This window comes from Aplidium turbinatum, chromosome 12 (assembly GCF_918807975.1).
Source record: "Aplidium turbinatum chromosome 12, kaAplTurb1.1, whole genome shotgun sequence".
NCBI lineage: Eukaryota > Metazoa > Chordata > Ascidiacea > Aplousobranchia > Polyclinidae > Aplidium > Aplidium turbinatum.
In genome coordinates, this window is record NC_137483.1 from 3213260 (window position 1) to 3285348 (window position 72089).

The window sequence follows — 72089 nt, forward strand, 5'->3', positions numbered from 1 at the left end:
TCTAATCCTAGAAAATTAAATCTGCTAATCCTGTGACCCCTAATCACCAAAAAAACAAATCTTAATAAAGACTTTTCAAAGAAGACCATGTGTCTTAAAAGTTGTTTGCACTTTGCTAAAATAATGAATATAAAATGTTTCCCACATAGAAAGAGTTTGCCGCCTTAAACGCTTTTGGTCTTATTTTTAAGAGCAATTACTAAACATAGGGGCCCACTAGTGAATTTCGAGAGGGGATAGAAAGTGAAATGGTGCTCACACGGCCTTGTGCACGACTCAAGGTTAGGGGACGCTGGTGCGACCCTTGGCGTGTGCTATTGAGCAACGCATTTCAAGGACTAGGAATTTTTAAAAAGTGTTCAGAAAGGAAATAAAAGCAAGATTCTATTATCATGACTGCTTATGAGTTTATATCCTTTCTATTCAAAGCGGTGGAAACACCTCCGCAAAATTATCAGTGATTGGCAGATTAATTCCCAAATGTAAACGAAGAACCTGGAATCAAGATTTCAATACCATGAAATAGATACGTTAATATTACTGATAATTACCATAAAAGAGATGCCTGATACACTATAGAACACCTCTGCCAATTCAATTAGGAGATTGAAATATTAAAAATGAAATGAAAAGGCTGATACAGAATTTTATGACTAAGAACAGGAATATGTTTTCATTTCTAGTCAAAAGGAAAGTTGTGTTGTGATATGGAAACACCTCTTCAAGAGTTGCTTGGTGAATAATTTCCTTGATTTATCTAAATCATGCCTAAACGGAAATAATTAACTTACATTGTTTAAATGTTGAAAAACGTATTACATTCCATCGCAGTGCATTTCCAATCCATTGATTCGTTCTGAATACTTTCCACTTTGCAAAGTTGTTCTGTCAAGAAATGCTACAAAAATTTCCAACTCCGTTGACAGTTTTCCATGTCCAATTTAATTCGAAAAATTTTGTACGCTTATTTAACGATATTGTAGTTCACTTCGAGCCATGTTCAAATGTTTGAAGTCGTTATGTTAATTGTTTAAGAATTGAGTCAAGGCTGAACTGACAAACTTTAAATAACATCAAATCTTCAAATCACGTGACCAAGTGACCCCTGTGAATCGGCTACTAATTACAATAAAATTTATCATAACTTAAGCAAAATACTTTAAAAATTTCTGTCCTTCAATTACGACTAAATGTAAACCCTGATGTTGTAATGATTTCGCCTTAACAAGCCCCGAAAAATTTTTCCAAACGCCTCTTTTTGATCACTTCTGGTTCAAGGCAATGCTGTCAAGTCTAGTTCTCGAGCGATAAATAGTAAAAATGCATTTTGGAGATACAAACGTACTTGCGGTCTCTCTACTTGAAGTAAATAAATGATGATAATTTTCGTCTTATTTTTAATGTAGAATCTGCAGGCCAAACGATCATTACCTTGGCCTTGTCAAGCAAGTGAATCAATCGGTTCTTTCTGTATACGTGTACTGTTAGTAGCCTAGTGAAATAAATAATGTTAAAGTGCAACTACACGATCGAATTAACATTGGCTAGAATCCATTGCCAAGACATCCTGTAGGCTACCGGTTGAAAAACTCACTTCCTTGCAATTGAGGCCCACAGCCAAGGAACCGACCCTTTTCCCACGCTCTCTAGCGCTTCACTCTCACAATACCTGGAAGTAGCACACTCGTCAACGCCACCTAGTGATATGACGTCAGTCTAAGGCGAACGTAGTGGAGACCAAACTAGCCGAGATAGGCTTGGTTGCTAGTGAATGCGCAAATTTAAAAGGCATCCATAATGAAGACGAATCTTTCAGCCAGCATATATATACAAATTTAGTTGTTCTTGCCTGTGTGCCAGGAGTGGTTTGCGAAGCCCATCGCCCGAAACCAAAATCCTGCTCAAAAAAGAAATTTGAGCAGATAACACTACTAGGGAAGGGTCCATTCCATTTACGGACTTGATGAGCAAACTTGCACCACTTAATTGGCAAACGTTCATCCTTCAGGAAGGCAAAAATGTCACTTTGGCACCAGAAGCAAATTTTGTGTGACAGATAAAGCAAACTGCCACCATTTTAAATGTTTGGCTCAGAACTACAATAATCTAAGAAACGAAGTTGCAAGAGAAATATTTTGTTTTAAAAGTTCGGAGAGATACGCGAAAAAATCAAATTCATCAAAATAAGTTGGATTGGGGTAAAAGTTTTGTTTAAAATGTAAGTTAGTCTACTATTTCAAAAACTTTTTATTCACAACCACAAAAGGATTTCAATTATTTATTTCTTGAAAGTTTGTATAGCTTAGTAATGGCGGCTGGTGCTGTTTGTGAGCAGTGGGGCTGCAAACGACTTCGCGAGGGGGCGTCTAGGTGGTCTCCACTCAAAAAAATGTGAAAAATCGCATTAAATTTGGTGCGTTCTGAGCATGTTTTTACCCCAAATTTGAAAAAATGCATTCAAACTTTGTTGAAACTAACAATATTGCTTTGGAGACAAACTCTACTAGTATTGAGCTTAGTCTTGACTAGCCTAGCCGTTGTATTCAAGGTTCAAGTGATTTTGAGATGCCCTAGCACTTCCTATAACCTGTTGAATACCCTAAATACCCTAACTCTACAGCTAACACTTCCACATTCACGGCTCATTGCCACTCTGCGAAATAAAAACTAACTTTAAAAAGTCTGTGAAGTTATTCGGTTAGGTAGGGCTGTTTTCCATGCAGCCTCAACAGATTCAAAAATTGCTGTAAAATACCAAAAGAGGTGGAGCTTCATGGATCATTTTTAGCCAATCAGAGCGCTTGAAATTCAGAATCTCGGGCAGCAAAGAAGTTTGCCCAAAATCGGTGTTACCAAACAAAACTTTTAATTTTTGATCCGTAATTCTTAAGTGAAAAAAGTAACTGGGTCGGACAAACACAGAGGAAAACATATTTTCCCTCTTCTATTTCTTTCAGATGCCCTGCAGCCCCATGGCCACTGTATCTTAATGTATTGTAGCGTTTCACCAATCTAGAACTTCGAACATTTTACCTGAAGTGTCCCCACTTTCACAGATAACATTTTCATTTTATAACCTATCACGATTCAGGTTGAAATTTATCAATTTAACTATGATTAATTAAGTAGGCCATTTGAGTGAGTAATGTTTACTTCAGAATATTACATCATTTTGTTAAACATTTTCATACAGAAACAACTTTTCCTTCTCTTAATCCCCAACTATGCTTACCCAATATCGCCAAGATGAACGAAATGTGGTTAAGCGAGTGAAGCGACCTAAGAAATTTTTACAAAAATGGATAAAAAGTTGTAAAATTACAAACTAAAAGACGCTGTACAAACTAATTATGAGTAGGCCTCCAGTCAGGGGCTTGGAAAGAAGTAAATACCGCCTTGCATGATTTAATTAACTATTGATCATAGAGTATGGGTAGTATTTTTTTATTTTTCAAACAATAAAAAAACATTAAACAGACTAAAATGAGTGAGTCCCTAATCAGCCGTGCCCCTCCCCCAGCTGGGGGTAAGGGAGGCGGTTAACGCGGCCCTGGTTGTGCGGGTAACCACGGGACGATTGGAGTTACCTTGAACATTTCGTGTTTCAGACAAGGGGAAATATTTAGCGCTTTCCCAAAAAATTCCAAGAGCAGATCGGTTCAGTTCAGTTTATTTTCATTTCTGACCATCACAAAGAAAAACAATGGATGCCAAACAAGCAGAGGTCTAGAAAAAGGTAGAAGCGACAAAACGCGGACGTTATAGCGTGCATGGTACCAAAGCAGGACAATCATTTTAAAATATTTCACGGTCGCAACAATATTTTTACCGATTTTCTTATTAATAATATTAAGGCAATCATGTAGACAGTAGTCTATTCTTTTACCTTTAATTTCTTTTTGTTTGTATTTTTATTTTGATTTAGATTTGTTCCTTCACGAGATAGCGCTAATTAAAATTCTTTGACAAATTTTTATTAACTATAATTTTTTGGTGAGTAGGAGTCACAATATTTGAGTGATGAAAAGGGCCACAAACTATCAAAAGTTGTAAACGACATATTCGATATGGTAGATATTGGTGGTTCTGGAGTGTCCCTCAATCAAATGAGTCACACTAAGCTTTAGGAACATTTTTTTTATAAAATTACCTGGATTCTGGTTAGACTAAGCTGGGAAAGCTTCTTGCAACCTAATAGTTTCGCATACTTGTGGAGGCTTTGAATCACTGACGCAAGCCCGGTCACCGAGATTGACAGAGTGAAGTTTTCGATTGTTGAAGTCTTGTTGCCGGGAATTATTCCATTCATTAGATGTCGCTAATGGATGGAATGATTAAGAATTTTGATATTAAGAATTTGCGCTTCATGTCGTTTGACAAAAGTTACCTCATCATAGAAATTTTTATGCTTTGTGTTTAGTTGCTTGCTATTACTTTGGTGGCAAAATGTATTCATCATAGAAGTATTGATGTTATGTAATTACATGGAAAACGTATTGATTGCTGATCTACAAATAGAATAATCTCTCAATTTGTTCGCTGCACTCAGTTAAGTCTATTTAAGTCAGTTTAAACAAAACAATCTATCACATATTTTGCAGTTAAAGTTAAACAACTAAAATATCCCTTATCCATTGTTTACGTTTGAACATTTTAATAAATAACTTGTTGGAATGTACAGTAGGATTTGTAGATCCTAAACTCATGTTTAGCAAAATGTTTATCTTCATTGAGAGTAAATGAAAAATGGTAAATACAATAATCTTTCTCATTGCAGTGTCAATGTCCATGATAATGGTTTATTTTGCTTTTATCGAGACACAAATGTAGGCTATTTTACATTTTCCTCATGTCACGTAGCCAAACCCATCTGGGCAATTTTGGCAGAGTTGCCGTCTTCATGGGTTGATATTTGCGCTACAGCAACTTGTGCACGTCGCCATCAACCATTTCCCACCTCGAAGCTTGGATAGTGTATGAATCATGGCCACCTGGAGATGCGGCCTGATTTGTCACATTTTACAAATTTTGATTACAGCTACTGCTAGTGCTTGACTGACATTTCCTGAGATTTTCTTACTTTTGCTGTCTCCTAATTACATAAAAGCTTTTTGCTGCCTTGGGGAAGCAGTAGCAAATGAGAAAAAGTAAGTTGAAAAGCGCTGAATCAGACTGTTATTGAAAAGTTAACAGTCTGACTAAAATCTTCGAAATCAAATTGTGTTTGTTTTTCAACATCTGAGGATGTTAAAACCTATTTTGTCGTCTGGGGAAAACAGTAAAGAAGGCGAAAAAATTTAATTTTAAGAAAAATTTATCTACACATTCGCCCAAAGTTAGCAAAATCTGGAAATTTCTGCAAAATGTGACAAATCACAGGTCGTATTTTTAGGTAGCCATGTATGAACATATCTAAGAGATATTATGACTGACTACATTCTGCATTGAATAATATAAGGATATTATGATGGTCATACTGTACTGTACGTAATGTGGTCTGTTTGCAGTATTTTCTATATTTTAATCTAAAAAAAAAAACAATGTAAATGAAAGTGTCATAGCCGAAGTGACGTCCAAACAAGAAACAGTTTTGGAACATTTTTTTTCCATTTACTCGAACTAAAGATGAAAAAAGTTTAGCTTTCAAAACACTTGCTAAACATAAATTCAGTATCTACATTTTAGGCTTTTTATTTTTTTTATTAGATTGACCTGAGGATAACTATAAGTGAGGTGAGGTTTTAGACAAACAACATGGATAGAAACTTGCTTTGAACTCTGCTTGTTATCAATCGACGTAAAACGATGCTAAACAGATGTTTAGGAAATTGCTTCTCCTGGTCGGTTCAGTTGTGTACGGGAGTTTCAGTTCATCGCGTCATGAAAGTAATCAGAAAAAAAAGTAAAAATGAGGATTTTGGGTGGATTTTGAGCTGCCGAGTGGATGTGTGTCTCGTGCAATTTTATCCTATTTATATCGGGCTTTAAATCACTATTTTTTTTTTCAAGACCTCTGCTATGTTTGGCATTTATTGTTTTAAGTTGTGATGATCAGAAATAAAAACAAACTGAACTTGTAAGTGAGGCGCTCAGTGAGGCGTCCCATAATTTTGCTCCTAACTTGTCAAAAGTTTGTATAAATTTAAACTAGGCTGTTCAAAACGACAGTATTTCGTTAAGTCTTGATTTAAGTGCTGTGTTACTAAAGACACAACGCGTGCTCTGGAGAGGTATCGAACCGGCGTTTTATGAAGCACATAATTATAAAGAGCACTGTCGCTCAAAGACCTCAGCTGTTGTAGAGTAACAATAAATAAATCATACCATTGTCACTATTTTCTTCAGTACTTACAGGTAATTGCGAGCGATCTACTTGCTTGGCAAGTTTCAAGGTAATGATAATTTTACATTAAAAATGCGAGATATTCCACATTTTTTTATTGAAAGTTAGCTGAAAATTGAAAACAAAATAGTTTTGATATTTTTTGCAGCTTGAAGGTGGCATTGTACGAACAATAGACCAGCTTATTTATTATTATGCAACTTTGCATGAAAATTTGCGAAATCACACAAACAAGAAATTTACAAAATAATCAGAAGCTTAATTCTAACAATTAATAATGTTAATCTTCATCATTAATTGTGGAATACATTACTTCATCTTCTAAAAATCACGTGACTTTCTATGGATGAACCTTTGAAATTTCAAATTGAAACTTTTTTAAAAAGTTTACAGAAAGGAAGTAGAATCATGACAATTTGGCTTATTCACCTGCTCGGTGGCTTAGTAGTTAGTGCGCCCGCCTCTGAATCGGTAGGCATGGGTGCGATACCCTGTCTGATCATACCAAAGACTTTTGGAAAATGGTACTGAATCTAATTCCTGCTTGGCACTAAGCAATGGAGTGGATTCGGGTAATAATGTACTCAGTTGCGCCTCTATACGGCTGCATTGACACTGTCTGCTTTGTAAAGCGCTGAGGAGCAACGGATTCTGCGATGGATACAACGCTATATAAAAACTAACATTATTATTATTATTAATTCATGAGTGTATTTTCCTAACGGACGGGTGTGTTGTGATATAGAAACACATTTGCAACTTTATATTAGTAGATAAATTTCACATTTAGATAAAAAAGAATCAGTATTTCAATACCATGTATAGATACGTTAATATACTGATATTATCCATAAAAGATACACCTGATACAATATAGGCTAGGAACACCTCTGCGATTTTAAGTGTAAGATAATTTATTTTTAAAAAGTAGCCAGAAAAAACGGATGCAGAATTTTATGACTAAGAGCAGGAATATGTTTTAATTTCTAGTCAAAAGGAAAGTTGTGTTGTGATATGGAAACACCTCTCCAAGGTTTGCTTGGTGGATAATTTCCTCAAGTTATCTGCATCATGCATGCCTAGACTAAAATAGTTTGTATCAGCAACACGCCTTTTGGCCAAACTGGTATAATGTGCAAATCCCCTTTCTTTGCACATTAGCACAATAATGTTTAGAACATTTTATCACCTGAATGAATAAGAATTATAATTCTATGATTTTATGTATTGGCGTTCTTCAACAGCTAAAGTATTTTAGCGACAGGGTTCATGTTTAATTTTATATCAAGTTTACGATGTCACGACATTATTATCCGATTCATTCTCACTGCATTATGCAAGAAAGAACACAAAATGTATATAACGTTTTTAAATTTTTCGGTATTAACCGACCTAGAATCGATCTCAGATCTACCAGCACTAGAGCTGAAGGCGATAACCACTGAGCTGGTGCACAAAATGAAGCTTTGTCTCCGTTGTCGGGCAGAGCACGTAAACAGCGTCTGCCTCTAAGCTAGAACCGTTCAGTAGCAATTAATCAATTAAAAATATAAAAAGCATCTACAATATGAGGTGAACAGGATGCCAATCCAATCATGTTTGATTGCTTCATCTATTTCCTTCCTAACGAATAAATAACTTCCTCACCCTTGAATATTTTACAAGGAATTTGCTCCAAACCTTTCCATTGTGCTGATCACAAACTGCTTTATATTGTTGGAACGACTACGGTGATGATCAATAGAACTTTGCCAAATTGAAACTCAAACACAGAAATTTGCTGAGCGTTAAGCTTTATTTGAGTATGCAAGATAATCAAGAAGATAGCGATATACATGGCAATCGGTTATAAGTGACACCCCTTCTAGGGACTTGTATTGGTTGCTCTATGCATACATTATTCAGAGATAGATTGTTTTCTAGGTTAATGCAAGACAACAATAATCTTTCGTTGACTTATCTTTCTTGTAAAGGTTGGTTAAGTACAGTATTCTCCAATTTAAGTACTTATCCCGGATAAGTAGCTAACGCTTCCTAACTGCTGAAAAGTTCGAATTTAAGTTTAGAAAAATCTTGTTATCTCTAACTTTTGTTAAAGTGAGCAACAGTGTATTAAATATTGATCTCTATTTTTCAACAACTCACACTTGCAAGTATGGAGATCATAAATTCTGCAATTTCAAGGTCTTACACTTTCTAGTATGCAAAGTAAACTCTATACAATCGTAATTTATAGATTAGGCAGCTTAAGATTTTTTCTATTTCTTAAATCTATGTAAAGAAGGAAATCTTTTCTGTAACGATATTTCAAAGATCAATTATGGGATATAAGTCTCTATCATATTAAACATACGAAACACAGCAATGTATTCATGGTGCTCAATTTCGTGTTTGACAGTTGAAATGTACAGCCAGGATGCAGCGGCATGCTTTCAATTAGAGTCGAACTGACAACCTTTGTTTTCCAGACGCTCTTACCAAAATCAAGAAGCACTATTTGGGATGCCAAAGCCTGAAAGTGGTTGATTGTGTCATGCCTTCTGGAACAAGGCATGCTACATTTACATTGTTTATTCATCTAGTAATATTGTTCATACAATAATTGAAAACACATGAAAAAATAATCAATATTGAATTTACAGCATATAGCATTATATAAGCTAACATGTCCAAGTTAAGTTCCAACAGTTCAGGAGACACAGCATCTGTTTAGTGCACCGGAGCATCTCCCGAACAAATAAGATCCAGAACATGGCCAATATGCACGTTGGCATTTACCTCCTTTGAGAATGCATGCAGAATCCCCTGGTGGAAAAATACAGAGTTGTTGTTTTCTGTTATTTTTTGTCAGTTGCTGTATCATTTCATTACTTAAATTATAACTTTTAGTTATCAGAAGGTGTTCGTATAATATTTTAGGTCTATAACTACATTGATTTTAAACATTATAGAATAACGAAACAATAAGAGTTAGAAAATTATCACATTTTAACACTCATCCAAGTTGTATACTTTCTAATTTTTATTCTCTCTCGTGTCACTTCCTCTCTCCAGTCAAAGGACGAGTGTGAACATTTAATTTTCTGTTACCTTTTTTCTATTTAGGGCAGCTTAGATGGAAAAATACAAAATCTTTAGGAAATGACGTATAGGTTAAAATGGTTCACTTGTTAGGAAGGAAAACGTGTTTGGCATGATATTGGATTGCTACACTGGTAGTGAAATGAATTGGTAATGACCGAGTAAAGCGAGCTAAAAGTGTTTTACAACATCAAAAAACATTTCATATTTTTTTCTTGATTTTCAAGATTCACGTGACCAATTGTCCATGGGATCAGCTACTGTGAGGAAGCAATAGCCTGCCAGTTTAAAAAGGCTACAATCTCATTGGTAATGTCCAGTGAGAAGGTTTTCAAATTGAATTTACGTAAAAAAAGGGTTTGTTGTCTGGGTTGTTGCATTCCCGTCGGTGTATTTGAGTGCAAGAAAAAAATTAAGGCCTTCTGCAAAATTAGAAATGAGTTCCTTAACCACTTCATCTGTAACAAATTAGTATAAATAAAAAGTGAAAAAACACACACACAGTAACTTACGTCCAACAGCACGGGGAACACAGCATTGTCTGTTAGGTGCACCGGAGCACTTTCCAAACAAATAAGGTCTAGAACATGGCCAATATGTATGTTGGCATTTACCCCCTTCGCGAATGCATGCAGAATCACTTGTTACGATGATGATCGCATTTGCTGAGTGTGAAAAAACACAATGTCACTGTACTGTGGATTTTTGTGTAGAGTATTTGCCATTTATTAACTGTAGATATTTCATTGACTTTCACATAAGCTCACATTCTTGCATGGCAGTGTGGTGTCATGGTTATTTAAACGATTTCAATAACTGTTGTTTGTTATCTCTTATCTGTCCACCTGAACAACATTTTATTAACTTAGTGATATTGTAAACAGTCGGGTCAATTGAGCCATTGAGAAAAAAATAAAATATCAATTTCTCATAAAATTTTCATAGGACTGTTAGCATCAAGCAAGTAAACTGTGCAAAATGTGACAAATCCGGCCGCATCTGCAAGTAGCTGCTGTGGGTTAACAAATATCGGAAGGACATTGAGAATAATTAGCAAAAAGAAACATAAAGACGTTGATTTTTGTTTAAATTTTGCTGGAAAAATACAGAGATGCTGTTTTCTGTTATCTTTTGTCAGTTGCTGTATCTTTATATGTATTGGATTTATAGTAAGCTATAGCACTTCATTAAATAATCATGTTGCCTAGTTGTCACAAGTTACTCTCAACAGAATAAATTACTTCACTTACCTATTAGCAGCCCTGAAATTAACAGAGTGTAGTTTTGGAAAAAGTTCATATTCCTTAGCATTTGTTGAAGCACAATTAGACTTGACGTTAATACACTAAGAAAATAAAGTTAATGCTCTAAGAAAATAAAGCAGCAGTTGTCAACCGCAAAGCTGCCACCATGGTTTTGTTTATGAGGAACCGCATTGCAGTTTGATGGTTTATTTAAGACATTTACATCTAACAGCAAACCAGACATACATCGTTCGCAGGTGCTTTTAATTCGATATAAATTTGTCACTAATAAATTTCATGTTTTTGTTTTGCTCCCATTGCCACTATATACAGTACACTGCGATCACGGATGCGATAAAACAGGAAGCAGCGAAGGGACGTTAGCCTACAAGTTGCTGCTGCTCTCCTTATTTGGCACGCCATTAAGTATTTTTGCAGAGAAACAACCGCGTGTTCAAAAGCGGTGTCGAACCCGCATTCTTTCGAACGCCGCGCAAACGTTCTAACACTCGGCCACGTAGCTATATTCAACAAATAGAAGTGCTTTAATTTATAAGAAAGACAGGTTGCACTTGCAAATTAGGAATAGTAGATCATGGGGATGCGAAATTTCATCCGCTTTTGGCTTATCCGCAACATTAGAAGGGTTTTTGTAGCGGATAAGCCAAAAGCCAATAGCCAATAAAGCCAATAAAGCCAAAAAAAAACGTTTTTTTTTCTGATTTACAGAATAATGTAGTTTTTATGGGCTATATAAAAAAAGTGAAGTTGGTTTTAAAATAACTTCAAAGTTCTTAGTTAAAAGCAGGCCAGCATCAAACCGTAAAAAATTTTCAAATTGGCAAATGATTCTTCTAATGTTCATTTTGAACCGATGCAAAATTCTCTACTGACTCATTTTAAATTTTGCGTTGAGGCAAATCACAATTTGACACTCACATTCAGGAAGCACTGTTACTTAAACGGCACAATCCAAATTTGAACAAACAATTATTTGCGAATGGCGCGTCGATTTTCAACATCTATAAGATGTATCATGCAATTATACCTACATTGCTCCCACCTTCCAACCTGCACTGGGCCAGCATGGAAGGCCATGGCCCAACACTCCCCAATGAAATGATGATACCTACATTGTGACAGCTGCAAATCCACTTGTAGTTAGTTGCGTCTGTGCTGACGCAATTTAATTTGTTTTTCGTTTGTGATGCCTTGCCTTTCTATTCTTGAAACGCAATTGCCTTTTCTTTGTAATTTGCATCTGAGCTTTGAAAATGGGTTCGATTCATATGCATGAGTTGGGCAAATTAAGTGACCTGTGACCCTCTACCCCCTGATACTTTGTAACTTTACTTCAAACCACGAAAGCAAAACTTTGTGGGAATAACATGCATTGTTGAATGTTGAATCTATAGACACAAAAATTTTATTGCAAATCAAACTGAAATGCAGAAACATATCAAAGGAAACAGCCGCGCTTTAAAGTATGCTCTGACAATAATTTCTCTCTCACATTTGCGCAATAAACGAAGTCAGGGAAATGGAAAAAGTTTGTAATCTCATCGTCGTCGAGTGTCCACAATCTTAACATGGTATTTTTGTCCTACTCAGGTTTACACTTGATGGTAATGGTAAAAGATTTAGATTAACTAAAAAAAAGATAAGGAAGCCAATCTTCATGTCTGCTCTCAGTCATGTCATTAAGAGTCTTGCAAATCACGCACCTACATTTCTATACTGGTGTCGAACCGGTGACACATGAAACACAAAATAAAAAAGACCACTGTCGCTGAAACGCCTCAGCTGCTGTAGAATGACGATAAATTAATCATGCCATTATAAAGATTCTCTTCAGTGCTGTACACTTACAGAAAGTATCGATCGATTCACTTGTTTGAAAGGATCGAGGTAAAGACGATAATCGCCTTGTCCATTAATTTTACAGTAAAAATAAAAAAATGTTACCGCTTATTCACTTAAGCAGCGTCGCTCATAGTAAAAAAAATGTATTCAGACTGTAAGTACATTTGCATACCTAAAATGCATTTTTCGCGGTACAACCACCATCATAAACTAATAAAAATATGAACTACGCTAGGCTACTATTGCATTTAAATTAGGTTACCACAAAATTTTAATTGTGAATTGAATTAAAAAAAAGCTTAAACGGAACTGAGAATATTTGCAGCGTTTCTTGATTGAACGATTTTGCAAAAAAGGGAAGTCTTCAGCACAACTCAATGGATAGGGAATCCATTGTTATGGAATAAAAAAGTGATTGGCGAATTTTAACGAAGTAAATTCTTTCCGTTTAGGTGTGATTTAGATAAGTTAAGGAAATTATCCACCAAGCAAATCTTGGAGAGGTGTTTCCATATCACAACATAACTCACTTTTTGACTTGAAATGAAAGGATGCTTCAGTTCTTAGTCATGAAATTCTGCATCTGCTTTTCTGGACACATTTTAGAAAATACCTCTCAATTGAAACTGCAGAGGTATTTTTTATATTGCACCAGACCCAGACGCGTCTTTTATGGATAATATCAATAGTAAAATCGTATTGTTAAACGTAAATACTCGTGGTGTCGAAACCATGATTCCGTTTTCTTCTATCTACATTTGAAATATATCTACAAATATAATATAGAATGATATTGTTCACTGAGCATGATAATATTATATGTTGTGTTGTTCTGGGGACTACCGATGAGGCTACCACAAGATGTAGGAACTGATAACCCACTTTACTTATGACGTTTAGACGAAACAGGTAAAAACTACTTGTTTAATAGAAACATGGCACACCACAGAAACATGTCTTTATGTTCATCTTCAGCTGTGGCATGAGACTCCTTTACTTAAGTGCAATAGAGTGATTTCGATGTAGCCTACATCGGATCGACGTTCTTGGATTTCGAAAGTCACTCCAGCTCTCCTACCATTCGATCAGGCAGCTCAAGTTATTGTTATGTTATGGGATCGACACCAATAGAAACAGCGTCTTTGGCAAGACACGTAATGTAATACCTAAATGTGGACACTAATATTGGCTTCCTTCCCGTTCACTCTATCCAAATCTTTAACCACCGGGTGCAAATCTGGGTATGACAAAAACGCCATTGCAAAAGTATGAAAAACATTAAAGTAGCCGAACAAGCTGTTCCAACTTTACACCAAAACACAACGAAAACTTAACAACAATGTAACATGACAATAATGTAATATAACAATAACTTGAGCTGCCTGACCGAGTGGTAGGAGAGCTGGAGTGACTTTCGATATATAAGGACGTCGATCAGAGAAACATGGAAGACACGTTAGTGCACTTAGGTAAAGGCGTCTCATGGCACACTTGATGATGGACATAGAGATATGTTTCTGTGGTGAGCCATTTTGCTTTTACACAAGTAGTTTTTACCTGTTTCGTCAAAACGTGAAAAGTAAAGTGGTTTGTCAGTTTCCTACATCTTGTGCCTAATCGGTGGTCACCAGTAGAATACAAGATATCATTTTATCATGCTTAGTGAACAGAATCATTGTATAATTTGTAGATGTATTTCAAATGTAGATAGAAGAAAGTAGAATAGTGGTTTCAACACCACAAGTATTCCAGTTTAATAACACGATTTTACTACTTTTATTATCCATAAAAGACTCGTCTGGGTCTGGTGCAATATAAAAACACCTCTGCAATGTCAATTGGAGTAAATTTCTAGAAGTTATCAAGAAAAAGCGGATGCAGAATTTTATGACTAAGATCAGAAATATGTTTTCATTTCTTGTCAAAAGGAAAGTTGTGTTGTGATATGGAAACACCTCTCCAAGATTTGCTTGGTGGATAATTTCCTTAAGTTATCCAAATCAAGCATGCCTAAACTGAAGCAATTCATGTTACATTATCTAAACGTTGAAAAACGTTTTACATTCCATGGCAATGGATTTCCAATCCATTGATTCGTTCTGAAGCCTTTCCCCTTTGCAAAGTTGTTCTGTCACGAAATGCTGCAAATATTCCCAGCTCAGTCTGATAGGCTTCCATGATCAATTTATTTTGCAAAATTTTGTGCGTTAATTTAACGATATTGTAGTTCACTTTAAGCCATGTTCAAATGTTTGAAGTCGTTATGTTAATTGTTTAAGAATAGAGTCAAGGCTTAACTGCCAAACTTTAAACAACAACAAATCTGCAAGTCACGTGACCAACTGATTTTTAATGTAAATTCTACAGGCCAAAGGATAATTGCCTTGGCCATATCAAGCAAGTGAATTGATAATTAAGTAGGATGCTGTCCTCTATACTGCTGCATTGACACGGTCTGCTTTGTAAAGCGCTGAGGAGCAACTCATTCTACGATAGATTCAGCGCTATAAAAAAAAAAGCATTGTTATTATCATGGACATGAAGATGTGTTTCTGTGGTGTAATATTTTACTTTTAAACAAGTAGTTTTTAATCGTCAAAAGTAAATTAAATTATCAGTTTCCTACATATTGTGGTAGCCTCATCGGTGGTCACCAGTAGAACACAAGATATCATATTATCATGCTTAGTGAACAGTATCATTCTATATTATATTTGTAGATGTATTTCAATTGTAGATAGAAGAAAACGAAATCATGGTTTCAACACCACGAATATTTACGTTCAATAACACGATTTTACTACTTTTATTATCCATAAAAGACGCGTCTGGGTGTGGTGCAATATAAAAATATCTCTGCAATTTCAATTGCAGTTAATTTCTAAAAATAGTTGATAAAACTACAATTCAACGTTGTATAGGCAGAGAAAACTTTTTTCTCAAACCGTTGAAAATTTCATAATCAAATCACCGCTACAATGAACACTGAGAATATGTCCTTATAATCTTTGTAATGTGTTGTATTGAGTTTAAATTTAACTGTTATTACGTTCATAAACGTAGTTGCACTGATGAGAATTTAATATTCAAAAACGCGTTCTGCAACACTGTTTTTTGCACTCTGCAATGCCTGATGCAGATTTTCCTGTAGATTTCCATCACGCATTGTAGCGGTGATCTGATCATGAAATTTTCAACGGTTTGAGAAAAAAGTTTTCTCTGCCTATAAAACGTTGAATTGTAGTTTTATCAAATATTTCTAAAACTTCCTTGGTTTCGTATTATCTGAATTTCTAAAAAGTATCCGGAAAAAAACGGATGCAGAATTTCATGACTAAGAGCAGGAATATGTTTTCATTTCTAGTCAAACGAAAAGTTGTGTTGTGATATGGAAACACCTCTTCAAGATTTACTTGGTGGATAATTTTCTTAAGCTATCTAAATGATGCATACCCAAAATGAAGCAATTCATTTTACATTACTGAAACGTTGAAAAACGTTTTATATTCCATGGCAGTGGATTCTTAATCCATTGATTTGTTCTGAAAAGCTTCCTCTTTACAAAATTGTTCTGTCAAGAAATGCTGCAAAAAATCCCTGCTCTGTTTGATAGTCTTCCATGTTCACTTTAATTCGCAAAATTTTGTGCGTTATTTAACGATATTGTAGTTTATTTCAAGCCAAGTTCAAATGTTTGACGTCGTTATGTTAATTGTTTAAGAATTGAGTCAAGGCTGACCTGCCAAACTTTCAACAACACAAAATCTGAAGATCACGTGACCAACTGACTCCCATAGATCCACTACTAGACATAATAACATATCTTATAACTTCAGCAAAATACTTTAATAATTTCTGTCCCTCAACTACAACTTAAGTATCAACCCTGATGACCTCCGTTGAATAACTTCTGGTTAAAGCAATGTTGTCAAGTCTAGTTCACGAGCGTCAAATAATAAAAATGCATTTTGGAGATACAAAGTTACTTGCAGTCTCGCTGCTTGAAGTAAATAACTGATAATAATTTTTCGTCTTATTTTTAATGTAAAATATACAGATCAAACGATCTTTGCTTTGGCCTTGTCAAGCAAGTGAATCAATCGGTTCTTTCTGTAAGTGTACGTAGCCTAGTGAAATGAATATTGTTAATGCTTGGTATGATTTGTTTTTATCACTCTACACCAGCTAATGCGTTTAAGCGATGTACTTTTTTTGTTTTGTGTTTGGCGAGCCATCGATTCGACACCTCTCTAGAACATGAGACTGCATCTTTTCCAGGACACTTAAAGGCATGCCTGAAGATAGATACAAAGATTGGCTTTTTTCCCTTCCCGTTTGTTCAAAATCTTCACCCACCAATATATTCCGACTACCAAAAAACATGGATAGTACAAAAACGTATTGATAAAAACTACAAAGACCTTGCTTTGCTTTACTTCCAGGCTGGGGCGTCGCAAACAAAAACTTTGGAGGAGAGACAAATAAGTATAATTGCGCATGTCAGTGAACCCGGCAACGAGTCGACGAACGCGAAGTACCCAGAAGGTGTCTGATGGACTCCTTTAGACAATATTGTAGAAAGCATACCACAAAGTTGCACGTTTGAGAGTATTTTCAGCTTAATTCAATTGTAAAACTCTGTCAAATGATGATGTAATGTAGAAAGTGTAATATTTATCTAAAATTATGAGGAGAAAGGCAATTTCCCTTTTTGCCCAACACTCCTCTTGACTACAACCCTGCCTCCAGGCGATTGAGCAAAGAAACTGTATCATGGTAGTGCGTGTAGATTACTTGATTATCGTAAGCTGTGTGGTGAAGTTGCGAGATCATCAGCACGACATTCGGAGATTCATGGATCGACACCAATCGAGACAGTGAGGTTGTATCTTTGGCAAGACACGTAATGAAATGCAGGTGGATACGAAGATTGGCTTTCTTGCCTTTCCGTTCACTTTATCTGAATCTTCAAACACCAGGTGCAAATCTGGGTATAACAAAGACGCCATTGCAAGAGTGTGAAAAAACATTAAAGTAGCTGAACAAATTGTTTCAACTTTACACCAAAACACAACGAAAACGTAACAAAAATGTATCATGACAATAATGTAATATAACAATAACTTGAGCTGCCTGACTGAGTGGTAGGAGAGCTGAAGTGACTTTCGAAATATAAAGAACGTCAACCCGATGAACATGGAAGTCACGCTGGTGCAATTTGGTAAAGGCGTCTCATGCCACACTAAGATGATGGACATAGAGATAATACGATTATACTACTGATATTATCAATAAAAGCCGCGTCTGGGTCTGGTGCAAAATAAAACACCTCTGCAATTTAAAATGGAGTTAATTTCTAAAAGCTATCAGGAAAAAGCGGATGCGGAATTTTATGACTAAGAACAGAATGTTTTCATTTCTAGTCAAAAGGAAAGCTGTGTTGTGATATGGAAACACCTCTTCAAGAGTTGCTTGGTGGATAATTTCCTTAATTTATCTAAATCATGCATACCTGAACTGAAGCAATTCATTTTACATTATCTAAACGTTGAAAAACGTTTTACATTCCATAGCAGTGGATTTCCAATCCATTGATTCGTTCTAAAGCCTTCTCCTTTGCAAAGTTGTTCTGCCACAAAATGCTGCAAAAATTCCCAGCTCAGTTTGATAGTCTTCCATGTTCAATTGAATTTGCAAAATTTTGTGCTTTAATTCAATGATATTGTAGTTTACTACAAGCCATATTCAAATGGTTTAATTCGTTATGTTAATTGTTGAAGAATTGAGTCAAGGCTGAACTGCCAAACTTTAAACAACAACAAATCTGCAAATCACGTGACCAACTGACACCCGAGAGTCCGCTGCTAGTTCATCATCATCATCATTTTGTTCCTTCCTCGTATGGAGGGTTGGATACAATGCGCCATTGTTCTCGACCATGAGTTGTGCGTACTGCACATTCATAAGTTAATTTTGTCCATTTTGTGATGTTTGTTGTCCAAATCATTCTTGGTCTGCCTTTACTTCTTTTACCGTTTATCTTCCCTTCTATTAATGATCTTTGTAATGAATTTTGCCTTATTGTGTGTCCGAAATACTTCAATTTTCTTCTTTTGACTGTTTGTAAGAGCATTTTGCTTGAATTGAATTTGGAGAGTACTTCATCGTTAGTGATCTTTTGTTTCCATAAAATTTTTAACATGTGCCTGTATGTCCAGAGCTCGAAGGCATCGATCCGTTTCTCCATTTTTTGTGACACTGTCCAAGTTTCAGAATTGTATAAAAGGGTCGACCAGATATAGCATTTTAATATCCTGGGACGAGTTGATAAATTTAAACGTTGATTGGTTAAAATATTTTTCATTTTTCCGAATGTAGTTCTTGCAATTTCTATCCGTCTAAGAATTTCATGGTCACACCTCCCATCTTCAGTTATTAAATGACCAAGATATGAAAAAGATTTTACTTTTTGTATAATTTCGTTGTCAATTATAATTTGGAGTACTGAAGTGTCTGGTGATTTTGAGATTATCATTGATTTGGTCTTTTTAGCGTTAATTTTCATATTATAGTTACAAAAACATATATCATAACTTCAGAAAAATACATTAGTAAGTTCTGTCCTTCAAATACAACTTGAGCCTAAACTCTGACGTTGAAATGAAGATTCGCCTTAACAAACCACAACAAATCTTCCCAAAGACCTCTTTTAAATCATTTGTGGTTAAAGCAATGTTGCCTAGTCTAGTTGCATTTTGGAGATACAAATGTATTTGCAGTCTCGCTGTTTGAAGCAAATAAATGATTATGATTTTTCGTTTTATTTTTAATGTAAATTGTACAATGTACAGGCGAAATGATCATTACCTTGTGCTTATCAAGCAAGTGAATCAATCGCTTCTTTCTGTAAGTGTACTGTTGCCTATACTGAAAAGAATAATGGCAATGGTATGATGTATTTTTGTCGCTCTTCAACAGCTAAGGCGCTTTAGCCATCCTACTCTTTTTTATTTTGTGTTTGGCGAGTCATCGATTCGACAATTGACACCTCTCTAGAACATGAGGCTACATCTTTTGCAGGACACTTAAAGGCATGCCTGAAGACAGATACGAAGATTGGCTTCTTTCCCTTCTCGTTTGTTCAAAATCTTCACTCACCAATTATATATTCCGACTACCAAAAAACATGGATAGTACAAAATAGTACAAAACATTATGCAAAATTCCACAACAGAGTGAACTAAAAAAAAAAAAACAGCTCTGGCAGACTGCGTTGTCGTTATTTTCGCCGAACAACCCAGCAAACAATATTTAGACATCGCTGAAGATAAATGGCTACATAAAATTAAAGCCATCATTAACATACAAAATTGATTCGACCAACCACTTAGTCTGTTTTGTTACTCCCATGTCATCAGCAACCTCCGACCCCTGTAGTGTAGATTATTCAACCATGCCCATTCACACTTTATTCTTTTTGGCGTTATATCGATGTAAATTTATGGCAGTAGACTGTAATCTAAATTGCGTTTTTCTTTGTATTTGTCTTGTTGAACGGTTGTAATTTACTTGATGGATGATAATGTTCATGTGTTCTTGAATTTTGTACCAGTATAGTGTTGAAAATCGTGGCAGAACACCAGTTTAAGATTTAGGCTTGCAGGTTTTGATTTTAATTTTATGTAACCATCTATTTAAAATAGAATTTTATGCATGTTGATAATATCGGAGTTTGCTTTATTTGTTCGTTTTACGTATTTTCAAATTTATTTTTTTACATGTGCTAGCTGAAGATGCGATTACTATAGCGAAATCGATTCTTACTTAATAAATAACACTAAGAGGTCAGATTGCTGTGCAAATGCCAGCATTTGATGAATTCAAAATAGTAGTACAAAAACGTATTGATAAATACCTTAAATACCTTGCATTGCCTTACTTCCAGGCTGGAGTGTCGCTAACAAAAAATTTGGAGGGGGGGCAAATAAGTTTATTGCGCATGTCAGTGAACCCGGCAACGAGTCGACGAACGGGAAGTAGGCTACCTAGAGGTTGTCTGAGGCCCTGCCCTAGACAATTGTAGAACACATACCTTAAAGTTGCACATCTGAGAGTATGTTCAGCCTAAATCAATAATAAAACTCTGTCAAATGATGCTGTAATAGAGAGTGTAATTTTTATCTAAATAATTTTGAGGAGGAAGGCAATTTCCATTTTTGCTTCCCCCCTTGTACACCCCTGTCTCCAGGCGATTGAACAAACAAGCTGTATCATGGTATTAATTCTGTATCATTCTGATAGTTTAGTGTACATGGTACATGGTACAAGTAGTACATGGTAGTGTATTCTTCTATATTATATTTGTAGATATAATTCAATTGTAGGTAGAAGAAAGTGGAATCATGGTTTCAATACCACGAATATTCACGTTTAATGTTGATGGCGTATGAGTGATCTTTCCAGGCTAGACTGGAGGGCAGGAAATCATCAGCCACTCAGGTTTAATAATACGATTTTACTACTGATATTATGCATAAAATACGCGTCTGGGTCTGGTGCAATATAAAAACACCTCTGCAATTTCAATTAAAAATTAAATTCTAAAAAGTATCCGGAAAAAGCGGATGCAGAATTTCATGACTAAGAACAGAATGTTTTCGTTTCTAGTCAAAAGGAAAGTTGTGTTGTGATATGGAAACACCTCTCCAATATTTGTTTGGTCGATAATTTCCTTAACTTATCTAAATAAAGAAAACAAATCAATAGCTTTTTTTCCCTAAAGTTTGAACCTTAATTCATTTGTCCAGGCAAACACTCACAATAGTATTTCAATAAAATTTAAAATTTAATTTATGTCGTGGAACCGGTTTTCGTTCATTAGAACTCTTCAGCACAACTGGATCGAAACAAAATTACTTGAAACAAAAATTAGCCTACAAAATATTCACACCTAATCGGAAAGAATTTACTTTGCATACCCATATCCTCCTGAATCAAAATTTTTTTGCAATTTTTTGTAAGTATATTATTTTTAAGGTATCTTAACCAAATTGAACAATATTTTTGAAAAAAAAGATTGGTGGGGACAATTATCAACAATTTTAGGCCTGTCAGTTTAAACTGACGTTAGGAGCAGGAGGGGGCATATAAAATAAATACGAAAAAGTTTTCTCGGTCAGTATTTAGTCTAATACGTATTCAACCAAAGCAATAATGGAAAAGGACAAAAAAGTCAAGAAATCACTACATGTTTACAAATCAAATAAATGTCACAGTATCAAAAGATAGGAATGTTCTTGGTTGATTCAACGTCTGGCGATATTGATTTATCGTAAAAGTGTACTTTATATTGGCTTGAAACCATTTCGTCTCACATGTTCACCCGGCTTGCGTTCAGCTGAAAGAGCCCAATTCTGACATCATCTATTTCATGTGGTACTCCTTAAAACACTGAGGATGTAGGCCAATATTGCAGGTTTCACACAAATAAAGGGATGTTCCAGAACATCCTGGTTTAGCACAGCGGCGTTGCTTCCCTTTTATGATCAAGGGTTGGGCAGTGCTGTATTTTATATGGGGTTGCGGAGATGCCCTGGGTTCCGGAAACAGTATATCTGGAACATCTTTTCGATAAAGCTGGTAGTAACTTTCAACAACTGCTCTTCTGAAGCCCAGAGCATCTAAACGAATTTCACCAGCATCGGTCTTGCGATGGCGATATATTTGAAAAGCATTGTTGACTGCCATATCAATACAAAAACGAAATAATGGCCATCACCATTTTTTGCTTCTCAAGTTGATCATACTTTGAAACATTTTGATCCAAACGGTCAACACCACCCATGTGTTGGTTGTAAACGTGTATTACATTTGGCTGCTGAATATCAATCTTTTTTCTCTCTTGCGTACTATATCGCTTCGCTTTTTGCAGTGGGTCTTTTCCTGCAAAGGTTGACAGAACATTTACTACTTTTCTGTCTTTCCATCGGATAGCAGCAATGTTATGTGATGTCTCCACAGCAACATCCGAGGCACCTCTGTGTAACTTGTCAACTTCATTAACTCGCTTGAGGAGAGGATTTTCCATGCGGTTAACTCTGGCTGTTCCTGTAGCTGCAATAGACTTTTCACGAAGGTGTCGCAGAAGTCCCGGACTTGTGAAAAGTTGTCCATAACCACATGATAGTTGGAACTGGACTCGCTTTGTGGAGGTAGATGTTGCATCAAAGGAGCTACTACTGCAGCACCCATCCCAAGCCCAATATCCTCGTACTCTTCCAGCTGGGAGTCTTTTCCTGCATAAGGGCGGAATTGTACGCAGTAGCCTAACGGCTTCGCTAGCACCCACAGCTAATAGCCAAACTTTATAGGCTTCCCATGAATGTATTGTTTTGCGCCATGTTTCCCAAAGTATGGTACCATGCTTTCATCCACACTCACATGTTGTTCAGGTTTGTAGTTTGCAAGGCATTGTTTGTTCACTGCAGCAAAGAATGGCCGGAGTTTGGAAAATTTGTCACTTTTGACTAATTGCTGGTTGTCAGAGAGATAAAGAAATTGCTTACATTCTTCAAATTCATTTTTTGTCATCAGTTCAGTTACCATTTGGTTGTTGGAATCCTTTCGCCTCTGCCAATACATCTCTTGTCGTGACATTTGATTATATCCGCTTAACAGAAGGATCGCTATAAATGATGTCAACTTTTTTAACGTCATTGTAAATGTGTGATTGCCTGTTTGCCTGGCATACTTATTTGATTCCATACATATTCTCTCTAATTCATCATTAGTTATAAACTTTTCAAAGATTTCATTAAGCATAAGTGGTTCATCATAAGTGGGTGAAATCAAAAGCTATGCTGTATGAAATCAAAAGATGTATGATATATCAATACTTTTAACTTCAAAATGAAACAGTTATACCAAATTATGTTCACCAATTGACCTAGATTAAGTTTTCATTTGCTAATATATCAATGTTTTGCTTGAGAATCAAAATGTTTGCAAACTAACCCCTAAACTCAACTATTCTGCACATAAATTGTAAAATCATTTACAATTTACATGCTCCCTTCTGCCCCTAGCGTCAGTTTAAACTGACGGAAGCGGAAATGGTACAAAACTTAAACAAACAATTAATTTCTTTTAAGTATGCAAAATATGGATACAGCAATGTTAATTCTAACTAATTTTGTGGTTTATGTCATTATAACGCGATCCAGTAAAAATTGACACCGCTATATTTACGAACAACAAAAAATATCCATTTTGGAAATTTGATCCGTTATATCCAGTCGATGGATAACCGGAATTTCACTAAATGTACTATAGTGTTAGGTACAGACCTTACGAACCTCATAAAATACTAACTGGGTTTCGACAAAACGGTTTGCAATCTAGAAACCATCTAAATATGCTGTCAGTTTAAACTGACGGTAGGAGGATATGGGTTAAACGTTAAAAATTACCAATCACCTTTTTATTCCATAACAATGAATTCCCTATCCATTGAGTTGTGCTGAAGACTTTCTTTTTTGCAAAATCGTTCAATCAAAAAATGCTGCAAAAATTTCCAGTTTCGTTTCAGTTGTTTCAGGAACGAGGAGACGTCTGTTTCTTAACTTTAATGTATCTGGTTTGGTGGCCCTGATGAACTGTATTTATCGATGCATATACTGTAGAATTTAAAACAATGAAAACTATTAATACTACAAAAAGTGCTCAATGCTAAGCAAAAAAGCAAAGCAGAGCGAATTAAATCAATACCGTAAAATTACCGTAGAATTACCGTAGAATTAGATCTTTTCAACCACGTCTTAAACCATTAAGGTTTTGCCACCTTTTCCTTTGGTGATTTTATTACTGTATTTCTTGTTTGCAAAATCATTTTTTCTGCATTCTGACAAAGAAAAATAAATAAATTGAATTGAATTGTCGTTCTACAGCAGCTGGGGCGTTTTAGCGACAGAGGTTTTTTCTGTTTTGTGTCTCATGTGTCATCGGTTCGATACCAGCATAGAAATGTAGATGTGATTTGCATCACACTTAATGACATGACTGAGAATAGATAAGAAGATTGGCTTCCTCATCTTTTGCTTACTTAATCTAAATCTTTAAATATCGGGTGCATGGACTTCTTAAATTCCATGATCGGGTGTAAACCTAAGTAGAACAAAAAATATCATGTTAAGATTGTGGACACTCGACGACGATGAGATTACAAATCTTTTTCATTTTCCTGACTTCATTTATTGCACAAATATGAGAGAAAATTTGTTTATCTGGGCATACTTTAAAGCGCCGCTGTTTTCTTTGATATGTCTCCGCATTTCAATTTGATTTGCAATTACGTTTTTGTGTCTGTAGAATCAACAATCAACAATGCATGTTATTCCAGAAAGTTTTGCTTTCGTGGTTTGAAGTAAAGTTACAAAGCATAAGAGCGTAGATGGTCAAAGGTCGTTTGAATTGCGCAACTCATGCACTTGATCATAACCATAATCATAACTAATTTTCATTAAATAATAATAACCCAGTTTCAAATCTCAGATGCAAATTAGAAAGAAAAGGAAATTGCGTTTCAAGAATAGAAAGGCAATGCACAACAAACCTAAAACAAATTAATTTACATAAGCAGAGACGCAACTAACTAGCCTACTGTGGATTTGCACCAGTCACAATGTAGGTATAACATGATACATCTAATTGACGTTAAGGAAAATCGACACGCCTCCTGCAGGTAATAATTTGTTCAAGTTTGGATTGCGCCGTTTAACTAACAGCGCTTGCTAAATTTAGAGTCAAATTGGGATTTGCCTGTAGGCTACTTAAAATTTAAAATGAGTCAGTACAGAGTTTTTGATCAGTGCAAAATGAACATTCCATTATATAATCTTTGATGGCAAGTTTCTTTATGCCTCTAAAGTTCGGTTATAGGCAAATTGTTTGTAAACAGTTGTTCGTAAAACAATTCTTTGTGAACAGTTGTTCGTAAAACAGTAAAAAAGAGTCAAATAGCATGTAAATTTCACTTTGAGTGGAGCTACGTGTACTTGAAAGGTTAACTGTTATTTTTTTATTTACAATTTATTTACTTGTAATTTTTATTTCACTGCGATATCTACGCCTGTTTGAATGTTCACAAAGTTTATATTAGGGCAGAAATTGTAGAAGACAAAGACGGATCTCTTGTGATTTTGATTTTCGACCAGTGTTTCATTATAGACCTTTAGTCGAACTAATAAATTTATTGCGGAACACCTGATGATCTTTCACGAAACACAAGTGCAACGCGTTACACCGGTTGAAAGATCACTGGGCTAGAGCGTATAAGTTATTGCTTCCAGAAGCATCCAGCCTATAATTTCCACTGCTACCAGTGTAGCAATCCCATATCATGTCAAACACGTTTTCCTTCCTAACAGGTGAACCATTTTAACCTAAACGTCATTTCCTAAAGAATTTGTATTTTTCCATGTCAGGTGTTCTAAATAGAAAAAATTGCAACAGAGAATAAAACTGTTCACACTCACTCTTTGACGAGGAGAGATGAAGAGACACGAGAGAAAATAAAAATTAAAACGTATACTATTTGGATGAGTGTTAAAATGTGATAATTCGTATAGTCTTATTGTCTCGTTGTTCGATAAAGTCTAAATTTATTTTAGTTATAGACCTACAATATTACACGAACACCTTCTGATAACTTAAACTTATAACTCGAGTACTAATTGTGTGAAAATAGTTTAATGAAGTTAGATAGTCAAATTAGACTAAGTAACATTACAAATCTCAATAAAACCAACTTTACACGTAAAAAAATATATATTACTACACTTGGTCTAACTATTCGCTTAGAATACGTACTGTGGTTGTTAGTGCAGCCTGTCGTTCTCGTAAAATAAAGCACTTCTATTTGTTAAATACGGCTGGTTGGTCGAGTATGAGAACGTTTGCGATGAGTTCGAAAGGACGACACCGGCCTAGAGCACGTTGTTGTGTCTCGGCAAGGACAATCAATGGCATGCCAAAGGAAGGGGAGAAGCTGACTCGACTTATTGGTCACTTCGCTGCTTCATGTTGTATTGCATCTGTGATAGCAGTGTACTGCATGTTGTGGCAATGGGCGTATAATAAAAACATGTTTATTTGTGATAAACCTATATTATATAGAATTAAAAGCACCTGTAAACGATGTATGTTTGGTTTGTTAGTAGATGTAAATGTCTTAATTAAACCATCAAACTGCAATGCGGTCCCACATAAACAAAACCGTGCTGGCAGCTTCGCTGTTGTCAACTTAAGGAGAGGGTGCTGCTTATATGGCACGACAGGTGCATATGAGCCTATTCTGCATATTCCACCCAGGCGCCATCGCAAAAGAGTCTAACAAACCTTTTACAACCAAAAACAAGTAATATCCTGACTCATGCCAGATCAGTAGCGCAGAAATTTAAAAAAAGTTTAGCAAGCCGTCTCTTGTTGAAATGTATGAAAAATTTTTTGAATAGATATTTGTTTGTTTCTCTAAGTTTGGTTTTAAATTTTATCATTGATATGTCAAAATTTATTTTCTTAGTGCATTAACGTCAAATCTACTTGTGCTTCAACAAATGCCAAAGAATATGAAGTTTTCCAAGAACTGCGCTCTGTTAATTTCAGTGTTGCTAATAGGTAAGTGAAGTAATTATCCTGTTGTGAGTAACTTTTGACAACTATAGGCTACACCATTAATTTATTGAAGTGCCGTAGCTTACTAATAAATTCAAAACATAAAAAGATACAATAACTGACAAAAGATTACAAAAAACAGCAACTCAGAAATTTTCCAGCAAAATTTAAAAAAATATCAACGCTTTGTGTCTTGTTTTGCTCATTATTCTCTAAGTGGTTCTGTTATATATTGACCCACTGCAGATACATGGACAACTGGAAAGGCTGCCTGATTTGTCACATTTTGAACATTTTACTTGCTTGTTGCTAACAGCTTCACGGAAATTTTGTAAGAAAATTATATACTGTATGTCTTTCTTAATGGCTTAGTTGACCCGACTGGTTACAATATCCCTAAGTTAAACAACTTGTTACTGATGTGGACAGATACTGATGTGGCAATACAACAGTAAAGTTGTTGAAACTGTTTATAAGTAACCATGACACCACATGGCCACGCAAGAATGTGAGGAATGTGAAAGTCAATGAAATATCTACAGTTATTAAATGGGCAAATACTATACACAAACATCCACAAAACACAATACAGTAATCTTGTGTTTTTCACACTCAGTCAATGCGATCATCCTTGTGACAAGTGATTCTGCTTGCACTCGCCAAGGAGGTAAATGCCAACGTAAATATTCGAGATGTTCTGGGTCTTATTTGGTCGGAAAATGCAACGGTCCACGGAACAGACAATGCTGTGTCTCTGGTGAGTTACTCTGTAAGTCTGTGTGTTTTTTTCTCTTTTTATTTATACTAACTTTTTACAAATAAAGTGGTTTATGAACTCATTTCTAATTTTACTGTGAGCCTTAAATTTGTTCCTTGCACTCAAACACACGGACAGGAATGAAACAACCCAGAACACAAAACCCTTTCTTTTACATAAATTCAATTTGAAAACCTTCTCACGTGGACGTCACCAATGAGATTGTAGCCTTTAAACTGGTAGGCTATTGCTTCCTCACGATAGTTGATCCCAGGGACAATTGGTCACGTAAATCTTGAAAATCAAAAAAAAAAACGAAATGTTTTCCCGATGATGCAAAACACTTTTAGCTCGCTTCACTTGGTCATTGCCAATTTATTTCATTACTGTAGCAATCCAATATCACACCAAACACGTTTTCCTTCCTAACAAGTGAACCATTTTAACCTATATGTCATTTTCTAAAGGTTTTGTACTTTTCGTCTATAAGCTGCTTTAAATACAAAAAAGGTAACAGGGAATAAAACTGTTCACACTCGCCCTTTGACGGGAGAGACAAAGTGACACGAGAGAGAATAAAAATTAGAACGTATACAATTTGGATTGCTGTTGAAATGTGATAATTTGCAACCTCTTATTGTTTCTGTATTCTATAATGTTTAAACTCATTTTTGTTATAGACCTACAATATTATACAAACAACTTCTCATAACTTAAAATTATAATTTAAGTAATAAAATGATACAGCAACTGACAAAAGTATAACAGAAAACAGCAACTTTGTATTTTTTCTGCAGGGGATTCTGCATGCATTCGCGAAGGAGGTAAATGCCAACGTGCATTTTGGCCATGTTTCGGGCATTATTTGTTCGGGAAATGCTCCGGCGCACAGAACAGACAATGCTGTGTCAAATGAACTGTTGGAACTTAACTTGGACATGTTAGCTTATACGCTATATGCTGTGAATTACATGTTGATTTTTTTCATGTGTTTTCAATTGCATGAAGAATATTACCAGATTAATAAACAATGTAAATGTAACACGACTTGTTCCAGAAGGCATGACACAACCAACCACTTTCAGGCTTTGGAATCCCAAATAGTGTTTGTTGATTTTGGTATGAGCGTCTGGCTAACAAAGGTTGTCAGTTCGATTCTAATTGAAAGCATGCTGTTGCATCTTGGCGGTACATTTCAACTGTCAAACACGAAATTGGGCCCCATGACCAGTTTGCTATGTTTTATATGTTTGATATGATAGAGACTTAATATATCCCATGATTACTCTCAAAAATATCGTTACAGAAAAGATTTCTTTCTTCAAACAGATTTAAGAAATAGAAAAAATCTTAAGCTGCCTAATCTATAAGTTACTATTGTATAGAGTCTACTGTGCTTACGACAAAATTGTAAGACTTTGAAATTGCAAAGTTTATGATCTTCATAATTAGGACTATAAGTTGTTGAAAAATATAGATCAATAATTAAAACACTGTTGCTCACTCAAAAATTTACAGAAAAGAAAATTTGATAAATTTGAATTCGGAATTTTTAGCATTTAAGATGCGTACTTATCCATGATACGTACTTAAATGGGAGATTACTGTACTTAACCACTCTTTATAAGAAAGCTAAGTTATGGAAAGATTTTTGTTGTCTTGCATTAACCTAGAGAATAATCTAACTCTGAATCATGTAAACATAGAGCAACCAATGCAAGTCACTAGAAGTTCATGTCACATGTAACAGATTGCCATGTATACCGATGTCTTCTGGATTATGTTGCCCACTCAAATAAAGCTTAGCTGAACAAATTTCTGTGGTGGAGTTTCAATTTGGCGAAATTCTATTCATCATCACCGTAGTCGTTCCAATAATATAAAGCAGATTGTGATCAGCACGATGGAAAGGTTTGGAGCCATTTTCTTGTTAAATCTTCAAGGGCAAGATCAAATATTCGTCAGGAGGAAAATAGATGAAGCAACCAAAGATGATGTGATTGGCATCCTGTTCACCCCATATTATAATTTTTTTTTTCAATGAATAGTTGCTACTGAACGGTTTTGGTTGAGAGGTAGACGCTCTTTTTGTACCTTGCCCGGCATCTAAGATAAAGCTTCATTTCGTCTATACCAGAATTTAGAATTTAAAAGTTTTAATTCATAAACTGACTGAGTACTATTTTACTCAAGTATTAATAAATTACAATTAGACACAAACTTAAGATTAAGACTAAGTACAGGCAATAGGATGCAGCGAATAAGGCGTTGGTCTTCCAATAATGCGAACCTGGTTCGATAACTGGCTTAAGCTGGTTGTTGAAAACACCGCTTACCTCTACCGAAGGTGTAATGAATTGGGTGGACATTATTGCTAAAAGAAAGATACCAGTGAGAAAAGAACTCACCACCCCACTACTCTTCTTAGTGTCGAAGGCTTAGTACAATGAGAACATCATGTTTTGGTTGCAAGCTGTTTTAATGTACGAAAAAAAGTCATGTTCATCATTTCAGCAAAGAGTAAAAAACTGTAAATTTGTTTCGAAAAAGTAGTAGCCCAAGTATGGACCAGAGTTTTAACAAAGCCAAAATTATGACATAAATGAACAATGCAAAACTTAATGTTAAAAAAAAAATTTTTTGAACAGTTGTGTAGGGGAATTGCTCCCCAGAAATTTTGACAAATCTAATTTTGTTTTAGTCATTTTTGTCGCAATAAAGTGTTCTTAACCAAATTGCACACTTTGTAAGTAACCAAATCCATCCAATTAAAATTGAATTCGAGTCGAAGGTTCGGTAGCCTATAAAGTTTAAGTTAGCCTATACAAAAAAAAATCTTTTCACGACCACAAAAGGATTTTTATAATTACCGGTCGACTTACCGATCTCGCTGTACAGTACAGTACAGTAGATGGTAATCTGTGGATATAAGAAAAAAGGAATAGGCCGCCTCAAGGTTTTTGACCTGTATCAAATTTCCTCATGTTGGTGTAGCAGATTTGAAATGTGGTGGGTCAAGCTCAAGAACTAGTACGTTTCAGAGAGTAAAAATATTATTTTAGATATTTAGCTTGGTTGAGGGTTATTTTAGTGTGCATGAAACTTTTTCCTGGTGTTCACAAGACGAGCATGTTTTCTAGGAGTGAGAGGGGCGGGTTAAAGATGGACTGATGCAACCTTGCTTAACTGAAATACTGTAGATAATCTAGGACCGCACAAAGCTAGTGAGGTCCATCGCTGCAATCAGTCATCTCAATCTCAAAGATTACTGACTGTAAGAAGAAGTTCAGAAAAGAAAGGGAAATGTTACATGACAAAGGAATGTTATATTTTATGCTACACTGTGTTTTTGGTGTTTCCATTATTACCCATATCTGTTGCCATCATCTCATTATCTATTGTCTGTTGTTATCTCATTACCTATAAGTTACTAAATGCAAATAACTTGTTATGTCATGTCACTCTCGCAGTTGCACATTACTAGTAGGGTGGCTCGTTTTTGAATTTTTTTTTAAATTCTCTCGGGGTAGTGGGGAAATGGTGCCAATGAGTGAGAAAACAATCATGACAAAATTTGAGATTTGTAACAAATTGTCTTCAGCCTCCTCATGGTGGCCAAAAATCGAAAAATGGGGTCAAAAACGCATTTTTTTTCAAAAATATGTTTAGTTTGGGTAGATACAATATTGTTTAGATATATCTAAATAAACTAAAAAAAAAATTGAAGTCATTTGAACTATTCCTTCAGCTTCCTCACAGCTTCTGAAAATTTTCATTTTGCTGAAAATTTCGCATTTTTGTTTGTGGTTACATAACTACAAACTTCGTCAGTGACGTAAATTCAAATAAAAAACGTCACTTTTTCCTACCAAATTAACCCAATTTCATTAAAAAATGACGCAACAGCTCAGGGCAGGTCTATAAAGAGAAATACAACGACGTTTTATAGGTGGCAAAATGTCTAACGCAATTATGTATCATGTTACCACCCACAAAAAAGCGAAATTTTCAGCAAAATGGAAAATTTCAGAAGCTGTGAGGAAGCTGAAGGAATAATTCAAATGACTCCAATTTTTTTTAGGCTAATTAGATATATCTAAACAATATTGTATCTACCCAAACTAAAAATATTTTTGAAAAAAAATGCGTTTTTGACCCCATTTTTCGATTTTTGGGTTAGGGTTAAGAAAATTTTGGACCATGAGGAGGCTGAAAACAATTTTTTACGTATCTCAAATTTTGTCATGAGCATTTTCTCACTCATTGGCACCATTTCCCCACTACCCCAAGAGAATTTAAAAAAAAAAGTTCAAAAATGAGCCACCCTAATGACTAGAGAACTGTGTTCCACAAGCTGGTGAAGAACCGATCATACCACAGAAAACCCGCAGCATCAATCTGAAACAGATCGTCTTATCCACACTTGTGAAACGACTCAAGTTGATTTGTTAAAACTTTTGTAGCCTACTTGGAGTCTGTATCCGGCAATAATTCAATCGCCAATAAACAACAACGACTTTGACGTCACTAAAATGCTGCCAAGTCTAAACGCAACTTCAACAGAAGTATAACAATTGTAGGCCTACAGTATATTACACGATTAGAAAGCAAGTTCACTAACAATCATCATCATCATCATCCGTTCAGTCGTTTACGACTCTCGGTCACTCTATACGTTATCTTTCTCCACATCTCTCGATCCCACGCAGCCTCCTTCAATTCATGCACTCCCATGCCACTGTCATTTACGATCGTGTCAAACCATCTTGTTTTCGGGCGCCCCCTTCCTCTTCCTCCGCTCACCAAACCAAGCATGATGTCTTTTTCCATTGATTTGCTTCTCATTATGTGGCCAAAATATGAAATCACTAACAATACTGATGAACAATTCTGATTTAAGCCTGTTTATAGCAATGCTGCTTCTCTGGAACCAATGTTCTCTATTCCTAACTCAAAATCGATAAAAGTGATTTAGAATTGTAACCAGCACACAGCAAAAACGAAATTTACTAGAAAGTGATTAAATTCATCGAAAATAAAAGAAAACACAAAAAATTAAATCGATCTGAACTTGTCAACGACATTGTCAAGCAATTATCACATAATTCTGCAACATATCAATAATTTTCAAATAAGCTATATTAATGTGCTTTTAATCAAAAGTATACGAGCTCTTTTGATTAGTGGTCTGATAAGTATTTACATGGTAACAATCAAGCACACCATTATTTCTACACGGCTTCAAATAGTAAACAAACAAACAGCATCATTAAAAATGAGTTAGATTGTATGGAAAATTTGGCTGTTGGAAGAAGTCAAATTAGCTGTTGTTGTAATTTTGACAGAAATAGCCCATCAGAAATAAAATTAAGTTGTTTATCTTGTAAATAAGATTAACGCATAATCTAACAGGGGTTATTCTGTAACAACATATAGCAAAGTTTGCAAAACATTTGTTTTAGCATTTTATCGAACTGAAATAATTGACTAATTTCCATTTAAACAGTTGTTTGCATGCACTGCAGAAATGTTGAACAACTGCTACGCAAATGTAGGTTATGCTAACAAAAGCTGAAATGCTTTGAAAGGTCAACAAAATACTTGAACACAGCTTTCATACAGATACAAACTGTCGATCCCTCATTTTTTGTAAACTTTAAAGTGTTTGCATTTTGAATAACATTGTTGAGTGAATCAAATTTCTTGGTTTTGAGCTTCAGGAATCCTTGTTGCGTATCCATGTTCATCTTGGTCAACATCAACATCCTGTGAAATTGACACAGTCACGAAATAAAGAAACGACGCACAACAACACAGCTTTTGTATGTGAATCACTGTTGCAACAAAGAATTAACCGAATGTTTCATGGAGTTGTTTAGGAGCAGCTTCGACTTTAAGGCAAATAAATGTCTCACAACTTCGATCACTATGAATACTGGTCAATTGATTTTATTACTTTTATGGAAATAAATCACCCAAATAAACTCAACACAAATCACAGTGATTTGCAACAATAGGTTTCATAACAACGATTTTCATTGTAACCTTATTTAGACAAGTGTTATTATGCAATTTTTCAATATTTTGTACAGTAGTACTATCCAGAAGCGCTGACAAGAATATTTTATAGGTACTTGTGTGCCAGGGCACAATATTATTGTAGAGGTCTAAAAACAAAGAAAAAAACACAAAGTGTCCTATGAAGTTATTTAATCAAAAAGTCTCTTTGTCTGGTTTCTCATCTCTATCGTCTTAAAATCTCGTCTCGATGGCCATAATAATAATACCTTTTTAACACACGTTACGTTGGTGGAGAGTTTTAGACATTTAATAGATCAACAAATAACGAGCAGACTACTTCAATAATTTGAAATAGTAACTCACATCGCTGACAATCACTTGTTGATAACAATGTTCCACGATTCTTTCTTGTGGCTTGATTTCTTCATAACCATGTTCGCCTAGAAGTTATATTTACACATGATCCTATACATTGATTGTTTGACAGGTGTTGTTTAAGAAAATCATAGTTCATATTACAAAAGTTTGTAGGCTATATAAGGCGTTTATATAATATGTTTTATTGTTTACCAGTTGCAGTGGGGTAGGCCTACTGTAGATATGATTGGGGTAGGCCCAGTGGCTCCGAGAGGGGGGGGAAGTCGGGCCAGTTTCCCCCCTAGCAAAACATTGTAAAGGAAAAACGAGTAGTTTTTTTGTTTTTGCACTTTTGAGGGGGCCCATTTTTAGTACGGTACTAAAGTAAAAATGTACCAACTAAATAATCAACAAATTCTTAAATGAAGTGCGTAGTTCCAAGTATTTCTCAATCATTGTAAATGTCACTCTCGATGCTTCTCATCAAGAACAAATTATTTTCGTGTTAAGGTAGGCGATGTTAAAGTGCCCCTGACAGGTTGGATCCAAGTATAGTAACTTTTTAAAGCATTTCCTAGCGCAGAATTACACTTAGCGAACTTTTTAATCTTAACCTCGTAGCTCGACTGGTTAGGGCGTAATTTAATAAAACGACTGCTCCGCAGCGCCACCACAGGCGAAACTCCATATTTCACTGCTCTGGGACGACTTTGGTGGTATTACGTCATCCTAAGTGGACGTCGTTAGCGACGGATGAAACAAACGCTTCCTAGATGTAATTGGTGGATCACAGTTTGGTCGGAGTTGGTACAAGCGGTTACTTTTTTCGAAGATTTATTGTTTTTTGCAGTTTAATAAAACTGTACTGGATACGTTCCTACAAAACCAAAATATACTTGAAGTGAAAAATGAAGGAATCGTACGAATCATCAGTCATATTTAATTCATCATCACTGTTCAAAAATAAATACAAGTTCTCTCTCTCTCTCTCATAATGTGCCTTCAGTTGGCCATTGAAATCCTGTGTAACGGCCATCTGGATCTGGAAAATTGTTTCGGATTCGCCAAACAATGCATGACGGCATCACAATCCGATTGTTGCTTCCGAGAGCATCACCTTGTAGTACACACTCCAACATATGCCTGTAGGCATTTTTACTTGAGTGGTAGGCCTATTAACAAAATCATCTTCAGTGAAGTGAACATATACGACTAGTTTTGTAAGGCCCATACCACTTTCGAACACTTGAAGAAAACTTTGACCATTTTCTTCTCAGTACCTTGTTTTGTGGGAAAGTGGGAAAAGAAAGCACACGGTCTTTGTCACTGACAATGTCACATAAACAGCAATTTGTAGGCATTGCCTCAATCATAAATTAAAGCTACTGTTTGTGAAATACTGTTGTTACACTGCAAATGGCTATAGCCAGATTATGACAAATAAAAAAGTATGAAAATTGTAGCCCTATGAAACTGCAATTTCAATTGAATTGAGATGCTGTTTGATAAAAGTAAACTCAACCTATTTGATCGAAACCTGATAGTAATAATAAGTTCACTTTTTCATTTCGGTAATTCTTAATTTGCACATGCTGTAGACCAACAGAGCCCCACACATTCACGTTTTGCAGTAGCCGTACCACACTTTACCAAGTCATCACAGAGAAAGAATGTATCCTTCCCGCTTACTGTGACGTCACAACGGTGTTGCCGTTTTTATTTTCGCAATTGAATGAGTGCCAGATTCGCCGATGTCAACGAAAGTTTGCAAGCGTGTAACTTAGTAGCCTGTTGATATTTTTTACGATTTGTTGGTCAGGGAAGTTTGTTAGTGTCATCTTTTTGGTATCTTAGGTAAATTTAGCGAATTTATTTTCCTGTCAGAGGCACTTTAACAGCTTCAAGACGTAAAATCTGAAGCTGAAATGATTTCTGTATCACTGAACGGTTTCTATTGTATTGATAGTTTCAACTTGAAAACTGGTGCTGTTTTAGCTAAGCGGGAACTATTTTTGCTTGACAACTGAACCTTAACTTCAAAATCTGCGTTGGCCAGGCATAGGATGTTGTATCCAACATAAGTTATCTGGGAAAGTTAAAGGTATCAGTCCAAGCACGATTAAAGAAAGTAAATCCTGTATAGTTTTTGTTTATGAATCATCACCATCATCAGTCATCATCTCCGTCTGCAGCAAATTGCGCATCAACATGAGTTGTTTGCTTCCAAGAGTGGCGATTTTGAGCCAGCTCGCCCAGTGTCGCCAAGTTGAGTCCGGTCCATGATTGGATGTTGTCTTGCCATCGTTTTGGTTGTCTGCCAGGTTTTCTTTTTTCTTCTACTTTTCCTTCTGTGCAAACTTTGCTGATTCCGAATTGTGATCTTTTAGTGTGGCCGAACAGTTTTAAAACTTTTGATTTTATTATTGCTGCAATTGAATGTAATTTTGTCATAGTTAAAAGATCTTTTGTTTTCTTGTGGTCAAGTAGCCTTTTGGTGGTCATGCTTTTCATGATGTGATTTTGGAAGGTAGTAATGTATCAAATGTATCAACAAACTCAAACATATCGTCGATGAGTTTGAAGTTCCATGAAAATTTCATCGTATGTCTGTTGTGCAGTTGCGGGCATGTGGGACAAATTTAAACCATTTGTAGGCTACAACAATGACATTTTGGATGAGTTGGTACTTTTGACAGAAAGCCACACAGCAACTTTCAGCTGCAAACCAGAACGAACCACCCCATAACCTCTACACAAGGAATCATTGATTGCAACTTTCGAAAGGTTTTTTCAAATAGTTTTGTTATCATTTTTTTGTGTTCCGGTAGCTACCTCCAACGGTTGCGCTTTGAGAACGTGGTTTTAGCAACTACTGAAATTTGTAAAGAATTGTTTGCGCTCCAGTAGGCCTAGGCCTAGGATTGAAAAGCCTAACTATACTATACATTTAAGTTATTTTGGCAGCCGATTGTAGCATCGAATAGACAGCGATAGACACGTGTTTCGCCCATGAGGCTGGGCTCATCAGTATCGCACCGTATTCTTGCCACTTGAGTAATCGACCGCCGCTTTACCAGTCAGTTTAACTCTTATCTTTGTGGAAAGAAAGAGCCAACAAAACCAGCAGGTGCCAGGGGTAGGTCAATGTGAAGGAAGGCGTTCTTCCCGGCTATCAGCACAAGGCTGATTACTCACTAGCACAGCGAGCTGCAGTGACGCTTCGCTAACCAGAACGGTGTAGCTTCCACGCCAGCCATTGAGACCTCCAATTAAACGTTTAAGTTATTTTGGCAGCCGATTGTAGCATCGAATAGACAGCGATAGACACGTGTTTCGCCCATGAGGCTGGGCTCATCAACTTTGATCACTTCACATTGACCTACCCCTGGCACCTGCTGGTTTTGTTGGCTCTTTCTTTCCACAAAGATAAGAGTTAAACTGACTGGTAAAGCGGCGGTCGATTACTCAAGTACGCTGCTTTCGCCTTGTAACGCTGTTCTTGCCCGCTCGGATCAACATCGCTCCGCTTTCAATGCATTGATCAACACGATCCCCTGATCAACTCGATGCAGCCTCAAAACTTCTACCCCAATTTTCTATTTTTACCGGTAATGCAGCCTATCAGTGCCTCTGGTTTCGATCGCTAGCCTCCCCGACCCAGCTGGGCGAACCTGCCTCAACGTCTGGCCAGTGCACATCCGTGCTCGCCGAATGAAAGCTTACTCTTCTCCAGTGAGTATTAATTACACTCCCACCTATATATATATATATTTTTTTTTTTGATTACAGTATATTGATTCATCGAGCCTCTGCTCCACATTTTTATTGAATATTCGTCTGCCACGAGAGCCAAATTATCCTTAAATGGTTCGACTCTCTTCCTCGTGGGAGACCCCAATTTTATCCGCTCTGCCTACTGGCAGACCGGGTATAAGAGTCAAAGTACCTGCGCGAGGACGCGTGAAGGAGACGTGGGCGCTGCCCGGCGGTCAATTACTGCCGGTTCCAGCGTCCACACACGACGGGTCGCCCGGTTCGTCGCAGGGCTTCTTTCTGGGCTATGCAGAAAGAGCCTGTCTCCCTGGCCCGCTCCGCCATTCTAAATTTGCGGACGGGCCATATAGTTTTTCGATCCACACTCTCCCTCCACAGGTACCTCGACTCCCCAGCCTGGCCCTCGCGACCTAAGCTGGTGGACTTAACCCTCCGGGTGCATCGTCACCCCATAAATCACGCCGCTCCCCGCCGCCGCGGGGTGTGGCAGGCCGGTTTCTGAAAGTCTTCGACCTGGCTATGTTTGTTTGTGCTCTCTCGCCGTGTCAATTATTTGTACCCGTGCGCTGTTGATGCAAATAAAACAGTTTAACATACGGTGCGATACTGATGAGCCCAGCCTCATGGGCGAAACACGTGTCTATCGCTGTCTATTCGATGCTACAATCGGCTGCCAAAATAACTTAAACGTTTAATTGGAGGTCTCAATGGCTGGCGTGGAAGCTACACCGTTCTGGTTAGCGAAGCGTCACTTCAGCTCGCTGTGCTAGTGAGTAATCAGCCTTGTGCTGATAGCCGGGAAGAACGCCTTTCTTCACATATACTATACATGTTGTGCATCAATTCAGATGTCGCAAAATTTTATCATTTGATGCTGTGATTTGTAACTTTGAATTGCAAAAAGTCCAGAAAGGGTTGAATTAAATCAGGGATGTCCAAAGTCCAGCCCGCGGGCCAACTCCGACCCACGAGACGTTTTTGTATGGCCCGCGCCTGTTGTTATACAATGTGTTATTTTTGGCCTGCAGAGTGCATACACACAAAAATCATATAAATTCAACTTGCAGTTTTCAGAAAAATTATTGTGGCTGTTGGCCCGCGAACACTTATTATCAAATCTGGCTCGCGTGGGAAAAAGTTTGGACACTCCTGAATTAAAAGTTTGGTTGAACTATTTTCGTTGCCTGTATATGGTGTGTTTACGAAGCTTTCTAGACAAAATAGTTTGCCTCAATGGCATTTTTGCTGCAAGTGTAATCCAGTGATTATTGATAATTTTTACATTGAACGAAGTTTTTTTCATGCTGGAGAAAGTAGGCTAATTTCAGCTTAACACGAACATGCAACGCAAGATACAAATTACAGTAGATGTATATTTGCTAAAAAATAATTATGGGGCCCAATTTTCGTATTGTTTCCCGACCAGTGCTGACTTCTCTCGGAGGCCCTGGGTAGGCCTACTGTAGATATGATTGGGGTAGGCCTACTGTAGATATGATTGGGGTAGGCCTACTGTATATATGATTGGGGTAGGCCTACTGCAGATATGATTGGGGTAGGCCTACTGCAGATATGATTAAAACCGAAATCAAGTTTCATAAAGCAATAAACTCTTCATCACCTGTTTCAAATAGTAAGAATTCCAAATTATGAATACCAGGTTATTAAGTAAGTCTGGCTGGTATCATCTTTCACTAACAACGCACAGAAATTATGATTATAATACTATAGCCTACTGTGCTTATAATATTATGCAAGTACATCAGTTTATATTCTCTACTGATATTTTACTCCGATTGAGTTTTTACTTTTATAGAAATAGATCACTCAAACTATCGCAACACAAATCTTTAAACCAAAGAGTCTCAGCACCCACCAATTTTATCGTTTTCGTGAGATATCAACGAAAAAAAGCGTTACATTTGCAAGAATTGACATCAGTAAGTATCTATGAACTTATAAAACTATCAATCCAGAATGGAGTACATTTTTTGTTTATTTTTGCACCATTGACCTAGCATGTTCTTTTGTTGATTGAAATACAAATGATTTCTATAAAGTTACCATGTAATCATGATACTGTACTTACAATAATAGCAAGTATATAAGCCTGTATTTTCAGGTGATACTTTAATTTTATTGTAAAATCTTAAAAATCGAAGCCGTTTTTACTAATTTTGTCTACAGTGGTGGTTATTTGTGCTCAGAATCAGGCGATCTTGATCATCGTATGTCAATGTGAGCGCAGCCAGTCACAAATCACGCAACCCAACAAAAGTTTGAGAGTTATTTTAAAGTATTTCAAAATTCCTGATTCCGAAAATGCAGTTAGTTTTTTCGAATTCGCTCTAGTTTGTGAGATATTCAAAAATGAAAGCATTTTGTGAAATCGTTAACCAAAAGGTTTTAATCATTTTCATTACTGTTTATTAATATGATGTCATAATTGCGTTTGTCTAGTTCAATTGGTTACTATTGTAGGAAAGTTAAAACACATGCAAAGCTTCAAATGATTTGTGATTGATGAATTGAAGGCATGCATATTCAATCAAAATGGTTGTGAATCAGCACATCACTAGAAAAATAGCCTGAAAATCATGGATTTATGAATGCAGCTTTGTATTGATAAGGTAGGCCTACAGAAACCGATAGTTTTCAAAAGCATTTTTATTATTATTCCGAAGTCCGGCCCGCGAGACGTTTTTGTATTGCCCTTTATTGTTGCTGCACAATGTGTTATTTTTGGCCCGCAGACACACAGAAATCACACAAATTCAACTTGCATCTTTTTGATAATTAATGGAGACAGTAGGCCTACTTTTTCACAAAGTCAGGCGAGAAAATTTAGAATCATTGTTGCGTCATAATTGCGAAATCAACTATTATTGCCTGGAGAGAATGGTAATGAGTGGTGCAGACGAGCATTCTTCATTCGTTTTATTGCTAGCAATTTTAAAGACCGCTTTCGAGATTTTGGCTCAAATGTAAGAGACTTATTGCTATTCATTTTCTTTTGCTTGAACCCTGATAAAGCTCCAGCTCACTCGCAGCTAGTTGAGCTTTTCTGCGAAGCCGACAACAACAACATGGTGCTTTTTACCAGCAGCTGGAATTTTTCAGAAATGCAGAAGTTTGCAAAGGAAATGTTGAGTTTGTTCGGTTCAACATATTTGTGTGAGCAGGCGTTCTTGGTTATGAACTTGAACAAGAACCGCTTGAGATCGAATCTGAGTGACTGCCAACTACGTGATATTGCACGCTTGTCTATCCCTAACCTCGAACCAGACCTCATCTGTTTACAGAAATCAAGACGTCAGTTTCATCCTTCACAAACATCATATCCCGTGTTGTATGAAAAAGGCATTAAATAATACAATATTGATATTTATATCTTTCTTTACGCAAAGCGAGATGTCAGAGGCTATTGGCCCGCGAGCACTTCCGAGTTATCAAATCTGGCTGGCCGGAAAAAAAGTTTGGACAATGGACACCCCTGTTCTAAGCCTTTGCTGATGTCCACTCTTTTCTGCAAGGAATTTTTCTGATCTATAGGCTAATAAAATATGCCTTTAGCATGTAGGATGCTGTCCTAAGAATTCAGATATATCTTACTGCAACTGTGACAAGTATATGACCAAGGAAATGCGCTTCAGTCTGAGTGAATTCATTAAAAGAGGTTACTAAGCTTATTACCTTGACATGAAGTTGGGAGTAAGATAAGTTAAAGATTCCTGAGATTACTTCCAAATATGCCTGGGATTACTTCCTGTGTTGTCAACGTAATTAACAATACTACATTAAATCTATGGGTATTCAAGGCAGCGAAAACAATAATTTTGTCGTTTCTCAAAAACTAGTCAATTCAAAAGAATAAGTGCATTTTCTGAATTAGAGGCCTCAAAATATCTCCAAACAACCATCACATGCCTTACCTTAAAAAAATCAGTAGACTGTGTTATTTAATAGAATTACCTATGTTTTTTAAGTGCTTTAATAAGTGCTTTAGATAATTTTATCACTGTAAAATAAAACAAACTTTTACTGTTAATTTTGCTAAAAAACAAGTTTTTGTGAAAAGTGTCGATTTCGACACCAGCGTCCGTTGAAGGTATAATTTTTTTCGGCCGTTCTATAGTGTTAAAACAAATTAGTATACTGTGCTATGTAATGGAATTACCTGTGTTTTGTATCGGTGTCAGATACGGCGAAGATGTAGATCCCGGTTCAGGCTGTGAACAGTTTAGAAATTAAAACAGTTTTAAAAATGACCCTTCAATGAAAGTTGGTTATTGAGGTTATATGACTAGTCTTAATTATTTTTAATCGCAACTTTTATCAAAGTTAGTTATAAACTGACTGGGAGCCAACGCATCCATGGCTGTGGGATACAAGTTTGGATTGCGTGAAATAGTTTATCACAGCACTTAATTCCATCAAAATAGCGAAGCCACCAAATTACCAAAGCTATATTTGAAGATTGGCCCAAATCAATCTGTCCATTTTCATCTGAAATAACAAAAACAGTTTTAGCTTTAATAATTAACACGTATTCACGTTTTGTGGCTACTTAATTACGTTGTACCGCATGCTGACCTTTCTGAACGTAACCAACGTTGTTTGATCTATTTTCTAAAACACATCAACGATTTAGACAAAACAGCCTCAATATCAGCGAATGCGTTTTTAATCATAAACGGTCAAAGGGTTAATTTCTAAGATTTGAAATTATTCTCAAAGATTGTTTATCACTGCCGAGTAGTTTGGAATGTTTCAATATAGTTTACAAATGTACAATAACAAACAAATGAGAAATAAAGACACAACTTACCTTTGTTTTTCTTTGGTTTTCGTATGTAGCAGGCCACAGCAACAACACTCAAAACAATTATCAGCACGACAACTGCAACTGACAATGCAATCACAAGTGTATTGTCGGTTGAAACATTAGGTGGATCTTTGATGATGACATCAAAGTTAATGCTGTGATTATAAGGTGCAATGGAAGATTGTAAGTACAAGGTATAAGTTCCGTTGTCGCTCATTGTCACCTAAATGTAATTTATTGAAAACTTGATAAAAGTGTAAACTGAAAAATGAAAATGTCTATATACCGTGTTGTGGTGCTGGTTGATCTAGGTTCGATTAACGGTCTGGTCATACAAAAGACTTTAAAAACAGATTCTTTCTTGTATATCGCAGTGAGGATTAGTATTGTATGGATAAAATTAAATCATGTATGATAAAAGTAATGAACCTCGGCCCCAGAAGGTCACACGACAACGATTATAAATCTTTGTTGCAGCGAGCCCCAAAACAGATAAACATATATTGAGAAATATCAGCGTCTTGCCTCAAAATATTAACTTTTAAGGTTTAATTCTCAATCATTATTACATGGATGTGTGGTATATGCGTTACATACCACAAACAGCAGAAATCTGTTTCTTCAAGACGCAGTAACATTTTATGACCTTAAAATGAAAGTAATTGCTTTGTTTACTTACTGTACGTTACTTATAGAAATAGTATATTACTAGGATTAGACTATAAATCCACTTCCAATCGGCATTCGCGCGCCGCGATCGTGACGCGGTAAACGGCATTTTTTTCTTTTTTTCTCGCGTTTCTGCATTTTGCACTGTCTTGTACAAAAAGTAGTGTTTTGTATAAAAGCAAACATTGTCAGTGATTGACATTTAATTTTGCATCAAAATAAAAATAAAACTTTGTAAAATGAATGCAGCAGTGGTATCTTGTACAAAAGCAAACATTTTCAGTAATTGACATTTGATTTTACATCGAAATAAACGAACACTTTCAAAAAAAAACAGCAGTGTTGTCTTGTATAAATGCGAACATTGTCAGCGATTGACATTTGATTTTGCATCGAAATAAATGACCACTTGGAAAAATAAAAGCCAAAAATGTCCATCTTCAGCTCTGAGACGGTCAGGGGTGGGAAAAGATCTTTTTCGGCTAAGGTTTAGGTACTCTGGAATTTCTGCTGATTCCAACATCTCAAGGGCTAGCATGACTTTGAAGTTTGGCAAAGTCAACCGTCCGCGCTCTTGATGGAGTTTTTTGAATAGCAGAAATGAATTCACCAATGCTATGTCTACTATGTAAAAAAAAAAAACTTTTTGTACCACCTTGTGTGCTTTCTTGCAGAGAGGCAGGTTGCTGAAAGCTGACCTGAACGATTAACGCCCCCCATCCCTTGATTGTACGAAATCAGTAATCACTCAAGTGGATTTATGATGGGATTTCCATTGAGGTTGGTTTTATCTGTTGGACATAGTTCTGATGAATGCCATGTAGAGCATCTTTATGTCCTTTTTGTCCTTCCACACCCAGGGTTAGATTCAGCTGATGGGGGCACGGGGCACTTTTAGATCGGGTGGCCCCCGTACAAAGAAATTTTTGCACCAACGGCGCGAAAAACCACCTCTATCTATGCAGTAGCATTAATCTAGCACTGTACAGCATTTTGCAGAAACTTCAAGGACTGAAAAAAAAAAATAAAAACACAAAATCACATTTTTTCCACGTCGGAGGGCCCTTCAAAAAGGGAGCCCGAGGCACCTGCACCCTCTGCCCCCCTAAATCCGCGCCTGTCCACACCATTGCCATCACACCATTTGCTGTCTTGAACACGTGCTCTCCTCTTTTTAACTTTTTTCCCGAAAGATTGCTTGGCATGTGCTTCCGGTTCAGCCTAACTGTACCAACTGTGTGGGTTTTGTTTTGCAGCAATGTGCAAAATAATTACTGTGGACTGCTGTGCTGGATTAATGCTACTGTAGACGTAGAGATAGTTTTTAATACTTTATGCAAAGGGGCCCCCCCATCTAAAGTGCCCCGGGCCCTCCATCACACTAAACCCGCCCCTGTGGAAAAATACTTCGGTTTACAACAAAAGATTCGCGTTGCCACCTCTACAGCTAAGCAACCACTGGAATACCTTCAAGTCGCTCATGCAAACAGCAAATCTGCTGAAACAGCACAGTAGCTCAGAAAGCTTATGTCACAGCATGGTTCACTGGTCACAGGCAACTTTCTCACAACAAAATTCCGCTATAAGATTGATTTATTACAGCTGAATCCTTGCCTGAAGATAACAGGTGATTCCCCTCTCAACTGCTAGCAATGTAGGGCAAAAGGCGACTCCCGCTGTCAAACCAAGAAAAATCTGTCGGAAATAGCCGACATCCGAAGAATTGGCACAGAAAAAACTGTCGGCTATAGCCGACATCCGAAAGGAGGTGGGCTTTCAAAACAGGTTCTTTCTTCTATATCGCAGTGAGGATTAGCATGGTATCGATAAAATTAAATCAGGTATGGTAAAAGCAACGAACCTCGGCCCCAGAAGGTCACACGACGACGGCGACGATTATAAATCTTCGTTACAGTGAGGCACTAGACAGATAAACATATATTGAGAAATATCAGCGTCTTGCCTCAAAATATTAACTTTTAAGATTTAATTCTAAATGATTATCACATGGATGTGTGGTATATGCGTTACATACCACAAACAGCAGCAATCTGTTTCTTCAAGACGCAGTAACATTTTATGACCTTAAAATGAAAGTAATTGCTTTGTTTACTTCCTGTACGTCACTTATAGAAATAGTATATTACTAGGATAAGACTATACACAAGATTCGTTAAGTTTAATGTACCTGATCTCTCATAAATTGAAAAGCTTGAGACACTCCATCAGTGAGTAAACTGCTATTATCCACTTTCACTTCTAAAAGTATTGATTATGTTAATTCCAGAAAGGAATATTATAATGATCCATATGTTATTACCGTGGGTTGTGTTGACTTTAACTCAATAACATATGCATCATTTTACTCACGAATGCAAAGATCACAACGTTAGTGGATATTAATTTCGTGTTTCTGGCTTCATGTACAAATATCTTAAATTTTGAACATTTTTTAAAAGGGACGTTTTCTTATTCTTCCAGCGGGCTACATCTAGACTAGAAACTAAAAGATCTTTTTAGGATGCAGAATAATTTACTACAAACTTGAGTTCACGATTTAACAACAAATCTGTCATTGACTCGAGTTTTTCACTGGAAAGCAAACAAAACTTACGAACATGTTAGGCTCGAATCAAGTAAGATTGCCGTTTTTTTTTGTCACAAGCTGCTAGCTGTCAACCTGTGTTTTTAGATGGGAAGGAAATGATTTTTTGAGGTCAAAGTTAGTTTTCAAATATCACTAAACTTTTATTTTGCTTAACTTTAAAACTGACCTCTGACAGTTTACGCTTTTTTTTCTTGATTTGTTTATTTACATTGCTTGAATAGGTTGTGTTTGATGAAACATTGCTGAGAGGAAGCCGCATTAAGTTATGACATCAGAATAAAAAAGATTTTGAACAAATCTTACCCGAATTGTTTTTTATTAGTGCAAGGAATTTTGCTTTGGGATTGGACATAAACCTAACATCACAAGTTTCTCTTTGATTTAAATCCCACAAACAAGAAGTAGGTTCATCTTGAAAAGGTGCGTCTACATGATGGATTAACGAGTTAAGAAGACGCAAATATTGTAAAGTTGTAATTTCGAAAAAACAATAATAATATTTTATTTTGCGCCTATTGCGGTAACAACAGTACACCCTGATCAAAAATACAACTCAGCAGACCAACATGAAGCAGCGAAAAAACATGCAGTCTTCGAGTAAGGTACTCTCATTTTGCCATGATATTAAGTGTCTTTTCTGAGACCCAGCTGCGAGCTTGCAATTTTCAATCTGGAGTCTCATTACAGTTGTAGTGTGCAGTCAGATTTATCTTATATTTCTCATTTTGTTTCTCGGCAGCCGATTTGTAGAATTGACAGCGATAGACACCGTGTTTCGCCCATGAGGCTGGGCTCGTCAGTATCGCACCACTAGTGTTCAACTGTTTTATTCGCATCAACAGCGCACGGGTACAAATAATTGACACGGCGAGAGAGCACAAACAAACATAGCCAGGTCGAAGACTTTAGTAAACCGGCCTGCCACACCCCGCGGCGGCGGGGAGCGGCGTGATTTAGGGGTGACGATGCACCCGGAGGGGTAAGTCCACCAGCTTAGGTCGCGGGGGCCAGGTTGGGGAGTCGAGGTACCTGTGGAGGGAGAGTGTGGATCGAAAACGTTACATGACCCGTCCGAAAATTTATAATGGCGGAGCGGGCCAGGGAGACAGGCTCTTTCTGCATAGCCCAGAAAGAAGCCCTGCAACGGACCGGGCGACCGGTCGCGTGTGGACGCTGGAACCGGCAGTAATTGACCGCCGGGCGGCGCCCACGTCTCCTTCACGCGACCTCGGCGCAGGTACTTGACTCTTATACCCGGTCTGCCAGTAGGCAGAGCGGATAAAATTGGGGTCTACCACGAGGAAGAGAGTCAACTATTCAAGAGTAATTTGGGCTTTGGCTCTCGTGGCAGATGAAATTCAAATAAAAATGTAGAGCAGAGGCTCGATTAATCAATAGAAATTAGAAACAAAAAATATAGGTGGGACATTCTGCCACAAAGGTAATCGACCGCCGCTTTACCAGTCAGTTTAACTCTTATCTTTGTGGAAAGAAAAGAGCCAACAAAACCAGCGGGCGCCAGGGCAGAGGACATTATGAAGAAAGAGGCGTTCTTCCCGGCTATCAGCACAAGGCTGAGCACTCACTAGTACAGCGAGCAGTTGCGATTCGCTAACCATAACGGTGTAGCTTCCACGCTAGCCATTCAGACCATCCAATCAACAATATGTTTCTCGGCAGCCGATTTGTAGCAAGAATTGACAGCAATAGACACCGTGTTTCGCCCATGAGGCTGAGCTCGTCAGTATCGCACCACTAATTCTGCCACAAAGGTAATCGACCGCCGCTTTACCAGTCAGTTTAACTCTTATCATGGGCAAAACACGGTGTCTATCGCTGTCAATTCTTGCTACAAATCGGCTGCCGAAAAACATATTGTTGATTGGATGGTCTGAATGGCTAGCGTGGAAGCTACACCGTTATGGTTAGCGAATCGCAACTGCTCGCTGTACTAGTGAGTGCTCAGCCTTGTGCTGGTAGCCGGGAAGAACGCCTCTTTCTTCACAATGTCCTCTGCCCTGGCGCCCGCTGGTTTTGTTGGCTCTTTTCTTTCCACAAAGATAAGAGTTATTATGTTAAAAGTGTTGAAGTTACTTTATTTTATTTGTCTAACGTTTTTTGTGGAGCATCATTTTGAAATGAAGCTGGAGTTTTGAAAGAAACTCGAACCATTGTGTTAAACTGTTTTATTTGCATCAACAGCGCACGGGTACAAATAATTGACACGGCGAGAGAGCACAAACAAACATAGCCAGGTCGAAGACTTTCAGAAACCGGCCTGCCACACCCCGCGGCGGCGGGGAGCGGCGTGATTTATGGGGTGACGATGCACCCGGAGGGTTAAGTCCACCAGCTTAGGTCGCGAGGGCCAGGCTGGGGAGTCGAGGTACCTGTGGAGGGAGAGTGTGGATCGAAAAACTATATGGCCCGTCCGCAAATTTAGAATGGCGGAGCGGGCCAGGGAGACAGGCTCTTTCTGCATAGCCCAGAAAGAAGCCCTGCGACGAAGGGCGTGAAAGAGTTCATGTTGTATACGTTTGCATAGAAGCCTACAAATTTACAACTCACATTGGACATTGATGGGATAGTTTGGTGACCTTCCACTCTCCATGAATATTTCCGTATATGGAGTTACAGCTTGACATGATATTTGCTTGTTATTGTCCTCGGCTCGTAAGGAAAACGCGAATGAGCGTTCCTAAGAATGGGAAAATACAAATATTAATTTGCATAAAGTGCGGAGTAGTTCAGGTAGCAATGTGATAGTCTTTAGATGCGTTTTTACCCCATAAAATAAACTACCTGTTGTTGTCCGACTTCATTTCCATCCAAATAGAATGCAGTGTTGATTCCAATAGGAAGAACGTCATGGTACTCGCAGGTGACAGTAAAGTCATTTCCTTTAACTACAGTGAAGTTTCCGTTCATTGAGCTTATCATGGGATTGGGAGCTGTAGCATAAGAATGTTGATCAGCCAAACAAGTTCCAACCATGTCTTTCAATTCGTTACACCTACGTAAGTGAGGTTGAGGATAATGCCATTAACTTTACAGCTAAAAGTTTACAATACACATTGAATATTTGTGATTTCTATTGAAAACTCAACCGAGTATTGTTCTAAGTCAACGTCACAGCGTTAATGGTTTTTAAGTTGTAATCACTGTTATTTAAATAAATGCCTGGAGACCACCCTCATTCAATTTTCAACATTAATACCGTATTGCGTATACCGTATATCAGTGTGTCTGCATTAGAGTCACAACACTCTGCTTGCAACATACGCTGTGTCTGCTTGCAACATACGCTTGTGATAAGTTTTCAATATTTAAATCATTAAACAATGGGGTAAATTAGGATACGACAACAACACCTGTCCAGCATTGTAGATTATCTTGACCACCCCATTCAGCATTGTATTGACAAGTAGTTCGGTCAGAATTAGGTTGGCTTCCGTTTGAATAGAACAGTAGTTCATTGTTAGAACAAGTGAATGTTCCAACGTCATTGTATCCAGCTGTGTTGAATTGGACAGTGACGTTGCCTTCAAGTGTTTCGTTGCAATCTATCAAAAAATCACATATTGTATTGATATATTATGTAAACACTAATCGACGTTTAAGAATTAGAGGAAAATTTAATTATACAGTGCGATGGCTCAGCATAAATGATTTTTATCGTTGTGCAGTTAATATTGTTGTACACTAGCGATACCAAAGACATTCCATCCCTCACTGACACAACAAAGATGCTGCATCTCTTTTTGCGATACTAAAATACTCTTCCATGTAACCATGATTTTCTCTAATGCTCAAACAATTTAATGTGCAAACAAATGTGCATACATTTTATTTTTTAACCATGATTGATTTAGTATTTAATCTTGGTAATGAGCTACTACAGTGGCTCTCAACCTTTTTCGGTTTACGGCACCCTGCAAACAACCAAATAATATGGCGGCACCCAAAGTAAAACCAAAATTTTCTACATTAAATAAAAATAATTTTGAAAAGAGTTTTCGCAAAACAAAACTATCTACACCTCCGTATCATATCATGTACAATTTAATGGAGTTCGTTTCAAACAAAGTCAGTGCAAAATTTGCGTTGAGTTTTAATGCAAATCTTTTCAATGTCTCGGCGCATATTTGATAATGCTACTCTAATAACTTGCGGCACCCTTGCGAAACGTAAATGGCACCCGGGGTGCCGCGGCACCCCGGTTGAGAACCACTGAGCTACTATGTTGAGTATTAATTTTGTCCTCTGCAATTCATAGGCTACTCACTATTGTTGCTGCGAACACTTGATGTACAGTATATGTTAAATCTGTAAATAGTCTTTGTTCTGTATCATGTCCGTTTCTTCAAGAAATGTTTGTGTTGTAGTTTGTTTTTGTGATGATTATAAGGTTCAGTCGTCCGTCATTGTTTTATCCATTGGCACTCTTCAATTGTTTTTGGAATGAGAAAACGTTTGATTCTTTCAATTAATTCTTCTATGTATTGTTTGAATTGTAAGGTTTGTTGGCCGTGCCTTATTATATTCATGGATACAGAAGCCTTTGATTTAGATCTTTGCATGCACGTGGTAAACTCTTACGGTTTTGGCACATTCCCTTTTGTTGGTTATATTACTGTATTCATTTCTACAATAAAGCTAACTGCTAACCAACTGAGCTACCGGGGGTCCGGCCCGATAGCTCAGTTGGTTAGCACGTGACTTCTGAAACGAAGATGCTTCAAGATCAAGGTGCTGGTTCGACTCTCGGGGTGTGCGCTTGAGCAACTCACGTTAAGGGCTGCTCTCCATTCAGCGGCATCTAATGAATGGAATAGTTCTCCCAACAACACTTTCACAATCGGATGCTTTACTCTGTCAATCTCGGTGACCGGGCCTGCGTCAGTGATTCAAAACCTTTACAAGTATGCAAAACTGTCAGGATTAAGCTCTGCAAGAAGCTTTCCTAATCTGAGGATAAAGATTCAATCAATCAATCAACATCGTTTCTTCTGCATTCAAACAAAGAAATCAAATTGAATTGAATATTTATTGACATCAAAATACTTATTAGTTTCATAGTGAATGTAAGCATAATCCGCTTGCTAAGCCGCTGTCTCATGCAACCATATCTTGCCTTATAGGTGGCATATCTGTGTAAGCTTTAGTCATGACCTAGATTTCTCTCTACATTGACTGAGTGTGGTTTGGTCACTTTGGAACGTGTAGAGGTTTTTCAAAGATACAGTACATAATACTGCTTCATCACTGAGAGATGTCACAAGTGGAGGTTCAGTTTACTGCAGTGCCCAGTCATTTATATGATAGTAATAAGTTGCGTGAAAGTTTAGAAAGATTACTTTCCTAATATTCTTGAAAGGCAAGTCACATGTCTTTTCTATCACTTATGTATCTTCCTCTGCTTTATCATGCTGGTATGAGAAGTTCTTCATCAATATGAGACATCTTACCATCTTCTTTAACTTTAGGAAATGCTTCATTTTTAGCTGTCGCTATGTAGACTACTGATTTCGTGTCTTCGTATTTCAATTAACAGCTTCTTTTTTGTTTGAATAAAAATTTAAAAAAAGTATACCAGAGGTCTAAACATATAATATTACATTTTATAATCAAGGCTAAAGTTGAAATTAAAACTACTCCACCTCCCTACTCAAAAAGATAACGCAAATACCATTATGGCAAAACATTTACAAAAGTCATTGATTTTATGCAGAACCGTTGAGAGGATATTTCAGGCCCGGTATCAATGAGATCATCGGGCCCCAAATCAAGACGCTTCGAAGAAAAAAAAATCACTATATTCAAATAACACGCGGTGGGTTCTTCAAATTCCAGGGCCTCATGGAAGGGATCCAGGCTCCTACAATCACCTCGGATCTGCGCCCACAAGTAGCCCCTGGACTCCCCGTTTCAACGCTACTGTTATTGGGTCACACAGTGAACAAGTTGTGTGCACAAGGCATTGAGCCAAGAGCGTGATGATGCAGTATCGTTTCTTTATTGATAGGTGAACGCTGCGTCTATTGGCCTGAAATTTGGTATGCGGCTTTCAAATGCCATGCACAATTGCACATTGCACAACAATGCATTGGAAGCAACAAAGTAGTTTTAGAAAATTAAAAGCAAAAACTTACTTTGAATAGTTATAAGTGGAAACGCGACTACGATGTTCAATGTCGATATATCGCCTCCAGGCGCTACTGACCCGCTTCGAACGCTAAGATCCAGGTTAGTTGTCAGTGGTTGAAGATAAGTCAAGTTAGAAGTGATCACGCCATTGTCCTCGACACAAGTGATGTTTTCATTGATTGATTCTCTTGGTTGGCATCCGGCACCAAAGACGTAAAACTGTGGAACGTTGATGTTGTCTGCATATGTGTTTATCCATTGATAACTTGCAAAATCTTCTTTCTCAAACTGAGCTGTCACAACAAGACCAAGATAACCAGTCGCTAATGTGTCGGTTGGTGATGGAAGATTTGTTTCAATGATTGGAAGCGAGACTGTTCCTGGATGAAAAAAAATCCATTAACCCTTTGCTTTTCAACGTTTTTTTGGAAGTTAACTGCTCAAGGGGGGGCCGTTTTTGGATCAAATTCAATCAGCTGTTACGTGTTATCCGCTGATGCTATTTGAACAGAAGTTGCACTGGTGTGAAAGCAAATCATTTGTATATAAGTTTGAAAAGTCATTATTTTAAAATTTTATATGTTAAACTTGATATTTCAATTTTTGCAAAGGTACCCAAAAACGACAATTTTGATTTAACTTGCCGCTATTTAATTACCGTGCTAATCCGATTTCATGCAAACTTCTGAATAACAAAGAGCTCGATCGAACGCACGAAGTGTGTGTGCGGTGTGCCGAATCATTGCATTGATTAGAATTTACGACTTGCGAGCAAATCTTATTGTAAGCTACTCACTGATTCTAAAATAGTTACAATCAAAGTAACATTGTTACACGAATTTGAAAAAAAAACAAAACTGCGTTTGTTGTCTTACATTTTTATCCTAAACTAATGCATTCCCAAACTCATGGCTAGCTTCTAGTTTTATGGAACCAAATTTCTCATAAGTAACACCTTAGCCTGCTTGAATAGCTGTTTACATCTTCGTTTGTGTATTTAGGTCTACAATTGAGTTTGTAGTATGAATATTTTTAGTAGAGAGAAGACAGTTGAACAAGTTGTTGAAATTATCTGAAATTTCTAAGTTCAAATTAGGTGCTTTTGAAATTGTGGATTTGTGTCAAGTCGCATCACAAATATCATGCAGGCCACATCATAAGTCATTTCGCTTACGGGTGTTTATAAACATGACTCATAAATTACATCCACAAAAAATACAGCATTTATATCAACAAAGCTAAGTTCGAAGCTCACTTTTTATTGAAGATTGTGTCAATCAATTCGAAATAATGCAACAGCGAATTGCCGCCAGCGTCGAAATAATGCAACAGCGAATTGAGGAACGTGCGTAAACAAAGGAAATGTGAAATAACCCACAGTCAGCAAATCTACATAAATTTAACGTTTACAAATGTTGAATCAATGTAAAAGGACTGGATTGCTGACTGGGTCCTTATTGTTTGAAGCACTAAAAATACGCGTAATATCGACAACATCAGCAAGGCAGTGATTATGTTTCTGGCCAAAAAAAAAAAAATAACTTTTGACTTCAAAGATAAAAATGATTATAACGAAGCTTCAAAGTTTGTCGTAAAACATTTTACAGAGATACAATAAACATAATCATTTTGTGCCAGATTGTGAGAAGACTTCCTAGATTCTTTCCAACCATTTGCATGATTGCAAATTATTTTCTATAACTCTATATTGCTAAAAAATGGCTTCTTTGTTGAAACAACGTGGCTACAATTCTATAAGAAATTCTTAGGCCTACTACATTGAAGTAATGAAATTTTTTTTGTGATTTTGCTGATGACGTTTTACAATATCCGAGAAGTAAAAAATAATAATGATGAATTATTTTATAAAACCGTGGTTTGCAAGTGCTTCACAAAAAATTGTTGAGGGAAAATTTACTATTAGACGTAAAACGTTTGTAAAAGAAAATTGTCGGTTTACGTATTTATAATGTTTATTGCGCTGTTATCGAATTATAAACTGCCTGTATTGTCTACCTTTGTGGTTGCCGGCCAGCTTAGAGCAGCATGCAAACCATGCGTTTTTGGTATTTGCATCGTGTTATGATTCTCGAAAATCTCCCACAAGGTCTTTATTTTTATCGTGATATTTTTGTGCCTTGTCTGTCCTGAACTTGAAGTCATTGTGCAGCACAATCCACATCGGTTTTTAGACTCAGTCTTCATTGAAAATCTTTTGTGTGGTGCATCATTTCAAGTAGTGTCTTCCCCTAAACTGTTACACAAATCGCCCAGAACCAGAACCATCGTGTTATCTTACAGCAGTTGAGAGCCCGTTATTGTATGTGTGGAATTATTACTGTAGATGTCTGACTAAATTCATGCCAAAGTTGAGCAAATTCTGCTTTCGGGATCCTTGCCGTTATTTACGGTATTTTTTGTTGATAAGTTTGGGCAGCATTTTTCCAAGATAAATGAAGACATCGGTATTGTTCGTCACTTAGATTTAGTTTTCTCAGCATTGTTTATTCATTCTTTGATCCACTAGTTTGTCCCACTTTTGGTATAATCGGATCGTTTATAGCCTAAATGGCGGGTCTTCACAATAGCCGGCCTCTTATACATTGGCGCAACGTATTCAGATGTTGAATCAATGATGAAGAAAGCTGATTTGTTGTTTGTCTTATGTGACGCCTAACTTTATGCCTCGTCTACAGTACAAAATATTTTGTAATGTACATTGTGTACATTGTACATTTTGTTTGTAGGCCTACATTACAAAATATTTTGTAATGTAGATGAAGCATTATCATCTTTATTTTGCGCTCTTTGGAACAAAACACAGTGCACTGTGAAACAAAAATACAGGACATAACAACAAGTAGGCGACATAAATCAGTGAAGGGACGCCATCGAGTTAGCTGCTACGTGTAAATGAAGCCTATCTCATAATTTTGAGTATCTCACAATTACTGTTTGCAAAAACGCTATTTCTCCGGCTTCTCCCAAAAGCATTTGCAGTGATACATTTCCTCAATTGCAAGTTTTGTCAATGAGAGCATTTCCATAGAACGTTTATTTCGAAACCAAGTTTTCGTGTCTTTATCCAAGAGAAGATTTCTTATTGTAACGTTTTTTATTCGTCAATGAATATTATCTGCTTGAAACAACTGTTTTGAATAGTTTGTGGCCTCCATAGTCTACTATTTTGATCGTGGATTGCTATTCTTCTTTGTAGAGCTGATAACGCAAAAAACGTTTGCTATTATTGTTTCTAATTAACAGCTTTGCGATCACTGGCTTTTCTTTGTAGCATAAGAAATAACGCGCTTTGTATTATTGAGGTCAAACCAAACAAAAGAAAGCAAGAGAATGCTTCTCTCTGCTCGCGCATATCGATGCACGAAGCAATTATGAGCTTATGGCTTGTCATCGCAATGTAATCCATTTCACGCTTTGCTGGAAGTTAGCTAGAAATAGCAAAAATTCACCAAAATCTTGAATTTACAAGAAAACTACACAACTTTTAGCATCAAATTTAATATCATCAGATCCGCCTGGCAATTTTAGGAAAAGTCAAGAAAAACCAAGTGCATGGCGTTACTGTGCTTCAAATAATTAAAGGAAATATGAGGGGGGGGCCAAATCCGGCCTCCCTTTGAGGAGCAAAGTGTTAATCTAGTTGATCGACATGTAAGATAAGATACCAACAATAGCATGCTCGGCTGCACCGCACTTCACAGGTAAATATTTATCAGTGCTTATCGTTATTAAAGGAAACATTTTTGTGCAACCTAAGGACTCACATCTAAGTAGCACTTTCGTTAAAGGGCTAGGATCAAAGATAGGATTGCTATTGTTTCGCTAAAAAGTGTTTTAAGTTTTGTTTTTAATAATTACAGCATTAAACTGATAAGAGCATTACGAGGCATTGTCAGAAAGATTTATATGCAAAATGTCATTTTCAAGTAACTAATAGCCTTGCATTTCTCAAAGTGTTGAATTTCTATCCAACCTACCTTTTAAGCTCCATGTTAAACAGGAGATAAAAATTAATAAGTACATTGAAAACAAGATCATTGAACACAAGATCAATCTAACAAAATTTATTAGATAGTAGAATTTGTGAATAATATTTTGTTTATATCTGATGGGATGGCGTGTATTATATATGATTTTTTCCTACATCAATTTTCTATTCTACATTTGCTACTCTCAGTAGCTGTCGTATTATAATATTAACAAGCCTTGTTTGTATAGGACAGATGTTGTTGCTTTCAGTAAGTTACAGGTTCCATTAAGAGGAAGTTCTATTCCAGTAACAGGCTTGAAATATTTGCTCGGGTTGTTACATGAAACCATTACCTCGATGCTCAAGGCTAAATAAGAACAGTAGTCAATTTCACGGCGATAGCATGATTGATAAGTTCAGACAGGGAATCAAAATTACTATACTAGTTTATTGACATAATCAAGCCAAGCAAAGTAACCTTAGCGGGTTTAATGTAATATATTAGACACAAAACAAAATATATAACATAATGACTCAAACGTTTTCGACACGTATATGTGTCCTCATCAGGAATTAAATCTGCAATATACATAAAAATGAAAAATCGTAAGATAAATTTGACTTTGCACTATAACTGTAACGACACACTGGACTGAAAAGCACAAACCACATCTAGCTACATCGTGTTGTAAGCTGCAACAATGCAACATGGTGAGAGAAAACAACTTATGTGAGTTATGTCAACAATACAAGCTTGGAATAGTTCATTTCTAAGTAACGCACATACAATTAATGTTTTATTAAAATTGTTAAGTTTTTAAAGTGCAAAAATGAGCAATGCACTTACCAAAAACAATCCAAAACAAACCCAAAGTGAGATGTAAGTAGCCCATTGTATTAGTTATTGCACTCTTTGCTTTGTCAATGCGAAATGTCTTGAATAACTTTGGTAAAGAAGCAAATTTGTTAGCAACAAGTTCTTATTCTTAGGCTACTAAAACGTTAAATTTTGTAGCTGCAAACAATACAATTATTGCATCAAATGCAATAATATTGCAGCAATATTTGAGAAACAATATTCTTTTCTATGTCCTGGTTTAGATTATACGGAAGGCAAGGCAGCTAAGTTTCGTTTCCACCTTCAGGTATGCCTAAGTATCATGCCAAAGGCATGGACGCATGCTCATAAGCTTTGTTGAACTAGTTTCTTTTCAAGTGCCGAACCATCACTCTTTCTCTACCATGAACCAACATTAAATGCTCATTGACACATCAATCTTGGTGATGTTAACTGCAGACACTGGCACACTGCCTCTGCCCTGGTGATGTTAGATGTATATAAACTCGTCAGCCAATTAAATAAACATATTTGAAGATAGGATAAAAAAGGCTCAAGCTTAGTTTATGCAAACATTATGAGTAATAGACACACCTATAAATCCCAATGATGCAAAACGAAAGTAAACTTACAATTTCAGTAATAAAAGATACTGCACAAATAAAAAACATCATAAAATACTTACGACAATGCTCGAAACAACGACAATCAATTTATTTCTCAATAAATGTTATTGCATTTTTCAAAAACACTTCCCGTAACAAAATCTCCATTGTACCCGGAAACAACATGTTGCAATTTACCACGAATCAGCAAACATGAGTAGAATCGCCATGCAATGCTATGCATTGCTTAATGCTTACCCTACCAAAAAGGTTTTCTGATAACTGTTTATCAGTGTTTATTTTGTCTCACTTATTTGTATGTGCTTTTTAAGTTAAAATATACAAAAATCAAATATGTAATTGCACAAAAATGACGTAAAAAGAGCTGAAACGTGATTTCTGGGGAAATCCCCGATTTGGGGGTGATCACGTGACCCAAAAAGTTGCGGCACCCACTAAAATCAAAGTTGGGTTGATCAACTGCAAAAATATGCAAAAAACAACGTGTAACACGTTTAGCCTAAAGATTCCCCTAAGGGCCTGCATTATCCAGAAAAAAGCGGATGCTGAATATCATGACTAAGAGCAGGAATATGTTTTTTTTCTAGTCAAAAGGAAAGTTGTGCTGTGATATGGCAACACTTCTAACATTTATTTGATAGACAGATAGATCCGCGTGTTTAATGCATAGTTTCAGTAAATCATGCCTACCTAAACCGAAACGTATAGTTTGCATTATTTAAACGTTAAAAATCATCTTTTTATTCCATAGGAGTGGATTTCCACTCCATTGGTTCTTGCTTATGACTTCCCTTTTTGCATCATCGGTTGATCAAGAAATGCTGCAAAAATGCACAGACCAATTGTGAACGAAGAAATGGCTAAAGCAAGCAACCATGGTTAAAAATCTCGGGATGTGCGTTTGATCAACGCATTCTAAGGACAGCTCTCCATTCAGTAAACCTAAGTAAGTGAAATAAAACAGCAGGCAACAACCTTTTACGAACAAGGGGAGACATTGATTCAATTGTTTGGGTGTGCGCCAATCGGTCCTGAAATTGAATAAATTATAAATTAAAAAAAATGCCCTCGTAAATTTCAATGACTTGTTGATTACAGAAACCCTGTCAGCAAATCAACCTTTTTCAAAAGTTATCCAACGCCTGCAAACGCTGAATCAATATAAAAAGGCTGATGTCGCCAGCAATTGTTTAAGTGAGACAACGATGCGTGTCCAGTAATACGAAGGGAATCTGTGACTCTTCAAGTAAACGGTCGGCATCATTCCAAATAACTGGAGAAGTAATTGAAAGAAAGAACAAAAACCATTGAGTTAAAAAAAAATTACTCCATTAATTTGTGCGATTAAAACTCCCTATGGCGTTCTTGAAGAAAAGTTCTTTCATGCCGAAAACGTCACACAATTTAAAAATAGTTACATGTAAGTTGCTGACAGGATGAAAATTGAATAGTGCCGTTGATTGTCACTTTTCGGAGTATTTTTACTTTAATTTCTCGTGTTTTTATTCTGTTAGTATTATTATTTGTGTGATCAGTTCTTTGCATTAACGACGTCTATTACCGCTATTATTACCTAGTTAACCTTACATCTTTGTTTTATGCCGCAGGTAAGATTTGAGAGCGATTGCAACGACTATGGAATGTTACGTAATATGACCGATTACACGTCAAAACAAAAATTGCTTGCTTTGAAACATTTCTTTTTGCTTCCTGAGCAGTGAATACGTTACGTAATTACAACCACTTTAAACGGTACGCAAAACGAAGCGAGACAATCGCGACAGACTGACATCTGGGTCCACAAATAGTGCATTAAAATCGCTTAAGCTGAAAATTGGCAACTTCAGGAAATCGCTTTTAGAATGAAGGGGAAATTCTCGCCCTCCAGAAATTAGCTTACTTTAAAAGAAAAAAAATCGACGCCAATCGGTGCTAATATGACAGTCTGTTACGAAAACCTTAAATTGTCTTTCTCTAGACAATAATGTATTCTTTAGTTAAATCTTGTTATGTAGATGTGAAGAAAGGCGTTCTTCCCGGCTATCAGCACAAGGCTGATTACTCACTAGCACAGCGAGCTGCAGTGACGCTTCGCTAACCAGAACGGTGTAGCTTCCACGCCAGCCATAGCCGGGAAGAACGCCTTTCTTCACATTGACCTACCCCTGGCACCTGCTGGTTTTGTTGGCTCTTTCTTTCCACAAAGATAAGAGTTAAACTGACTGGTAAAGCGGCGGTCGATTACTCAAGTGGCAAGAATACGGTGCGATACTGATGAGCCCAGCCTCATGGGCGAAACACGTGTCTATCGCTGTCTATTCGATGCTACAATCGGCTGCCAAAATAACTTAAACTTGTTATGTAGAGTTGAAGTTTTGGGAGATAAATTAGACATGGATTACCAGTGCTGTTGGGGAGACAATTTGAGCCCGGTAAAAAAACATACAAAACCAATACAAAAAGACAAAAGTAAATACTTATTGACATCTCGTTTTCGAAGTCCAAGCGTTTAGCTTCGATCACTGCAGCTCGCGTGAGAAACTAAATTAGTCTCGCGCTTGCCTCCATATGATCTCACATTTTTTGTAAGTATACGTGCATTTGCGACACGGTTCAAGTGGGAAAAAAGAAACCGTTTGGTTCACATGAGGTGCGTTTGAGTAAAACAGAATGAAAGCGGGAAGTCAGAAAAATAAGACCTTTTTTTGTCACAGTCAAGACTTGAGTTGTGTAAAAGCCATGGAATAAAAGAAAAGGAAAGAAAACCAGGCAGTGCGTACATTGGTGACCCGGATGTGATTTGAACACTTAACCTTCTGATTTCACTTGAACCTTGTCGCATTAGCGCGTACTGACAAAAAGTGTGAGATCATCTCGCGAGAGAAGTGTACTGTTTGACTTGGACCCTGGATTGGAACTTGTGTAAAAACATTTAATGACAAAAAATCGCAGCCCAGGAAGTGTTTTAGTTATTGCATCGGATCTACATTTTGCTGCCAAAAATAATCGGCATAATGTTTTGCCTGGTGCAGCATTAGCCATCAGTTTATTGTAAAGAACGATAAAATGGCCCAGTGGATAAGGCGTTGGCCGTCCAATAATGCAAACTTGGTTCAACATCCGGCTGAAGCTGGTTGTTAATAAAGACCTCTCACCTCTACCCAGAGTGTAATAAATTTGGTTGTCATAATTGCTGAAGAAAAGGCAGTCGAAATAAAGTGACTGGCCACTCTTCTCTCGTTAGTGCCGAAGGCCTAGAATAATGAGACCCTTATCTTCTTTCCCAAAGCTCAATAACTGAATATGGGACCACCCTTATCGCGTATCCGTGACATTGTGTCGTGTGTTTATCTTCACGAATGCTTGAAACAATTTTATAGTCAAAAATAAACTCTTCAGAAAAAATCGAAACAAAGATAGTAAATAAAGTAAACAGACAATGAATCTTATGATGAAACAAAATATTTCGAAACTTTTATAAAGGTTTCAGAATAACTTATAAACGTTTTAGCGATGTACGTTTTTTTTATTTTGTGTTTGGCAAGTCATCGATTCGACACCTCTCTAGAACATGAGGCTACATCTTTCGCAGTACACTTAAATGCATGGTTGAAGATGGACAAGAAGATTGGCTTCCTCTTCTTACTGTTTGTTCGAAATCTTCAAAATTTCGAAAAAGCAATTGCGTTTCAAGATTAGAAAGGCAAAGGCACAACAAACCAAAAACAAATTAAATTACATCAGCACAGGCGCAACTAACTGCAAATGGATTTGCAGCAGTCACAATGTAGGTATAGCATGATACATCTAATAGACGTTGAGAATCGACGCGCCTCCTGCAAATAATTGTTTGTTCAAATTTGAATTGTGCCGTTTAATCAACAGCGCTTTCTAAATTTTAGAGTCAAATTGGGATTTGCTTGTAGGCTACTTAAAATTTAAAATGAGTCAGTACAGAGTTTTTGATTGGTGCAAAATGAACATTCTATGATAGGGTCTCTGATGGCAAGTTTCTTTTCTGCCTCTAAAGTTCAAATGCTCCCGTACTCTCGTAGTGAAATGTATGGTGAACATACCGATGTATGTGTCAATGCCGAATCACAAAGACCAGTAAATCTATATATGACGTTTGAGCAAAGCGACACAGGCGTCCGGGACTCCAATTGAAAACACGAACTAATTATTTTGAACATTTGACATGTAGAAAAATCCACACAAAGTTTCCTTTTCGCATAATGTACAATTTTGCCGGTAAACGTTTTCCTTTTTTTTTTATCACATTTTAAAACAGAACAATTAGAATTAAAAGACCTGTTTTATAATAAAATCCATTCAAAAGTGTACTTTGAAAAATATAAAAATGCTTTATCTCTATAAATTCCTACACACCAGAAAACGCCAAAAGTGATCTATAAATAAAGCATTATTTTGGAGAGAGATGTATTCTACGCGCATGCAGTTCATACCTCAATCAATTTCAATAAAAATCAATACATTGTTCCCTGCTTTATTTTCAGATCTCTTTCAGCAGGAGTGGAACCGTTCATTTTTCACTAATACCCATTTTTCACCAATACGCCTACGCCTACGCTACATTATGGGAACGTAGGCGAATAAACGGGTAAATTACCAAAAGTATGACCTTAGCTAGAAGATAAACCCAAGTTGAGTAATAACCTACGTTGTTCCAAGTAATGTGCAGTATATGGACTAGAATAGTGTTTTTCAAACTTTTTTGAGTCACGGAAAACTTTATGCATTAACACTAGAACGGCCGAAAAAAAAGTATACCTCCAACGGCCGCTGGTGTCGAAATCGACACTTTTCACAAAAACTTTATTTTTCCGCAAAATTAGCAGTAAGATTTCGTTTTATTTTACAGTGATAAAACTATCTGAAGCACTTATTACTTTTGTCACCTGTTTGCGCTGTTCATTTGTTGGTTTTAGACAAAAATTATGACGTAGGCTACCAGGTTTTGATCAGTTCGAAGCTTGAATGTATCTGTATCTTGACTCTGTACGATAATCTAAAAATTCAACAGAGCGAAGACATAATTATCATAAAAATAGCACAAAGTTTTCTTATTCATGAGAAGAAAAAAAATCAAACAAGCCAACGAACACTTTACGCAGTGCAGCCTTTGCACTCTGTAACTTTCCAGTCACCATTATCACACTTCCCACTTTTCGACAGTGGCCGCAAATGGTAACTGTATTGTTTTTGCAATAATATCCAGCACATTTTCTGCGTTTTCTAGATAGTCGTCCCTGCTCTTCTTCTCTCTGCAGTGTCGGCTTGCGTTTCAGCACATGACCAGTTCTCAAGAGCTCTCAAGGAGCTGGAGGATAAAATCACGTCGGCTGATGTTGCTGCCGGAACGTTTTCTAAAAATAATCCAAGATTTCAAAGCTGCAATATCTAGCATATTTGTCCAAACTGCAAGAGGCCATCTTTTACTTGCTGCACGTATGGTGTACTTTCTTGCCATTTGATCAAACACATCAACTGCTACTTTGTTTTGGCTATAAAAATGGATCACAGAGGGTTTCTTTTTCTCTGTTGCATCAATACTGGGGCTGTCATGCATAGTGGAAAGGACATTTGCATTTTTTTGCACAGATAGTTTACAAATATCCAGCTGTTCGTTGAATTGTAGAAGAATTTACTGGAAAATCTTTCTCCTCCACCCTTGGTCATCTCCTTTGTCAGTCCTTTACTGTTAGCTCGAACAGTTCCAACAATGGTTATATTTCTTTCCTGTAGTAAACCAGCAAGATTCACCTTAGTAAAGAAGTTAACTGTTGTGACGTTGTACCCGCTTTGTCTGTGTAAATTGGTGATGATCTTGATCACTCCATCCTCGGGGAGAAGCCTTCCGTTTCGTTGCTTTCTTTCAACAGTTCCGAGGTACGATAAGTACGGTACTATATTGCATACGTATTTTGAATGAACCTCGGCTAATACCCAGAATTTCATGCCAAACTTTTCTGGTTTGTTTGGCATAAACACGATAAAAGGACAACTGTCTTCCATTGGAAATAGCTGTTCATCGATTGGTAGGCTCCAATCCGGAGTGTAATTATTGATGCAATTAGCAACAAGTCCTTCCAGTGGCTCTCGAATATGAATAAACTTATCTGTTGCAAATCGCGGATAGATTTGTGAAAGGTATTTCTAAACTCAGTAGGATGACCTAAAATCAAGCCGAGCGATAGCACACATCAAGCCGAGTGTTGAACAATTACCATGAGACACGCTATAAGTAAGTGTGAAAACTATTGAATTAGTTTTTTCACACAGAAAATCTTTCATACTTTACAAATCTTATTAAATTTGTATGAGGTGTCGATTTCGACACCTCGGCCGTTGGAGGTATATCCGCACATTGTAGATAGCATAAAAAGATTTTTTAGAAAAAAATACTGAACTATAAAATTTAAGCATAATTGGGAAGCTACTGAAAGTTTGAAAACGTTGCGATAACAATTAAAGCCCAAAATAGTGAACTAAATTTCTAAAAGTGTCGATTTCGACACCTCGGCCGTTCTAGTGTTAAAATAATCTTGCAGAACACCAAACGAAATTTTGTAATGATGCAATAAAATAAACAACACAAATAAAATTCATTTACTTTCAGTTTTTTTTTTTTTTCAGTGCGATATCTGCGCCTGTTTGGATGTTCACAAAGTTTATATTAGGGCAGAAGTTGTAGAAGACAAACGCGAATATCTTGTGATTTTGAATTTCGGCCGGTGTGCCATGGAACAATAGTCAAACTAATAAAATTCTTTTGGAACACCTGATGATCTTTCACGGAACACAAGTCCACCGCGTTACACCGTTTGAAAGATCGATGAGTTAGAACATACAAGTTATTGCTTTCAGAAGCATCCAGCCTATAATTTTCACTGCAACCAGTGTTGCAATCCCATATCATGTCAAACACGTCTTCCTTCTTAACAAGTGAACTATTGTAACCTATACGTCATTTCCTAAATATTTTGTATTTTTTTCCATGTCAGGTGTTCTAAATAGAAAAAAGGTAACAGAGAATAAAACTGTTCACACTCGCCCATTGATGAGGAGAGACGAAGAGACGCGAGAGAGAATAAAAGTTAATTTCGATGAGTGTTAAAATGTGATAATTCGTATACTCTTATTGTTTCGTTATTCTGTAATGTTTAAATTTATTTTAGTTATAGACCTACAATATTACACGAACACCTTCTGATAACTTAAACTTATAATTAGAGTACTAATTGTGTGGAAATAGTTTAATGATGTTAGATAGTCAAATTAGACCAAGTAACATAAAAAATAATAAAACCATCTTTACATGAAAAATAAATATATTACCACATTAGGTCTAACTATTCGCTTAGAATACATACTGTAGTTGCTAGTGCAGCCTGTCTTTCTTATAAAATAAAGCTCTTTTATTTTATGAATACAACTGCTTGGCCGAGTGTGAGAACGTCTGCGCGGCGTATGATAAAACACGGGTTCGACACCGCTCTAAAGCACGCGGTTGTGTCTCGGCAAGAAGACCCAATGGCATGCCAAAGTATGGGGAGCAGCTGACTCGACTTATTGGTCATTTCACTGCTTCATGTTGTATCGCATTTGTGATAGCAGTGTAGGCCTACTGGATGTTGTGGCAATGGGCGTATAATAAAAACATGTTTATTTGTTATAAATCATAGAATTAAAAGCACCTGTAAACAATGTATGTTCGGCTTGTTAGTAGATGTAAATGTCTTAAGTAAACCATCAAACTGCAATGCGGTTCCTCATAAACAAAACCGTAGTGGCAGCTTCGTTGTTGTCAACTTAAAGAGAGGGTGTTGCTAATATGGCACTACAAGGTGCATATTAGCCTACCCTGCATATTCTACCCATTCGCCATCGCAAAAGAGTGTAACAAAGGTTTGCCACGAAAAGCGAGTGATATCCTCCTGACCCATGCCAGATCAGTCAAGCAGAAATTTAAAATAAGTTTAGCAAGCAGTCTCTTGTTGAAATGTATGAAAAAGATTTTGAATAGGTATTTGTCTGTTTCTCTTAGTTTGTTATTAAGTTTTATCATTGATATGTCAAAAATTATTTTCTTAGTGCATTAACGTCAAATTAACTTGTGCTTCAACAAATGCCAAGGAATATGAACTTTTCCAAAAACTGCACTCTGTTAATTTCAGTGTTGCTAATAGGTAAGTAAAGTAATTTATCTTGTTGTGAATAACTTTTGACACCTAGGCTACACGATTAATTTATTGAGGTGCTGTAGCTTTAGTAATCAATTCAAAACATAAAAAGATACAGCAACTGACAAAGTTAACAGTAAACAGCAACTCTGTATTTTTCCAGTAAAACCTAAACAAATCAATGCCTTTGAGTCTCGGTTTGCTCATTATTCTCAATGTCGTTCTGAAATATATATACTCTGTTATAACAATGAAAACTATTAATACTACAAAAAGTGCTCAATGCCAAGCAAAAAGGCAAAGCAGAGCGAATTAAATCAATACTCTGTTATATATATATATTCTGTTATATATAAACCCACAGCAGCTACTTGGAGATGCGCTGGATTTGTCACATTTTGAACATTTTGCTTGATTGTTGCTAACAGATTCAGGGAAATTTTATAAGAAAGTTACATTTTTTGTTTTTCTTAATGGCTTAATTGACCCGACTGGTTACAATATCCCTAAGTTAAAACTTGTTACTGATTTGGACAGATAACAATACAACAGTTGTTGAAACTGGTAACCATTATTATACCACACGGCCACGCAAGAACGTGAGTTTATGTGAAAGTCAATTAAGTATCTACAGTTATTGAATGGCAAATATTCTACACAAACATCCACACTCCACAGTGCAGTAATCTTGTGTTTTTCACACTCAGCAAATGCGATCATCCTTGTGACAAGTGATTCTGCTTGCACGCGCGAAGGAGGTAGATGCCAATATACATCTTCGGGATGTTCTGGGCCTTATTTGGTCGGGAAATGCTCCGGCCCACGGAACAGACAATGCTGTGTCTCTGGTGAGTTACTGTATGTGTGAGTTGTTTTTTTACTTTTTATTTATACTAATTTTTTACGGATGAAGTGGTTTAGCAACACATTTCTAATTTTGCAGAAGGTCTGATTTTTTTCTTTCACTCGAACACACGGACGGGAATACAACAACCCAGACAACAAAAAAACCCGTTCTTTTACATAAATTCTACTTGAAAACCTTCTCATGTGGACGTCACCAATGAGATTGTAGCCTCTCAACTGGCAGGCTGTTGCTTCTTCACAGTAGCTGATCCCACGGACAATTGGTCCCATGCCTCTTAAAAATCAAGAAAAAAATATGAAATGTTTTCGCGATGTTGTAAAACACTTTTAGCTCGCTTCACTTGGTCATTGCCAATTCATTTCACTACCAGTGAAGCAATCCAATATCATGTCAAACACGCTTTCCTTCCTAACAAGTGAACCATTTTGACCCATACGTCATTTCCTAAAGATTTTGTATTTTTCCATCTAAGCTGCTCTTAATAGAAAAAAGGTAAAAGAGAATAAATTATAAAACTGTTCACACTCGCTCTTTGACGAGGAGAGTTAAAGAGACACGAGAGAGAATAAAAATTATATTCAATACAATTTGGATGAGAGTTATAATTCACTTTTGTTATAGATGTTTAAATTCACTTTTGTTATAGACATAAAATATTATACGAACACCTTCTCATAACTTAAAATTATAATTCGAGTAATAAAAAGATGTATCTTTTTATTAGATGCAAAGGATAACAGAAAACAGCAACTCTGTATTTTTCTACCAGGGGATTCTGCATGCATTCGAGAAGGAGGTAGATGCCAATTTACATCTTTGGGATGTTCTGGTCCTTATTTGGTCGGGAAATGCTCCGGCGCACGGAACAGACAATGCTGTGTCTCTTGAACTGTTGGAACTTAACTTGGACATGTTAGCTTATATTATGCTATATGCTGTAAATTAAATATTGATTATTTTTTTCATGTGTTTTCAATTGTATGAACAATATTACCAGATTATTAAACAATGTAAATGCAGCACGACTTGTTCCAGAAGGCAGGACACAATCAACCACTTTCAGGCTTTGGAATCCCACATAGCGTTTGTTGATTTTGGTAAGAGCGTCTGGCTGACAAAGGTCGTCAGTTCGATTCTAATTGAAAGCATGCTGTTGCATCCTGGCTGTGCATTTCATCTGTCAAACACCAAATTGGGCACCATGAATACATTGCTGTGTTCCATATGTTTGATATGATAGAGACTTATATCCCATGATTAATCTCAAAAATATCGTAACAGAAAAGATTTCTTTCTTAAAATAGATTTAAGAAATAGAAAAAATGCTAATCTGTCTATTCTATAAGTTACGGTTGTATAGATATTACTTGGCTTACCACAAATTTGTAAGACCTTGAAATTGCAGAGTTTATGATTTCCATAATTACGACTGTAAGTTGTTGAAATAGAGATCAATCATACACTGTTGCTCACTTTAACAAAAGTTTACAGATAAAAAATATCTGATAAATTTGAATACGGACGTTTTAACAGTTGAGATGCGTACTTATCCGTGAGATTGTACATAGCCGGCCTTTATAAGAAAGATAAGTCAACGAAATATTTTTGTTGTCTTGCATTAACCTAGAGAACAATCTATCTCTGAATCATGTAAGTATAGAGCAACCACTGCAAGTCACTAGAAGTTGATGTCACTTGTAACCGATTGCCATGTATACCGGTGTCTTCTTGATTATGTTGCTCACTCAAATAAAGCTTAACGCTGAACAAATTTCTGTGTTGGAGTTTCAAATTGGCAAAGTTCTTTTCACCTTCTCCGTAGGCGTTCCAATAATGCAAAACAGTTTGTGATCACCACAATGGAAAGGTTTGGTGCCAATTTCTTGCAAAATCTTCAGAGGCGAAGAGTTATCTGTTAGAAGGAAAATAGTTGGAGCAACCAAAGATGATGTGATTGGCATACTGTTCACACCATGTTTTAATTTTTTTTTAATGATTAACTGCTACGGAACGGTTCTGGTTTAGGGGTAGACACTCTTTACGTCCCCTGCCCGACAGCAGAGATAAAGCTTCATTTCGTGCACCAGAATTTAAAATTTGAAAGTTTGAATTCATAATTTGATGGAGCACTACTTTACTCAAGTATTATTAAATTGTAATTAGACACAAACTTAATATTTGGACTAAGTACAGCCAATAGGATGGGATGGCACAACGGATAAGGCGTTGGTCTTCCAATAATGCGAACCTAGTTCGACATCCGGCTTAAGCTGGTTGTTGAAAACACCGCTCACTTCTACCTAGGGTGTAATAAATTGGGTGGGCATGAGTGCTGGAAGAAAGGCGGCAGTGAGAAAAGAACCGCCCACCTTACTACTCTTTTTAGTGTCGTAGGCTGAGTACAATGACATCCTCGTGTTTACATCCCGACACTTGGAATGAAGTATGGCAGTGGTGTACAAACTGTGGCCCGCAGGCCGAATGTGACCCGCAAACATAAAATTTTCGGCCCTCGGAAAGGTCCGGAGTTTAAATAATGTGTGGCACGCTAGATGATTTTCATTTATGCCTCAAGTTTGCAACGTTTAGTTCAACCAGTGTGAAATCAAGCAAACAAATCTTAACTTACATACCTAATTGTAATTATATCTTTTGTTTGCAGGCACGTTTTATTTGTAGAAGCCTAATTCTATTCGCTCGCACGCAAAACTTAAACTAATTTTAAGTCATCCGCAGGCCGAAAAACGAAACAAAAAAGCTGCTACTATTTGTCCGTTGAACAGCCTACTCTCGTGCTGTGTGTCAACTAGGAGTGAACATTCATTTGCTGAAGATTGCGTGAAAATTCGTCATAATATAGTTAACAATACATATTTCCAATTGTGGCTCGCGGACCAAGCTGGTTATGCGCATTTGACCAAGCAGTGCTGCACGTTTTCACACCTCCAAAGTATGAGACTTCCTTTAAAGGGTATAGCAAATCTAGGGGACACTTAGTCACATACTCTTCCTAAAATAGAGAAAAAATGTGACTATTCCCTCTATTTGTAACAAATTTTCGCTTACCTTGCTTAATCCTATTTTATTAAACAAATTAGCTTTGTTTGGCACGCAGGGTTTCAACAGTCAATTTTAGAAATAGACTGTTTTATAAGCACCTCAAAAACTAAGCAAAAACTGTAATATTTCATATTTAACTCTTTGCTCGCCTAACAAGTTAGCATTTACACACATATTTCAGTGTTGATAGAATTATGAGGTGAAATGTGCCTTGTACAGTTGTACACTATAAAGGAAAGTGGAACCACCTCAAATTGATTTTCGAAATTTTGCTGGTAGGCAACACAACACTACACGGTAGAAACTTTCAACACAGAAGTTATTGAAATTCGCCTGTGTTTGTGAAAGAAAAATTATTTAAAGGTAACTTTGAGAAAATATGAGAAATTTGGTCAAATGCAAAGTGTGTGTGTTTATCAAAAGGTGTTATTAGCCCAAAAACACACAAAAAGCGACGTAAACAATGTGCTATAACTTTATAAACCGTGACAAAGTTCAAAATACATTTCACAATACGAGGTAAAATAATAAGCTACACTTGCCTTGATGTAAGAACTTACTTAGGGCGAGCGAAAAATAAAAGAGTCTCCGGTCATTCGTTTTTGGATAAGTCAACTTTTCTTATTTTAGGACACGTCGAATCAAAATATAACTGGTTAATTTTAACTGCACAGATACTGCATTGAAGTAACAAAATATCCTGGATTGAGTAAGGATACTACAAGCAGGGCCGTGTGAGCACCATCTTGAGCTCCCCCCCCCCCCACGAAATCCACCAGTGGTCCTTATGTTTAGGTATGGTTGAATACTGTTTTAATTTATGGAAAAAAAACATATTCATCATTTCAACAAAGAGTAAACAATTGTAAAATTTTTCTAAAGGAGTAGTAACTTAAATTTGGACCAGAGTTTTAACAAAGTAAAAGTTATAACATAAAGGGACAATGCAAAACTTAATGTTCAAAAAAGTAAATTTGAACAGGGGCTTACTCTCTCAGAAATTTTGACAAATTTAATCTTATTTTGGTCATTTTTGTCGCAATTTTCTGAACCAAATTGAACATTTTTTTGTGTAACCAAATCCATCCAATTAAAATTGCATTTGAGTAGAAGATTTGATAAAAAAAGTTTAAGTTAGCCTATACAAAAAAAAACTTTATTCACGACTACAGAAATATTTTATAATTACCGGATGTCTTCACCACCGCACTGTAAAGTAGATGGTAATCTATACATATAAGAAAAAAGTAATAGGCTGCCTCAAGGTTTTTTGATCTGTTTTAAATTTCTTCATGCTGGTGTTGAAGCAGACGTAAAAAGATTTTTTTAGATATTTAGTTTGGTTGAGAGTTATTTTGGTGTGCATGTAACTTTTTCATGGTGTTCACTTGAAGACGAGCATGTTTTCTAGGAGAGAGAGGGACGGGTAAAAGATGGAGTGTTACAAACATTGGTTGACTGAAATACTATATAATTTAGGACCGCACAAAGCTAGTGAGGTCAACAGCTCCAACCGGTCATCTCAACCTCAGAGATTACTGTGGAGGACGTTTGGAGAGAGGCACTCGACTGAATCTTTTTCCTTCTGAGTTTTGGAAGCAGTTCAGAGAAAAAAGGAAAGGTCACATGACAAAGGAACGTCATATTTTTATGCTACAGAACGTTTTTTGGTGTTACCACTACTACCCATATCTGTTGCTATTATCTAATTATGGATTTAATTATCTGTTGTTATCTCATTTCCTATAAGTTACTGATTGCAAATGACATGTTATATCATGTCACTTTCGCAGTTGCACATGACTAGAGAACTGTGTTCCACAAGCTGGTGAAAATCGCTGATACCACAGAAAACCAGCAGCATCAAGCTGAAACAGATCGTTCTACCAACACTTGTGAAACAAGTCAAGTCGAAATGTCAAAACTTTTGCACTTGGTGTTTGTATCCGGCAATAATTCAATCGCCTATAGACAACAACGACTTTGACCTCACTAAGTAATGCTGCCAAGTCTAAACGCAACTTCAACAGAGTAATGTAATAAGTATAATAATATTGTTTAGTATAATACACGATTAGAAAGCAAGTTCGCTAACAACATTAATGAACAATTCTAATTTATACCTGTTTATAGCAAGACTGCT

The 72089-nt window shown here is 36.7% G+C and overlaps 5 protein-coding genes across 5 annotated transcripts in view; 2 read left to right on the plus strand and 3 right to left on the minus strand.

The window, feature by feature from the left end:
- Positions 1–8125: 8125 nt before the first annotated feature.
- LOC145781137 (lysozyme 1-like) lies at positions 8126–10793 on the minus strand. The gene is made up of 3 exons (XM_082592899.1): positions 10675–10793; positions 9937–10089; positions 8126–9148 (listed from the first exon to the last, which is right to left on the minus strand). The coding sequence occupies exons 1-3, from the start codon at positions 10733–10735 to the stop codon at positions 9033–9035; spliced, it is 330 nt and encodes a 109-aa protein (XP_082449025.1). The 5' UTR covers positions 10736–10793; the 3' UTR covers positions 8126–9032.
- Positions 10794–27062: 16269 nt separating this feature from the next.
- Positions 27063–29767, plus strand: LOC145781243 (lysozyme 1-like). The gene is made up of 3 exons (XM_082593020.1): positions 27063–27204; positions 27818–27958; positions 28756–29767. Exons 1-3 carry the CDS (start codon positions 27144–27146, stop codon positions 28872–28874), a joined length of 321 nt encoding a protein of 106 aa, XP_082449146.1. The 5' UTR covers positions 27063–27143; the 3' UTR covers positions 28875–29767.
- A 2881-nt stretch (positions 29768–32648) lies between these two features.
- On the minus strand, positions 32649–57324 carry LOC145781298 (uncharacterized). The gene is made up of 12 exons (XM_082593074.1): positions 57198–57324; positions 52365–52739; positions 49584–49775; positions 49015–49163; positions 48774–48910; positions 46516–46568; positions 45793–45863; positions 42939–43158; positions 42570–42616; positions 42288–42339; positions 34343–34419; positions 32649–33724 (listed from the first exon to the last, which is right to left on the minus strand). The coding sequence occupies exons 1-12, from the start codon at positions 57241–57243 to the stop codon at positions 33653–33655; spliced, it is 1491 nt and encodes a 496-aa protein (XP_082449200.1). The 5' UTR covers positions 57244–57324; the 3' UTR covers positions 32649–33652.
- Positions 57325–65882: 8558 nt separating this feature from the next.
- Positions 65883–68651, plus strand: LOC145781094 (lysozyme 1-like). The gene is made up of 3 exons (XM_082592846.1): positions 65883–66024; positions 66726–66866; positions 67656–68651. Exons 1-3 carry the CDS (start codon positions 65964–65966, stop codon positions 67772–67774), a joined length of 321 nt encoding a protein of 106 aa, XP_082448972.1. The 5' UTR covers positions 65883–65963; the 3' UTR covers positions 67775–68651.
- A 3332-nt stretch (positions 68652–71983) lies between these two features.
- The window catches only part of LOC145781299 (uncharacterized), an 18700-nt gene continuing 18594 nt past the window's right edge, over positions 71984–72089 (minus strand). The window contains exon 17 of the mRNA XM_082593075.1: positions 71984–72089. This exon is cut by the window's right edge and continues 856 nt beyond it. The gene's annotated coding sequence lies outside the window, so the exon portion shown is untranslated.

Coding starts and splice junctions, on each gene's coding strand:
- LOC145781137 (XM_082592899.1), bottom strand. CDS start 10,735: ATGCTAAGGAATATGAACTTTTTCCAAAACTACACTCTGTTAATTTCA. Junction 10,090..10,674: donor AATTTCAGGGCTGCTAATAG/GTAAGTGAAGTA, acceptor TTTCACACTCAG/CAAATGCGATCATCATCGTA. Junction 9,149..9,936: donor TGTTCCCCGTGCTGTTGGAC/GTAAGTTACTGT, acceptor TTTTTCCACCAG/GGGATTCTGCATGCATTCTC.
- LOC145781243 (XM_082593020.1), top strand. CDS start 27,144: ATGCCAAAGAATATGAAGTTTTCCAAGAACTGCGCTCTGTTAATTTCA. Junction 27,205..27,817: donor AATTTCAGTGTTGCTAATAG/GTAAGTGAAGTA, acceptor TTTCACACTCAG/TCAATGCGATCATCCTTGTG. Junction 27,959..28,755: donor CAGACAATGCTGTGTCTCTG/GTGAGTTACTCT, acceptor TTTTTTCTGCAG/GGGATTCTGCATGCATTCGC.
- LOC145781298 (XM_082593074.1), bottom strand. CDS start 57,243: ATGGGCTACTTACATCTCACTTTGGGTTTGTTTTGGATTGTTTTTG. Junction 48,911..49,014: donor ATGAAGTCGGACAACAACAG/GTAGTTTATTTT, acceptor TCCCATTCTTAG/GAACGCTCATTCGCGTTTTC. Junction 34,420..42,287: donor GACACCGATACAAAACACAG/GTAATTCCATTA, acceptor TATAACTTCTAG/GCGAACATGGTTATGAAGAA.
- LOC145781094 (XM_082592846.1), top strand. CDS start 65,964: ATGCCAAGGAATATGAACTTTTCCAAAAACTGCACTCTGTTAATTTCA. Junction 66,025..66,725: donor AATTTCAGTGTTGCTAATAG/GTAAGTAAAGTA, acceptor TTTCACACTCAG/CAAATGCGATCATCCTTGTG. Junction 66,867..67,655: donor CAGACAATGCTGTGTCTCTG/GTGAGTTACTGT, acceptor TTTTTCTACCAG/GGGATTCTGCATGCATTCGA.